The following is a 62,999-nucleotide window of genomic DNA, read 5'->3' as shown; positions in this document are numbered from 1 at the left end:
ATAGTTTCTGTAACACTTGATAGAGTGATCTCTATGACACATTTCTTTATTCAGTGAATAATTATCATGTCATCCATGTCTTGAATGATCGTCCTTTATAGATTCTTGTTCAATTTCAGCCAATTTTTTTCTTCAAAAATGTTCTTCAAAAATGTTAGACTCCGTTTTAGTCCCATGGCCAGTCTTTCATCAATTGTAATCTTCATGAATCACTGTTCTTCCTCTCGGATCTTCAGGGCATCTCTAAAACCCCAAACCCCAGGCCCCTGTAAGGGTTTACCGGGCCTCTCTGTCGTTTGGGCTGGTCCCGATGTATCTTCCTCCGAACCCGCTTCTGAAACCTCCTCTGAAGTCTCCTCTGAAGCTTCCTCTTTCTTTCCTGCACTCACGGGCGTAATGACCAAGCCGTCCGCAATTGTAACATTCTGCTGAAGATCTCTTCGGGTTGAACCTTCCTCTATTTCCTTTATTGAAATTACCTCTGTTGTAGTTTTCTCTGCCTCTATCTCCCCAGGTTTGTTGCTGGTTAAAGGCTGGTTGGGTGAAGACAGTCTGTGGTCCCCATGACCCTGTCTGTGGTCCCCATGACCCTGTCTGTGGTCCCCATGACCCTGTCTGTGGTCCCCATGACCCTGTCTGTGGTGGCAGATTCTGAACCTGGTTTGGTTGTGCTTGAGGCAATGGCTGGTTCACTTGAGGATGATTTTGTATCACCATCGCTTGTCTCTTTTCTTTATTCTTACTGTCAACCAAATGCACGTGATCTAGCTTTTCCATCACCTCTTGGTCTTGTACCTTTTTCCAATATAGCTCCACGTGATGACCCATGTGGTCTGAATAAACACTAATTGTCATGCTTCCAAGGCCAACCACTTTTTCCAATTTCCTTCTTACTGGTGCCGGCAAGCCTTTTTGAATTTTAGCTCGCAAAATGGACTGTTCCATTGGGTTCGCCTCTGGGTTGTTGCCAGTAACATTTCTCCACACTTGATGAACTTTTGATACGTATGCTTCTGAATTCTCCTCCTGTTCGTGCGGTTGAAGAATGATCTTGTCTGGATGAACGTTTGTTGGAAACATCTCACACATCGCTTTACAAATGGCTCCTTTACAAGCAACGAACATCTCTGCGTCGTACACTACTGTATTCGCATATTGGTTCAGTCCTGCTTTTGTCAATACTTCTTGCATCCCTGCCATGCCAAGAATAGTTGCTAGTAGTCTCTTCATATCTCCCATTGCAGCTTGTGTCCCCACTAGCATCTCCTCCAGTTTAGCTATCCAGGGGTGTGCCCCCTCTTGGAGTATGGGCAACTTTTCCATAAAATCAGACATATCAACATTTTGCCATGGTTTGTATTCCAAATTTTGTCCTTTTATTAGTATTGGGCACATCTTCTGGTTTCTTCCCTTTGACACTGTTCTGTTGCGCAGTTCATAATGTGAAAGCTCTGAGAACGAAAGTTGTTGCTTTTGGTCTGTTCTCCGCATTTCTCCAGGATGTTGAATCAGAATCATCAGTCTGATCTTGAGTCTCCTTGTTTGAATCTGTTCCATCTTCTGACTCTTCATCACTGTCTTCTGTTTCAGTGTCATTGTTCTCCTTTTGTATTTTGTATGTCACCTTTAATGACTTCTTTCCTTTTCTCTCCGCGGCAGCCAAAACTCTCTTCACAGCTGGATCGTATCCACCTACTGCTCCTTCTTCTTCATCACTTTTGTCATCTTCTGAGTTTTGTTCAAGGGTTTTCAAGCTTGACTTCTTCTTCTTCTTGTTTTTGAGTTTTGGATACATTGTTACCGTTGTTGTAGCTTTACCAGTCTCTATTACTTGTTCATTTTCATCTTCAGTTTCGTAGCTTCCATCTTGAGTCATCACTGGAAGCTGTGGATATTCTTTTGCAATATCCTTGAATTTCTTGTAAGGTGGAGGCATCTTCACTGTTGCCTGCGTATATGAGGATGATCTATTGATCTCTTCCCTCACTTTGTCCACTATTGGCTTGTCCTTCTCACTCTCCGTCTTCATTTTATCTCTTCGTTCTTTGTTTTTGAATCATTTTACAACTTCGTTTTCGAACAGTTGCATCACTTCCAATTCAACTCTTCTCTTCTCTTTGTGTTTCCGTCCAATCCTTCCTCTCTTTTGGTTGGCTTTGTATGTTTCGATCAACACCTGTAGTATTTTAATTACGTCCTTCACAGGAGGATTGTTTATCTGCACCAAATCCACTGTAGTATTTAGTCTTGATGTCGCCATCATGCATTTTTTTTTTTTCTCGTTAATTAACCTCTTTTTATTTCCAAACTTCCTCCCTTTTATTATTAATCCTATAATAATAAATTGAGTACAGCCTGTGATAACAAACGGTCTGATTTTCTCTCTCTCTCCTTTACCTCCTGTTACTTTCTCGCACCCTGTTCTGCCTCGCACACATGTAGGAGGAGCCAATAGCTCTGCCCCCAATAGAGTCAACCTTTTCCAACTTCTTTTCTCAGTCTCTCTTCCTGTCCTCTATCTAAGCACTTCCGCCGTACCTTCACTCTTTCTCTGTCTTTCTTCACACCCTGTAGGAGGAGCTAAACTCCGCCCCCAACTTTCTAAAACTTTCTCAGTTCTCTTTCTGAAAACACCTTTTAAACGATGTCTGCAAACAAAAAAAAACGCACCAAGACAAAATAACCTTTGAGTTCCCGCCTCAAAGATAACTAACCAACACGCTCTGGATCCACACACAAAGACAACATCTGCCATACACACTCAAAAACTGTCCTAGGAACCGATAATGCTTTTCTGTTTCTCTCAACTTCAAACTTCAGCGTTTCTTCAAACTTGAAAAAACTATTCCCATGTATTTTTTAATCTCTTTTCAACACAACTACTTTAGGAACAAATAATGCATTTATTTTTCTCTCAACTTTAAACTTCGACAGTAACTCAAAGACCCCTTCCAAAGGTCAAACTGTATTAACTTTGCCTTTACTCCCTTCTCCCCCTCCTTTCTCCTTCTCTCTGCTCAACGCGCACACACACACACACACACACACACACACACACACACACACGCACACAGACACACACACGCACACGCAGACAGACAGACACACACACACACACACACAGAACCGCAGGACGCACACACGGAGCAGAGACTAGAATGAACAAAGGTGGGGGCTATTTCAACAGTTTTACGTCTTTTTCAGGCCCAGGTTCAGCAGTTAACATACATCTTGCCCCAGTTTATCTTTTTAGTTTAGTTCAAAATAATTTTTTTGGACACGTGTATCATCACTTAGAAACTAGTCTGACTCTTCACCGAGGCCTACGGTAAATAATGCTAAATCTAGGGTCTTTGATCACTACGTCTCCTCAGTATTTAAACAAAAACAATTTATCTTTCCAAATTCAACTAACAATTTTTAGACGTGTTTCCTTTTCCCACACCCGCACCTCAGAACATCACCCGACTAACCAAGTTCTTTTCGGGACAGGCATGTAGAACAACAGCACTCACACAGCATCAAACCAAAGGTTGAAAGGTAAACACTCACCCGAGGCCAATGATTTTCTGCTGATTAGAGGCCGGCGATCCCGTCTGCAACCCTGTCCAATTTTTGTGACGCCATTTTGTGGTGACTGGATCGATGCTCCCGTGGGGCGTCGTGTGTAAAGAAAGGACCCACGCTGACAAAGCTCTGTACCTTCAAAGTTAGTTTAATACAGAAATGGCAGTGTCAGATACAGGACAGAAGAACAGCCCTGGGTCTCCAGATGATCAGAAGAACCTCGTCTCTGGGCGTACCTCGCCTTTTATATGTCGACTTACACAAAGACCTCTAAATAATCACTTGACAGGCATGATCTCATCCATGTACCAACGGTTTAGCCAATAAGAGAACAAGATGTAAAGAATATCCATATTTGGGTAGAACCAGGGGAGAAGTTACAGAAATGAGATCATACGTAAACACAGATGTACACGGAGCGTCTCAAGGCCTCTCAGCCTCCTCGCTTCCTCAGTTTTCTCGGCCTAGTCGTAAATTAACAAGGCGCCGCTTGTCATCTTTCAGACTGTAGAATAGTTAAAAAAACCGAGGGGGATACAAAGAACAAAATGTACGAGGTCAGATACTTCAAGATCATAGAACAGGATCCTACAGAGAGAGAGCGGTGCAGCAGGAGATGACGGCGTCCTCCACTCCGATGTCAGGCCAATATGCAAACTGCAGCGGGTCCATGGCTGAGCTCACGGTGGAGCGGAGGTGGTCCAGGACCAGCTCCAGTGTCTTCATCAGGACGTGAGAGCCACCGGCCTGAAGCTCTCTTTTTCAATCTTATCTGTTTTTCCGTTTGGTTTTCTGTGATAAAATGTGAATATATGATTATATTTCTGTGATGTATTTTATCTGCATAATAGTGATATTTTATCTGCAACATTAGTCTAAGAGAAGAACGGGTGTGTGACAAACTGCATTTGTGAAGGGGTCGTAAAGATGGGCCAAAGAATGTTGCCCCAGGAGGGGGGGTGACAGCCCAGAGGAGTTTGGGTAATGTTTACCCAAGGTTTGATCTCTACGGAAAAATACCAAGTGCCTTGATGTGAGGCTGACCAATGAGAAATGTGACCCGCCTATTCCAGAATATCTAATGAAACCAACCAGCATGGGAAAAAACTGTGTGAGACGCAGGAGGATCACGCAGGCTGCTTACAACAGCTTGCATGATCAGTCCCCGCGTTTTCTCCCAAGCTTGCCACACAAATGTCTGATATGTCTGTGTCGTTTCATATTCTAAGTTGAATTGTGTTCTCTATGTGTTAAGGAATAGCATTGGTGTTTGTCTGATTCCATGACATTTTCTGGTCCTATCGAGCCGGACGACCAGCTGCCCTTCGCGGAGATTGACGGGTGAATCGGTGAAGTCTGTGCACAGCTAAAGGAAGTCCACTTTTCCCGTGGCCGCCCATCGCACCTCATTCTCCGCGAGGAGAGCGCGTCGTTTCGAAGCAGCAGGAGAACACAGGCGACAAAGAAGGTCAGACAAAAACTTTGTGTGTGAGAAAGAGTTAGCCATAAAACGTTTTTATGCATTAGTTTGATATTTACTGGAAAAATATTGTAGGCTTTTATGCCCAGTTAGGTGTTACTGAGGAAATGCCCAGTTTAATATTACTGAGGAAATATGAGTGAATGTAAGCGCTGTGCACGAACGAAGGAAGTAAGAGAGAAGTGTGAATGTGTGAATGAGGATTAATAGTGATTAACTAACAAGTGTGAATCACAATTAACCATACAAGGGTCACAAGGCGTTATTCTGAGAGATCTAAAATTTGCAGTCATGGGTGAATCTTAAACACCACGTTTATGTCCGGAGGAATCTAATAAGGAATTTCCTCTAGAAGCTTGACATTGACCGTGACTGTAAAGCAAGTAGCATTTCTCTCAGACGACCGAGACCAAATAATGCCAAAATTATCACCCCAAACTGTAAAAGGAAAAGTCATAAGAGGATTTTGGAGGGAGACTTCCAGTGTGCTCAGATGACGTGGCAGAGAGGGGGAGATAAGGGGGGGTCAACAAGGCAGGAGAAGGGAAAGCAGTTCAGAGGATGCTCTGAACTGATGAAATAAGTAAAACTAAACTCAGCTGGTTTTAATTTTAGTATTTCAACAAATTTTAAGGGTTTTGTTTGATTGACAACAATCAATTATAAAGATTGTATTAAACTTGATATTTTTATAGATGGCCAATTTTTTGGGGAATGTGATCACAGACAGGACACTTCCTGTCCCCGACATAGAATACAAAAGTTGTGTTTTGTTTTATTTTTGGACTTAATGCATGACTAGATGAAAGTACAGGACGAAAAGACAGAAGTGTTTTTAAGTTTAGGATCAAATACAGGCACAGGCCTGTAAGTGATAATAGGGGTAAATGAGTGACTACTGAAGTTTTTGGACATAGAATGGGCAGTAAGTAAAGGAATAGTAAAAGTTATATCAGTAACTTATTTATTTGTATTATCATGAGGAAACCTCGTATTGCATGTAGACGTAAGTGAGGGAATAAGTTAAATAGTGACGTCCAATGCCCTCCCAGGAAAGACATGACTGTGTGTCATTAACTAAAGGCAAAGGACACCAAGTCATAAAAGATAGTCAGAGATAAGGGGCTATTGACTGGCAAAGAATCTGGAGGACTCAGGATGGAGCAGATGTTGTTGTCTTTACGTATCACAGTGACACCAACAAGAGTACACCTCAGGGGGGGTTGACTGATGAGTAATAGGAAAAGTTAACATTAACAGGGAAAGAATTTGACATTCTAAAGGAATTACCTGAGGGATTGTTGAGATTCAATCAAGAATTGAATAGATTTAAATTAGACAATATCATCTAAATTTAGACGCTATAGAAGTTATGAAACCAGTGATAACAGGACTAAACATTATAGGACTCAGGACGGAGGCAAGAGATGGTTAGACTACAAGAAAGAGAGAAAGTAAAAGCAGGTTACAAGTGAAGGTAAAGAGTAAGTGAGAAGAGAGAAAGAAAAAGCAGGTTTAGAAATTTGGAAATGGGTGTTTCCTCCGTTACAAGAGGAAGACAGAGACAGAAACAGAGGGGAAGACAGAGAGGAAGATGTGATGAGAGACAAAGAAAAGACAAAGAAAGTAGGGAACAAGGGGAAAAAAGGGTTGATAACAATGACGTGCCTTATGGACAAGGGGAAGGTTTAGAATCATTTTGATTGTAATACACATATAGACTTGCTAGAACAAACTAATACACAATGTTTGTAAAGCACCGCATGAGCAGGTGTGAGAGATTGAGTTTGAATCTCACCTGAAGCACATATAGAAGATTAGCACATATTACATTAGATGGGTGACTTTATTCAGGCCACACCAACAGAGGAGATGTGAAACGTTATGTTAATTATGTGAAGAATACTCTAAGTTGTGAACTGACCCTTATGGCCAGCTCAATGGGGGAATTATTGAGATAATTATTATTGTTTGATGTAATTTGAATTACACCCACACACACACACACACACACACACACACATTTCGAGTTTGAAACATTTCGAGTTTGAAACATTTCGAGTATGAAACAAATGGTGGTAAAACAGATATGTTGGGCAGTGTAAGATTACACACATAGACTGATTGACCCACACAGGGTGGGGGCCCAGCGCCGTGGAAGGGGGGCTCAGCCAGGGATGTGACCACTGAACTGTGAAAGGTCAAGAGGTGACATTGCGGAGTGGAAGACAGACGCAATTCCATCTCTTCCTTGATTACATACTGGATTAGTGAACGTTGTAAACTATCTGGATTATAGAATTTTGTGTAAATGTAGTAGTTTGAGAAATGGGCAAGGCCATATCTCAAAAAGGAGGGATATGTACGAGTAAACAAATATTCCGAATCAATAATTACTAAAAAAAAAAAAATTTAAATAAGAAAACTGTTTGAAATACACTGAATTGTCGAAAAGACTTTCTTTATCACCGCAGCAGAGAACGTGTTGGAGATGTGGTGTTTACAGAGACGGAGCCAAGTGGACGGAGCCACACCGTGTCGTCCTCACACCGACCATTGGAGGGACGAGAACATGGGTGCTCTCATGGGAAAGTGAGAGAAATGTCTGGACAACACAGCGGCAGATCCATAACATCGCAGACGCAGGACTTCGTTTGTATGAGTTTTGTCCAGAGTCTACGGTAGAGTACGATACTTTGCTACAATGGATGAGGAGACAGATTCTACAGTACGCAAAGTACTATACTCTGCTACGATGAACGAGAGCCAGAGGCTACGGTGCGCAGAGTACCATACTCTGTGAAAAATAATCAACAGTTATCGTCATCACTAATATGGGTGCTGAACACCTGTATTATGCAATCGGGACAATCGGGACAATCGGGACAAATGGGACAATCGGGAAAATCGATCAACATACACAACTGTGTATACCGGTAAATGGGAAAATAGAGGGAAGAAAATAAGTGATAAACTTGAAAGGTTATGAAATGCATGATGTGTAATAATGTACAATGTATAATTGACATGACAGTAGCTGAAGCAACACAATGGCATATTACACCACAGCCACTGTTGTTTGCACTAACTAAGAGAGTTTTTTTATCTGCTACAACATAACTACATGCAGTGTTAATGAGATTATGAATTGAGATGGGAAATGTACCAGTTCATATGTGTCATAGGTGTGACCTAAGCGAGCGGCGGAAGAAGGTCTCTTAAGAAACCAAGCGAGGACGTATGGTGGTATGGGGACACTTGTGGGACGTTGTGCCTATGTATCCCTTTTGTGGCCAGCCATGGTCATAACAAAGATCAGCATCACCCAGAACCATACCGCAGGGTCAAGGTCGAGAGGTTAGTGGACAATCTGGTTCCAGTAGCACCTGATACTACGTATTTGATTCTATTGGGGTGTCCAGAGAGGTCCCTGACGAGTCAAAGTGACTGACCAGAGAGCAGCGGGTTTAAGGGCTTTCCGCTTGTACTTCTATATTTCCCATCACACCGCACAAATTATAGACAAGATAAATTGTCTGTCTGTCAAATTACAGAGATTGACCAATCTGACTAAAAATTTAGGACAGTAATGCAGTAGAAATGTTGTGGGCCGAGAGAAAAGAAGTGTGTTCAATGTTGAGAACTGTGCATAACTTTTTTGAGTGTAAAAGTGTCATTTTAACACCAATATGAAAGACATGTTGAAAACTGAAAAGAATAATGTGTTTGGCATATGAGACAGTGACTAATGCTTTGATAAACAGGAGGGAAATGTGATAAAATGTGAATATATGAGTATATTTCTGTGATGTATTTTATCTGCATAATAGTGATATTGTATCTGCATCATTAGTCTAAGAGAAGAACGGGTGTTTGACAAACTGCATTTGTTTGTGAAGGTATCATAAAGATGGGCCAAAGGATGTTTACCCTAGGGGGGGTGATAACCCAGAGGAGTCTGGGTAATGTTTACCCAAGGCTTTATCTCTACGGAAAAATACCAAGTGCCTTGATGTGAGGCTGACCAATGAGAAATGTGACCCGCCTATTCCAGAATATCTAATAAAACCAACCAGCATGGGAAAAAACGGTGTGAGACGCGGGGGTGAGACGCAGGAGGGTCAGCCAGGCTCCTTACAACGGCTTGGCTGACACAGCCCAGCGTTTTCTCCCAAGCTTGCCATACAAATGTCTGATATTTCTGTGTCGTTTCATATTCTAAGTTGAATTGTGTTCTCTATGTGTTAAGGAATAGCATCTGGTGTATGTCTGATTCCATGACATTTTCTCTCTTCAACATTTCTCTTCTTGTTTAGTTTTAACACAAGATGTGATTGTGTCTTTTCTCTCGCTTCACTTAAGGCGTAAAATCGGCCCGTTTTGGACAGACACTGGGATTATCAGCACAGGAGTCCACAGGGCTGTGTACTTTCTCCTCTACTCTTCTCCGTGACAAACTGCTGCACCTCCAGCCATAACGACACCGCCCTCATCGCCATAACGACACCGCCCCCATCGCTCAGACGGGGATGAGTCTGTCTACAGGAGGTGGTGCAGCTGGTACAGCGGTAAGAACCTGGAGATCAACAGAAGACAGTGGAGATGCTCGTGGACTTCAGGAAAGCCAAAGACCCTATGAAATATAGATCTGACTCGTCTGCATCATTGTGATGGGACACATTTTCACTGCATATCAACTGACCCGACGGCAGCATGTAGATGGTGAACAGAAGGGGACCCAGGACTGACCCTTAGGGCACTCCACAGGTCAGGGGCATGTGGTCTGAGACACAGCTACCAATGTCAACAAAGTAAGAAGAGGAAGAAGAGGAAGAAGAGGAAGAGGAGGAAGAGGAGGAGGAAGAGGAGGAGGAGGACTGAACGATCCACAAAAAACGTTCTCGAAGTTGATTTTCCATAAAAAACTTTAATATTTGTTTCACGTTCAAATGACAAAAATGTTGCAGATTTTTCTCCAAAATTTGCCTCAAAATCAACAAAAAACAAAAACACTTTAAATCTGACACAGAATTCTAAAGGAAATTTAAAAAATAAAACATAATTTCACTTTGACAGAAACAAACTAAAGAAATCAACTCAAAACGGCAAAAGATCCACATTTATATTTGTCTTAGATTAGATGATATTATTATATATTATAAGAGAATATTGTATAATAAAAGTCACTTTTATTTCACCAAAGCCAATATCTATGTATTTGTCAGATTTGAACAATTCAACACAAACATGTAAACAAGTAAACAAGTTAACATGTAATCAAGTAAACATGTAAACAAGTAAACATGTAAACAAGTAAACATGTAAACATAAAAAAGCACATTTCAAACATTTGAAGCCAAAACGAGAAAAAGTCAAATCGTAAACGTGATTTAAAACATAAAATACATAGAAACATCTGAGACTCAAATAAAAGTGATTGTTATTACATGGTTATTACTGTTGTGCTTTACTCAAATATATACCTTATTGTGACATTATTACACAATGTGGCTTTAAAACAATATTAAATGACACTTTATTGTTAACCACAGACGATCTGGAAACTCCTCCTGCCGTTACCGTGGAGACGTCCAGCTACGAGGCTTTGTTCTGCTCCTTTTTCCATGTTGGTTTTGGTTCTTTTGTGGCGGAATCGGCCGACGTTCCGGCTCGTTCTGCTCCTCCTCCTCCTCTTGCTCCTCCTGATGCTCCTGCTGCTCCTCCTGATGCTCCTGCTGCTGCTCCTCCTCCTCCTGCTGCTCCTCCTGATGCTCCTGCTGCTCCTGCTTTGGTTGCAGCAGGTTTTACACAGGAACTTTCAGGAACCTCTTTGGATCTGGAGCCGGTTTTTGCAGCTGAAATCTCTGGTCTGGTCTGAGCCGAGAGTCTGCGATTGTCCGCGTCCTTTTTCTTTTTGGACAAACTGGGAGACGAGACTGGACCAGGTCCAGGTCCAGGTCCAGGACCAGGTCCAGGTCCAGGTCCAGGACCAGGACCAGGACCAGGTCCAAGTCCAGTGCTGGTTCCTGTTTCTGAAAAGGTTCCAGAGGAACTGGTGGTTCTGTCTGCAGTAGTTGAAGTATTAAAAGTAGTAACAGTTGTAGTAACAGTAGAAGTAAAAGTATTAGTGGCGGCTGTAGTGGCAGCTGTAGTGGCTGCTGTAGTGGCTGCTGTAGTGGCTGCTGTAGTGGCTGCTGTAGTGGCTGCTGTAGTGGCGGCTGTAGTGGCTGCTGTAGTGGCTGCTGTAGTGGCGGCTGTAGTGGCGGCTGTAGTGGCTGCTGTAGTGGCTGCTGTAGTGGCTGCTGTAGTGGCGGCTGTAGTGGCGGCTGTAGTGGCGGCTGTAGTGGCGGCTGTAGTGGCGGCTGTAGTGGCTGCTGTAGTGGCGGCTGTAGTGGCGGCTGTAGTGGCGGCTGTAGTGGCTGCTGTAGTGGCGGCTGTAGTGGCGGCTGTAGTGGCTGCTGTAGTGGCTGCTGTAGTGGCGGCTGTAGTGGCGGCTGTAGTGGCAGCTGTAGTGGCTGCTGTAGTGGCGGCTGTAGTGGCTGCTGTAGTGGCAGCTGTAGTGGCAGCTGTAGTGGCTGCTGTAGTGGCGGCTGTAGTGGCTGCTGTAGTGGCTGCTGTAGTGGCGGCTGTAGTGGCGGCTGTAGTGGCGGCTGTAGTGGCTGCTGTAGTGGCAGCTGTAGTGGCGGCTGTAGTGGCGGCTGTAGTGGCGGCTGTAGTGGCTGCTGTAGTGGCGGCTGTAGTGGCGGCTGTAGTGGCGGCTGTAGTGGCTGCTGTAGTGGCTGCTGTAGTGGCGGCTGTAGTGGCGGCTGTAGTGGCGGCTGTAGTGGCTGCTGTAGTGGCGGCTGTAGTGGCGGCTGTAGTGGCTGCTGTAGTGGCTGCTGTAGTGGCTGCTGTAGTGGCGGCTGTAGTGGCGGCTGTAGTGGCGGCTGTAGTGGCAGCTGTAGTGGCTGCTGTAGTGGCGGCTGTAGTGGCTGCTGTAGTGGCAGCTGTAGTGGCAGCTGTAGTGGCTGCTGTAGTGGCGGCTGTAGTGGCTGCTGTAGTGGCTGCTGTAGTGGCGGCTGTAGTGGCGGCTGTAGTGGCGGCTGTAGTGGCTGCTGTAGTGGCAGCTGTAGTGGCAGCTGTAGTGGCGGCTGTAGTGGCGGCTGTAGTGGCTGCTGTAGTGGCGGCTGTAGTGGCGGCTGTAGTGGCTGTTGTAGTGGCTGCTGTAGTGGCTGCTGTAGTGGCTGCTGTAGTGGCGGCTGTAGTGGCTGCTGTAGTGGCTGCTGTAGTGGCTGCTGTAGTGGCGGCTGTAGTGGCTGCTGTAGTGGCTGCTGTAGTGGCTGCTGTAGTGGCTGCTGTAGTGGCGGCTGTAGTGGCTGCTGTAGTGGCGGCTGTAGTGGCTGCTGTAGTGGCTGCTGTAGTGGCTGCTGTAGTGGCTGCTGTAGTGGCGGCTGTAGTGGCTGCTGTAGTGGCGGCTGTAGTGGCGGCTGTAGTGGCGGCTGTAGTGGCGGCTGTAGTGGCTGCTGTAGTGGCTGCTGTAGTGGCTGCTGTAGTGGCTGCTGTAGTGGCGGCTGTAGTGGCGGCTGTAGTGGCGGCTGTAGTGGCTGCTGTAGTGGCTGCTGTAGTGGCGGCTGTAGTGGCGGCTGTAGCGGCTTCAGTTTGAGGCAGTGGTTTGAGGAAAGCGGCTTCAGAGACAGAACCTGGTCTGGACCGGCTCGTTTTGGCCTCACTTTTGGTTTGGCTGTTTTTTGGTGGCAAAGGTCTGGCAAAAGGGTCACGCTCACCCGCCCGGCCCGCCTGACCCGCCCGGCCCGCCTGACCCGCCCTGCTGCTGGGTCCAGTGGTGCTTTTCCGAGCTGTGTCCAGTTTGGCAAACTTGTCTCGTTCGACCGTTTTGAAGGCGCTGCCAGGTTTGGAGAAGCTGAACCCAGACGAGTCCTGGGACGCCTCGAGCAGCAGCGGCAGAGCAGCAGGCCCCGTGGAGGCGGGCCCCTCGGAGGCGGGCCCCTCGGAGGCGGGCCCCTCGGAGGACAAACTATGGTTGAATGTGGCGAGTTGTGGCGAGGGCGACAAACACAGAGAAGGCAGAGTTCCGCCTGGTCCGGTCCTGACGGTCTCTGCAGGTCCGGTCTCTGGTCCCGGTTTAGTCCTGGGTCTGTGGAAGTCCTGGTCCCGGTCTTCGTCCTCAGAAGAGTCCACTTCGTGAATGGCGTCCTGCTTCTGCAGAGACTCGCGCCGCTCGGCTCGGTCCTGGCGAATCGTCGACAGTTTGTCCTTCAATTTGTTCTGTGACGCTCGGCCTAGAGACGGCCCAGGGTCCAAACACGAGTCCTGGACAAGAAAGACCAGGGTCAGAACCGGGGTCGGACCGGGGTCGGACCTGGTTTACCTGCAGACTGAGGTCCAAGTTCCTTCCTGCTGCAGCTGCAGTGGCGGCTCCTGGGCCACTGGGGGCGCTCACACACAGCTTCTCTGCAGACTGCACTCTCTTCAGCAGAGGAGAGCGAGAAACGTGAGAAACTTTACGAGCGACGACGGGCGGAGACGAGTGAAGTTTCACCTGAGCGGAAAAAGAGGTTTAGAAGAACGTGAACCAGGACTAAACAAGGCCTAAACCAGGTCTAAACCAGGTCTAAACCAGGCCTAAACCAGGTCTAAACCAGGTCTAAACCAGGACTAAACCAGGTCTGAACCAGGTCTAAACCAGGTCTAAACCAGGCCTAAACCAGGATTAAAAGGGTGCTGTACTCAATCCACAGGGAGCACTGCTGTACTCACGGCAGCTCCATTGGGCAGAGGCCCTGGCGACCGCGGTGGCGACCCGGGCTGAGGCGTGGGAGACGGCGTGCGAGCCAGAGGAGACAGAGGGATGTTTCCTGCAGACTTCCTCCGAGGAGAACGAAACTGACGCTGAAGCTTATGGCCCAAACCCACCAGAGAACTGGGCCGAGTGTGGCCCGAAGAGGGGCCCGACGCTGGAGAGTTTGGGACGGATGAGGACGGAGAACTGCTCTGAGGAGAGCCCCCTGCTGGACACACCGGGAAGTGAGACAGGACTAACATGAGACCAGGGCTAAACCAGGACAGAACCACACTTACCTGAATGGGCGGAGTCAGGCGTGCACCTGTGGGCATGGGTGGGCGGGGACAGGTGAGTGGGGGAGGCGGGGCCACTCTCTCCTGACGAAAGAGAGCGATTCAGAGACGAGAGGCTGCGACTGTGAAGCAGCGACGACTGCGTTGTGACGCGCCGGAACAACGACGACTTCCTCTTACTAAAGGAGAAGAAACAGGTCTGAACCGGGTCTGAACCGGGTCTGAACCGGGTCTGAACCGGGTCTGAACCGGGTCTGAACAGGGCCCAAACCGATAAATACGCCCCTCCCCCACCTGCACGCCCCTCCTCCACCTGCATGCCCGCCCCGCCTCCACCTGCACACCCCGCCCCTCCCCCACCTGCAAGCCCTGCCCCTCCTACACGCCCCGCCCCTCCCCCACCTGCATGCCCCGCCTCTCCCCCCTTCTACAGTGGCGTGTGGTAAAGTGGGCCGGACCTCTCCTCTTTGCCCTCCTTCTTCTTGCTCTTCTTGCTCCTTCGGGCCATCTTGGTTTTATGGCTGGTTTTTCGAGCTGGTCCGACTCTGATGGACGTGTTTTCAAACGGAGTCGCTGAGATGGAGAGTTTAGCTCCGCTCTGAGGAGGAGACAGGGTTAGTGAGGAGGAGGAGCAGAGGAAGAGGAGGAGCAGAGGAAGAGGAGCAGACCTTCAGTATGAGCCGCACCACGTCTGTGTGAACCAGGCCGTGAACTGCTTCTCCATTTACATGAGTGATGAGATCGCCTTCTCTGAGTCCAGCATCGTGCGCCGGACCTCCATCCTCCACGTGCTGAGACACAAGAGATAAACCGGGTCTAAACCGGGACTGAACCAGGTCTAAACCAGGTCTAAACCGGGACTAAACCAGGTCTAAACTGGGTCTAAACCGGGTCTAGACCGGGTCAAAACCAGGTCTAAACCAGGTCTAAACCTTGCCTGACCCGCCAGCCCCGCCCACATTCTGTTCGAATGCGTAAGGGTCTGGAACCCGAGTCAGAGCCAATGAAATTGTTGGTACCCAATCCCAGTCGGAGGTTTTAACGCGTCACACTGAGATACGGTGTAACTCTTCACCCCCGTTCAAAAACATTCAAGATGGCGGACCCGGCTCGTGACCCGGCTCGTGACCGAGTGTTTACTTCTGCTCTCGCTTCGGTTTGAAAAATCAGGAGAGTCCCCTCTACTTGCCGTGATGAACGTGCGTTAGATGCAGTTATACGAAGGGCGTCATCACGATTCAGGAGACATTTTCTGCGTTCAGGACAGATAACGAGGAACACGCCTTGTTGACATGGGCTACGTAATATCCGGTTAAGCGTGTGGCGTTTTTTTGCGTCACTTCTGGGTTTATGTGATTGGTTCTGTCTCTGCTCTAAACTCCGCCCTAGAAATTGAAACGCAGCGGTCGAGCCCCAGAACCTCACACAGGTTTGATAAGTAGTCTGTCAAAACGTGTTGGGAATGGCTGGTCAGTCAAGTCTAAACCGGGTCTAAACCGGGTCTAAACCGGGTCTAAACCGGGTCTAAACCGGGTCTAAACCGGGTCTAAACCAGGTCTAAACCAGGGCTAAACCGGGTCTAAACCGGGTCTAAACCAGGTCTAAACCAGGGCTAAACCGGGTCTAAACCGGGTCTAAACCAGGTCTAAACCGGGGCTAAACCGGGTCTAAAACGTCACAAAGGCGCCGGTACAGCTGGCAGCCCTGTGTAAACGCTCCGCTCTTTTCTCACACTTTTTCTCACACTTGTGCTTTATCTTCTGTATTTTGTAAATATTTTTTTCTATTTTACTGTACGATCAGGACACGCGCGGAATCGTTTTTAATTCAACTGTTCTTGACTTTTTTCGGCTGGAATATTGAGTGTTTTCGTTGTGTCGTCGTGATGTGAGCTAACTCTGAGCCCCCCCCCCGGCCCCCCCGCGCCCTCCGGCCGCCGCTGACGTACAGTGCGCCGCGGTACACGTTTATATAAAAGAGGAACTTCACGAACGATCGGGACACGCACTGGAATCGCTTTAATTCAACTTGTTTTGACTTTGTTCGGCTGGAGTGTTTTCGTCGTGTCGTCGCGATGTGCCTCAGCTCCGAAGCCCCCCAGCCCCCCTGGGCCCCCCGGCCGGCGCCGTACCGCGTTTACACAAAGGAGGAACTCATGAAATTCTGAAGAACCGTCGTCTTACCCGGAGATCGTCACGTTATCCCGGCGAACATCCTAAGGAAAACGAAGCGAAGCAGAAGGGCTGGATGTAAAATCCGTGAGAAGGGAGGAGGAAATAGAAAGCCGGTTCATGTGAGAGGCCCCACCCACAGCAAAGGACACACTCTAGATCTCATAATTACAAAGGGGGTAAATATTTCAAATGTTAATGTGATCGATGTTGCTCTGTCTGATCATTTCTGTGTCTTCTTTGACCTGTCTGTTTCTCCCAAACCACCGGTTGGTCCTGCAGGTGTTCAGAGGAGACACATAAATGATGACACAGGTGCACTGTTTATGGAAATGATAAACTTTGAAAATGTCTCATGTTCTAATGTAAATGATTTGTTGAACTCTGTTACATCTAGTGTTTTGAATGTTCTGGACACCATCGCCCCTATAAAGGCTAAAATGGTTAAAAATAAGCAGAAGGCGCCGTGGAGACCTGATGATTCGGTCAGGGCACAGAAAAGGGAGTGCCGCAGGGCCGAACGGAAATGGCGCAAGTCAAAGCTCCAGGTTCAAAAAGAGATTTACAAAGAGAAGCTGAACATGTACAACCTAATCTTATGTAGAACTAGGGAAAGATATTTTTCTGAAATAATTGGAAGCTGCAGTAACAACTCGCGTGTCCTGTTTGCCACAGTAAACAGATGAACAAATCCTCCAGCTCAGCTGCCGTTAGAACTCATTTCCACATCCAAGTGTAATGAGTTTGCATTATTCTTTAATGACAAAGTTCAGGGCATTAAAAATGCTATAAATCCCACAATGCAAAAAATTACCCTAAAACCACCAAGACACTTAGAGCTAACTCACTTTGCACCAGTAACTGACAAAACTGTCCATGAGATCATCACCAGTCTGAGTTCATCTACATGCTGCCTTGATGTGTTACCCACCAGATTTCTAAAGTCTGTGCTGAACAGTTTGTTAGCACCATTCACTCACATAGTTAACATGCCGCTTCAATCTGGAACATTCCCAATGTCTTTGAAAACTGTGGTCATAAAGCCTCTCCTAAAGAAGAGCAGTCTTGATGCCGCAGTACTGAGTCATTACCGGCCCATCTCTAATCTGCCATTTTGGGGCAAAGTCCTTGAAAAGGTTGTTTACCAACAGCTCACAGATTTCCTCTTAATAAACAACTCATTTGATGTTTTTCAGTCAGGTTTTAGACCTCATCACAGCACTGAGACTGCTCTTGTCAAGGTGAATAATGACATCCGCCTGAACACTGACACGGGCAAAGCCTCAGTCTTAATTCTGTTAGATCTGAGTGCTGCTTTTGACACTGTCGATCATGGGATCCTCTTACAGAGACTAGAGGACTGGGTGGGCATCACTGGCACTGCCCTAAACTGGTTAAGGTCCTATCTGCAAGACAGGAAGTACTTTGTTGAAATTGGTAGCTGTGTCTCAGACCACATGACCCTGACCTGTGGAGTGCCCCAAGGGTCAGTCCTGGGTCCCCTTCTGTTCAACCTCTACATGCTGCCGTTGGGTCAGTTGATACGCAGTGAAAATGTGTCCTATCACAATTATGCAGACGACACTCAGATCTATGTTTCACTATCGGCAGGTGACTATGGACCAGTAGATTCACTCTGTCACTGCATCCAACAGATCAGTTTGTGGATGCAAAACAACTTTCTCCAGCTGAACTCAGACAAGACTGAAATAATCGTTTTTGGCCACGGAAACAAAGAGAAAGTGTTAGCGGTCACCTCCAGAGTCTCGCTCTAAAACCTACAAACCAAATTTGAAATCTGGGGGTAATAATGGACTCAGACTTGAACTTTAATAGCCACGTCAAATCAATAACATCAGCAGCTTTTTACCATCTAAAAAACATTGCCAAAATCAAAAATATAGTGTCAAAACCAGATTTAGAGAGACTTATCCATGCGTTTGTCTCCAGTAGATTAGACTACTGTAACGGCCGCTCACTGGTCTCTCCAAACGAGTTGTAAAACAGCTGCAGTACATCCAGAACGCTGCTGCTCGGGTCCTGACTAGAACCAGGAAGTACCATCACATTAGTCCTGTTCTCAGGTCTCTGCACTGCCCCCTGTGGCTCAGAGAATAGACTTTAAAGCAGCTCTGCTTGTGTACAAGTCTCTCCATGGCCTAACACCAAAGTACATCTTGGATATGTTAGTGCCATAGGAACCATCTCGGACTCTGAGGACCTCAGGGACCGGCCTCCTGCTGGTGCCAGAGTCAGGACAAAACATGGGGAATCTGCGTTTCAGTTTTATGCAGCTAAAATCTGGAACATTCTTCCTGAAGATGTGAGACAGGTTCTACTCTGACAATGTTCAAATCTAAGCTAAAAACAGTTTTGTTTAGCTGTGCATATGACTGAAAGGATTTTTTCTTTGCACTTTTGTCTTTTGTTTGTGATTTTATTAGTTTAGACAATCAGTTGGATTGATAATTTTTAATTTAGTTAATTTTATTGTATTTCTGTTTCTGTAATTTCTTTGTGATTTGAATGCATTTTTCCTGCTGTGAAGCACTTTGAATTGCCTTGTGTATGAAATGTGCTCTACAAATAAACTTGCCTTGCCTTGCCTCCTGCTGCACCGCTCTCTCTCTCACCTGGAAAAGGACAGGGGACTGGAGCAGGACTTTGTGGACTGGTGTCAGCGGAACCACCACCTCATCAACGCGGGGAAGACCAAGGAGATGGTGGTGGATTTCCGCAGACGCCACCCCACTGCCCCCTCACCAGTGAACATCCAGGGACGGGACATTGAGAGAATGACTCATACAAGTACCTGGTGTTCATCTGAACCACAAACTGGACTGGACTCATAACACAGACTGTACAGGAAGAGCCAGAGTCGGCTCTACCTCCTGAGGAGACTCAGGTCTTTTGGAGTGACAGGGCCACTCCTGAAGACCTTCTCTGACTCTGTGGTGCATCAGCCCTCCTGTAGGTGTGGCCTGCTGGAGCAGCAGCATCACAGAGAGGGAGAGGAAGAAGCTGGACAAAGTCATCAAGAAGTCCAGCTCCGTCCTGGGCTGTGCTCTTGACACGGTGCAGGAGGTGGGGGACAGAAGGGTCCTGGCTAGATTCACATCTATGCTTGACCATGAGTGTCACCCCCTGCAGGACACTCTGTCCCCTGCAGGACACTCTGTCCACTGCAGGACACTCTGTCCACTGCAGGACACTCTGTCCACTGCAGGACACTCTGTCCGCTCTGGAGAGCTGAACACTCGCAATACTGACCTAACCATGTGCAATTCCGTCATATGTGCAATTACAGTGAAATTCATGTGCTGTCGTGACACATATTCATGTGCAATTACTGTCGTGATCACATGCAATGGTATTTATGTATTTATTTATTTTTATCTTTATTATTTTCCCCCCTCCATCCCTTGTTGGGAAATGGGAGGTTTTGTCTATGGGAGTTTTTGTTTATAGGAGATCTTCTACTGAGAGTGTTTTTCAGACTTCCTATAAGTGATCTGTTCTTTTCTTCTGTATCTACCTCTGTATCTACCTGCGTTGCAACAATGAAATTTCCCCATGTGGGACAATAAAGGAATATCTCATCTTATCTTAAACCGGGACTCACCCAGACCATGTGGTGCACCCTGAACACGTGGCTCTCTCCCATGTAGACTCGGATGGCTCTCAGGGTGAAGCCGTACTTTTTGCCCGAGCGTTGGATGATCAGAGCCGGTTTGATGCTGGTAACCGCCGGCGACAGGTCCCGGCTCGGGGACGAGTCTCGAGATGACGGATTGGACGAGAGCGAGTGCGGGGACATCGGGCTGGCCAATGGGGAGACGCCAAGATGATCTGTGGGAGAAACAGGGTTAGCTTTGTAGCTTAGCATGTGTGCTCAACATATGAGTTAGCTTAGCGTGTGGCCTAACAAATGAGTTAGCTTAGCATGTGGGCTCAACATATGAGTTAGCTTAGCATGTGGGCTCAACATATGAGTTAGCTTAGTATGTGGCCTAACATATGAGTTAGCTTAGCATGTGGGCTCAACATGAGTTAGCTTAGCATGTAGGCTCAACATATGAGTTAGCTTAGCATGTGGGTTCAACATATGAGTTAGCTTAGCATGTGGGTTCAACATATGAGTTAGCTTAGCATGTGGCCTAACAAATGAGTTAGCTTGGCATGTGGGCTCAACATATGAGTTAGCTTAGCATGTAGCTTAACATATGAGTTAGCTTAGCATGTGAGCTCAACATATAAGTTTGCTTAGCATGTGGGCTCAACATATGAGTTAGCTTAGCATGTAGGCTCAACATGAGTTAGCTTAGCATGTGGGTTCAACCTATGAGTTAGCTTAGCATGTGGGCTCAACATAGAAGTTAGCTTAGCATGTAACCTGTGGGGGACCTCACCTGTGGGGATCATGAGGGACAGCGCAGTGGCTGAGGCCGACTTGATGACTTTGCTGAAGGATCTGGGCATGGTCTGAGGGTAAGGCTTCTCTGAGTCGCCGGACAGAAGTCTGTGACGAGCTCGACGTGCTGCCAGGTCGCTGATGGCTCTGGGGGCGGGGTCAGAGGCTCTGGGGGAGGAGTCTTTGGGCGTTTTGTGGTGGCTCTGAGCTTTACCTGTGATGTTATTATCAGGTGTAGCCTCAGGTTCCTGGTCTCTGCAGGGTTTAGGAGCACACGCTGTGAAGACAAACAGGAATGAACATTAGAACTCAGGCCCCGAAAACCTCCTCTGGACCTGAAGTGGCCTCAGGGAGGTCCTCTCTGGTGTGGCCTCAGGGAGGTCCTCTCTGGTGTGGCCTCAGGGAGGTCCTCTCTGGTGTGGCCTCAGGGAGGTCCTCTCTGGTGTTACGGAGCAGCTTAGATCTCAGAGTAAGGAGATACTGACACGTGCTGCTGCCGCACGGAGGAACTGGAGACTCGTCCAGACTCAGTTCTCTCTCCACGGGCCGATCCAGACAGGGTCCAGCCTGGTCCAGACCGGGTCCAGGGTCGGATCCAGCCTGGTCCAGACCGGGTCCAGCCTGGTCCAGACCGGCTCCAGGCGTTTCTGGGACGGAGGCTGGAAGCTCTTCAGACTTTTGGCTCCTCAGGAAACTGGGATTTTTACCAACGGCTTCTAAAAGAACATGAGAAGTTCCAATAAGTCTTAAGTCTGGACCTTCTCCAGCTCCACCTCCTCACCCACCTCCTCACCCACCTCCTCACCCTCATCCACCTCCTCACCCACCTCCTCACCCTCATCCACCTCCTCACCCACCTCCTCACCCACCTCCTCACCCTCATCCACCTCCTCACCCACCTCCTCACCCTCATCCACCTCCTCACCCACCTCCTCACCCACCTCCTCACCCTCATCCACCTCCTCGCCCACCTCCTCCTCCTCCACCTCCTCCTCGCCCCCAGACTCACCATCGTCCTCAGAGTTGATGTGGAACCTGGGCATCTGGATGAGGGCGGAGCTGCAGCGGCGGCGAGCGGTCAGAGGAGGAGACGAGTCGCTCTCTGTGTGAGACGACTCTGACAGCGACATACGCTTCCTGAGAGCAAACATGACATCATGTGTGTGACATCATCATGTGTGACATCATCATGTGTGACATCATCATGTGTGACATCATCATGTGTGTGTGACCTCATGTGTGACATCATCATGTGTGTGTGACCTCATCATGTGTGACATCATCATGTGTGTGACATCATCATGTGTGACCTCATCATGTGTGACCTCATCATGTGTGTGACATCATCATGTGTGTGACATCATCATGTGTGTGACCTCATCATGTGTGACCTCATGTGTGACATCATCATGTGTGTGACATCATCATGTGTGACCTCATCATGTGTGACCTCATCATGTGTGTGACATCATCATGTGTGTGACATCATCATGTGTGTGACCTCATCATGTGTGACCTCATGTGTGACATCATTATGTGTGTGACCTTATGTGTGACATCATCATGTGTGTGACCTCATCATGTGTGACCTCATGTGTGACATCATTATGTGTGTGACCTCATGTGTGACATCATCATGTGTGTGACATCATCATGTGTGTGACATCATCATGTGTGACCTCATCATGTGTGACCTCATCATGTGTGTGACATCATCATGTGTGTGACATCATCATGTGTGTGACCTCATCATGTGTGACCTCATGTGTGACATCATCATGTGTGTGACATCATCATGTGTGACCTCATCATGTGTGACCTCATCATGTGTGTGACATCATCATGTGTGTGACATCATCATGTGTGTGACCTCATCATGTGTGACCTCATGTGTGACATCATTATGTGTGTGACCTTATGTGTGACATCATCATGTGTGTGACCTCATCATGTGTGACCTCATGTGTGACATCATTATGTGTGTGACCTCATGTGTGACATCATTATGTGTGTGACCTCATTTGTGACATCATCATGTGTGTGACATCATCATGTGTGTGACATCATCATGTGTGTGACATCATCATGTGTGTGACATCATCATGTGTGTGTGACATCCTCCTCCTCCCTCTCAGGTCCCTCCTCCCCCCTCTGAGGTCTCCTCCTCCCTCCGAGGTCTCTCCTCCCCCTCAGGGCTCCTCCCTCTGAGGTCTCTCCTCCCCCTCAGGGCTCCTCCCCCTCAGGGCTCCTCCCCCTCAGGGCTCCTCACACTCACATCTCTGGTGACCCCAGGATCCAGCTCCGGTCTTTGCTCTTCGTTCTCTTCTCAGTGTCTCGCTCTGTTTCTTCGCTCAGGCTTCGTTTGGACGGAGGAGTTCGTTTGTCCTCGGCCAGAGACAGACGCTCCAGACTCGAGTAAACCTGAGGACAAAGAGGCGGGTTTAGACCTGAGACGGACCGGGTTTGGACCAACGACAGAGTAGTAGTAGTAGTAGTAGTAGTAGTAGTAGTAGTAGTAGCAGTAGCAGTAGCAGTAGCAGTAGCAGTAGCAGTAGCAGTAGCAGTAGCAGTAGCAGTAGTAGTAGTAGTAGTAGTAGTAGTAGTAGTAGTAGTAGTAGTAGTAGTAGTAGTAGTAGTAGTAGTAGCAGTAGTAGCAGTGATAATAGTAATAGTAGTAGTGACAGTAGTAGAAGTAGAAGTAGTAGTGATAGTAGTAGAAGTAGTAGTGATAGTAGTAGAAGTAGTAGTAGTAGTAGTAGTAGTAGTAGCAGTGATAATAGTAATAGTAGTAGTGACAGTAGTAGAAGTAGTAGTAGTAGTAGTAGTAGTAGTAGCAGTAGTAGTAGTAGCAGTAGTAGTACTGCAGTATTGGCTGTACCTTGCTGAATCTCGGGGAGCAGGAGGAGAACTGTTGGATCTCCACAGTGTCTTCATCGTTGGTGTCGTCGTCTTCTTCAGAGTCCAAATGCTGAAAACGTTCCGATCGTGCTGAGGACAAACGTGTGACCTTTACGTCAAACACTAACATAAGGGTCATTAGCAGTTCTACTCAGAAGTATTCTCTGTGTCAGAAGTATTCTCAGAAGTGTTCTCAGAAGTATTCTCAGAAGTGTTCTCAGAATTATTCTCAGTAGTATTCTCAGAAGTATTCTCAGAAGTATTCTCAGTAGTATTCTCAGAAGTATTCTCAGAAGTGGTCTCAGAAGTGGTCTCAGAAGTGTTCTCAGAATTATTCTGATAAGTATTCTCAGAAGTATTCTCTGTGTCAGAAGTATTCTCTGTGTCAGAAGTATTCTCTGTGTCAGAAGTATTCTCTGTGTCAGAAATATTCTCTGTGTCAGAAGTATTCTCAGAAGTATTCTCAGTAGTGTTCTCAGAAGAATTCTCAGAAGTATTCTCAGAAGTGGTCTCAGAAGTGGTCTCAGAAGTATTCTCAGTGTCAGAAGTATTCTGGTAATTATTCTGATAAGTATTCTGATAAGTATTTTCAGAAGTATTCTCAGAAGTATTCTCAGTGTCAGAAGTATTCTCAGAAGTATTCTAAGTAGTATTCTCAGTGCTGGTGCTGTCGTCTGGTCAGCTCTCCATTATGTTTGATTTGTTGAAAAGACGCTGCAGCTGAATAACTTTGGTCAAATACCCACTCTGCAGTGGTCGTTGAAGTAAAAGTACTTACTGTCGAAGTAGCTGGTGTCATCCTCAGACTCGAGTTGAGGGATAAACTCTGCTTTCTGTCGCAGTAAATTGTTCCAGTCCAAGTGTGAGAAGAAGTGGTGCTGCTTCACCTCCACGGCTCCTCCTGAGGACACAAAATACAAAGATATTTATTACATCAAACACCAGATACTACACACTCGCAGTACTGCCTCTTCTGAGAATACAACATACAAATATTCTGGTTGGAATCTGTAGAAACCTGAAAATGTCAAACCTGATTATGATTTCAATTGTACATTGAAACGACGTGATGGCTAAATCTCTGACCACGGGATAGAAAGTGACCATTTGAGTGACCAACAAACCCGCTGAGATGCTCATGGGCGCTCCTAACGCCCCTGACCAAGACGTCCCACGTGGACGGAGCGAGATGCTCATGGGAGCTCCTAACGCCCGTGACCAGGACGTCCCACGTGGACGGAGTGAGATGCTCATGGGCGCTCCAAGAGGCGTGCGGGCGCCGCTCTAGATCGCCGTGTACTCGCCTCCACGTTAAAAGCGCTGCTTTATTTTGTAAAAACGTCAAAAAAAGGCCGTGATAAACATATTCGCTTTCCATAGCCTTACATTTTTAAAGCCCCCGGTTGGACAGGGTGTTTTCATATCCTAGCTAAAAGCCTGTGGTCCTGGCTCTGGACCTGGTCTAGTACCTGTTCCCAGCCGCTCCAGAGGATCCTGTCGGAGCAGGTCAGAGATCAGATCTTGAGCATCCATCGGCAGAGGTTCATCTCCTTCAGGCCAAATGAGCTCGTCTGAAACAAAAGGACACAGCAGGTGTGTTACAGGTGCGTCAGGTGTGTTACAGGTGCGTCAGTTGTGTTACAGGTGCGTCTGGTGTGTTACAGGTGCGTCAGGTGTTTTACAGGTGTGTTACAGCTGTATTACAGGTGTGCTACAGGTGTATTACAGGTGTGTTACAGCTGTATTACAGGTGTGCTACAGGTGTATTACAGGTGTGTTACAGGTGCGTCAGTTGTGTTACAGGTGTATTACAGGTGTGTTACAGGTGCGTCAGTTGTGTTACAGGTGTGTGTGGTGTGTTACAGGTGCGTCAGGTGTGTTACAGGTGCGTCAGGTGTGTTACCACAGGTGCGTCAGGTGTGTTACAGGTGCGTCAGTTGTGTTACAGGTGTGTGTGGTGTGTTACAGGTGCGTCAGGTGCGTCAGGTGTGTTACAGGTGTGTTACAGGTGCGTCAGGTGTGTTACTACAGGTGCGTCAGGTGTGTTACAGGTGTGTTACAGGTGCGTCAAGTGTGTTACAGGTGTGTTACAGGTGCGTCAGGTGTGTTTACAGGTGCGTCAGATGTGTTACTACAGGTGCGTCAGATGTGTTACAGGTGCATCAGGTGTGTTACAGGTGCGTTACAGGTGTGTTACAGGTGTGTTACAGGTGCGTCAGGTGTGTAACAGGTGCGTCGGGTGTGTTTACAGGTGCGTCAGGTGTGTTACAGGTGTGTTACAGGTGCGCCAGGTGAGTTTACAGGTGCGTCAGATGTGTTACTACAGGTGTGCTACAGGTGTGTTACAGGTGTGTTACAGGTGTGTTACAGGTGTATTACAGGTGTGTTACAGGTGCGTCAGTTGTGTTACAGGTGTGTGTGGTGTGTTACAGGTGCGTCAGGTGTGTTACAGGTGTGTTACAGGTGCGTCAGGTGTGTTACTACAGGTGCGTCAGGTGTGTTACAGGTGCGTCAGGTGTGTTACAGGTGTGTTACAGGTGCGTCAAGTGTGTTACAGGTGTGTTACAGGTGCGTCAGGTGTGTTTACAGGTGCGTCAGATGTGTTACTACAGGTGCGTCAGGTGTGTTACAGGTGCATCAGGTGTGTTACAGGTGCGTCAGGTGTGTTACAGGTGTGTTACAGGTGCGTCAGGTGTGTAACAGGTGCGTCGGTGTGTTACTACAGGTGCGTCAGATGTGTTACTACAGGTGCGTCAGGTGAGTTTACAGGTGCGTCAGATGTGTTACTACAGGTGCGTCAGGTGTGTTACAGGTGCGTCAGGTGTGTTACTACAGGTGCGTCAGGTGTGTTACAGGTGCGTCAGGTGTGTTACAGGTGTGTTACAGGTGCGTCAGGTGTGTTACAGGTGTGTTACAGGTGCGTCAGATGTGTTACTACAGGTGCGTCAGGTGTGTTACAGGTGCATCAGGTGAGTTTACAGGTGCGTCAGATGTGTTACTACAGGTGCGTCAGGTGTGTTACAGGTGCGTCAGGTGTGTTACTACAGGTGCGTCAGGTGTGTTACTACAGGTGCGTCAGGTGTGTTACAGGTGCGTCAGGTGTGTTACAGGTGCGTCAGGTGTGTTACAGGTGTGTTACAGGTGCGTCAGGTGTGTTACAGGAGTGCGTCAGGTGTGTTACAGGAGTGTTACAGGTGTGTTACAGGAGTGTTACAGGTGTGTTACAGGTGTGTTACAGGTGCGTCAGTTGTGTTACAGGTGTGTGTGGTGTGTTACAGGTGCGTCAGGTGCGTCAGGTGTGTTACAGGTGTGTTACAGGTGCGTCAGGTGTGTTACTACAGGTGCGTCAGGTGTGTTACAGGTGTGTTACAGGTGCGTTACAGGTGCGTCAAGTGTGTTACAGGTGTGTTACAGGTGCGTCAGGTGTGTTTACAGGTGCGTCAGATGTGTTACTACAGGTGCGTCAGATGTGTTACAGGTGCATCAGGTGTGTTACAGGTGCGTTACAGGTGTGTTACAGGTGTGTTACAGGTGCGTCAGGTGTGTAACAGGTGCGTCGGGTGTGTTTACAGGTGCGTCAGGTGTGTTACAGGTGTGTTACAGGTGCGCCAGGTGAGTTTACAGGTGCGTCAGATGTGTTACTACAGGTGTGCTACAGGTGTGTTACAGGTGTGTTACAGGTGTGTTACAGGTGTATTACAGGTGTGTTACAGGTGCGTCAGTTGTGTTACAGGTGTGTGTGGTGTGTTACAGGTGCGTCAGGTGTGTTACAGGTGTGTTACAGGTGCGTCAGGTGTGTTACTACAGGTGCGTCAGGTGTGTTACAGGTGCGTCAGGTGTGTTACAGGTGTGTTACAGGTGCGTCAAGTGTGTTACAGGTGTGTTACAGGTGCGTCAGGTGTGTTTACAGGTGCGTCAGATGTGTTACTACAGGTGCGTCAGGTGTGTTACAGGTGCATCAGGTGTGTTACAGGTGCGTCAGGTGTGTTACAGGTGCGTTACAGGTGTGTTACAGGTGCGTCAGGTGTGTAACAGGTGCGTCGGTGTGTTACTACAGGTGCGTCAGATGTGTTACTACAGGTGCGTCAGGTGAGTTTACAGGTGCGTCAGATGTGTTACTACAGGTGCGTCAGGTGTGTTACAGGTGCGTCAGGTGTGTTACTACAGGTGCGTCAGGTGTGTTACAGGTGCGTCAGGTGTGTTACAGGTGTGTTACAGGTGCGTCAGGTGTGTTACAGGTGCGTTACAGGTGCGTCAGATGTGTTACTACAGGTGCGTCAGGTGTGTTACAGGTGCATCAGGTGAGTTTACAGGTGCGTCAGATGTGTTACTACAGGTGCGTCAGGTGTGTTACAGGTGCGTCAGGTGTGTTACTACAGGTGCGTCAGGTGTGTTACTACAGGTGCGTCAGGTGTGTTACAGGTGCGTCAGGTGTGTTACAGGTGCGTCAGGTGTGTTACAGGTGTGTTACAGGTGCGTCAGGTGTGTTACAGGAGTGCGTCAGGTGTGTTACAGGAGTGTTACAGGTGTGTTACAGGAGTGTTACAGGTGTGTTACAGGAGTGTTACAGGTGTGTTACAGGTGCGTCAGGTGTGTTACAGGTGCGTCAGGTGTGTTACAGGTGTGTTACAGGAGTGCGTCAGGTGTGTTACAGGAGTGTTACAGGAGTGTTACAGGTGTGTTACAGGAGTGTTACAGGTGTGTTACAGGAGTGTTACAGGAGTGTTACAGGTGCGTCAGGTGTGTTACAGGTGTGTTACAGGAGTGTTACAGGTGTGTTACAGGAGTGTTACAGGAGTGTTACAGGTGCGTCAGGTGTGTTACAGGTGTGTTACAGGAGTGTTACAGGTGTGTTACAGGAGTGTTACAGGAGTGTTACAGGTGCGCCAGGTGTGTTACAGGTGTGTTACAGGAGTGTTACAGGTGCATCAGGTGTGTTACAGGTGTGTTACAGGAGTGTTACAAGTGCGTCAGGTGTGTTACAAGTGCGTCAGGTGTGTTACAGGTGCGTCAGATGTGTTACAGGTGTGTCAAGTGCGTCAGGTGTGTGACAGGTGCAGTACTGACCGCTGATGACTTGTCCAAACAGTTCCTCTGGTGTGTCTCCGAAGAATGGAGCGCAGCCGAGTAAAAACTCATAGAGAATGATGCCCATTGACCACCAGTCGACCGGTTTACCATAACCCTGCCTCAGGATGACCTCTGGAGCGATGTACTCAGGGGTACCACACACCTGAAGACCAGAGAGGCAGGTGAGGCAGGTGAGACAGGTGAGGCAGATGAGACAGGTAAGACAGGTGAGGCAGGCAAGACAAGTGAGGCAGGTGAGACAGGTGAGACAGGTGAGGCAGGTGAGAGGTGAGGCAGGTGAGAGGTGAGGCAGGTGAGAGGTGAGGCAGGTGAGATGGTGATATTTGTCCAATGTTTGGAGCCATGCTTGGGCTGATGTTATGCAACTTTTCTGTGATGTTTGTTTGGGTGGTGTTTGGGTGGTGTTTGGGTGGTGTTTGGGCGGTGTTGGTGTGGTGTGTGGGTGACGTTTGGGCGGTATTTGGGTGGCGTTTGGGTGGCGTTTGGGTGGTGTTTGGGTTTTGTATACCTGTTTATCGATGAACTCGCGAGCGTCCTTCTCGATGTGACCCTCGTACAGGTTTGTGGTCAGGCTCATGAGGCCCATCTTGGACAGTCCAAAGTCAGTGAGTTTGATGTGTCCCAGAGACGTGATCAGCAAACTGTGGAGGACAGACAGAGGAAAGAGGACAGACAGAGGACAGACAGAGGACAGACAGAGGACAGACAGAGGACAGACAGAGGGCAGACAGAAGACAGAGGACAGGCTGTGAGACCGTTCTTATGAATTTCTGCTCAGGTTAGGGTTTGTCTTCTGGTACTTGTCTGGTTTGAGGTCTCGGTGGACGATGCCGTAGTTGTGCAGATACTCCAGTGCCAGGACGGTCTCTGCAAAGTATAGACGAGTCATATCCACGGGGAGGGCGCCGATGTTCTTCAGCAGCGTCGCACAGTCTCCTCCTGTGGAACAAGAAGGTCCAGGGTCAGGGGTCAGGGTCAGGGGTCAGGGTCAGGGTTAGGGTCCGAGGTCAGGGTCATGGTCCGAGGTCAGGGTTAGGGTCCGAGGTCAGGGTTAGGATCAGTGTCAGTGTCAGTGTCAGGGTCCTGGGTCAGGATCAGGATCAGGATCAGTGTCGGGGTCAGGATCAGGGGTCAGGGTCCGGGGTCAGGATCAGGGTTAAGGTCAGTGTCAGTGTCAGGGTCCGGGGTCAGGATCAGTGTCCGGGTCAGGATCAGGGGTCAGGGTCCCGGGTCAGGCTCAGGGTCAGGATCAGGGTCAGGGTCAGGGTTAAGGTCAGTGTCAGTGTCAGGGTCCGGGGTCAGGATCAGTGTCCGGGTCAGGATCAGGGGTCAGGGTCCCGGGTCAGGCTCAGGGTCAGGGTCAGGGTTAAGGTCAGTGTCAGGGTCCGGGGTCAGGCTCAGGCTCAGGCTCAGGCCATACCTTCCACGTACTCCAGGACCATGCAGAGATGTCTCCTGGTCTGGAAGGAGCAGAACATGGAGACCACAAACGGGTTCTGGGCAAAGGTCAGAATGTCCCGCTCCACAAAGGCCTGATGCACCTGGTTCCTCAGCAGAAGGTTCTGTTTGTTGATCTTCTTCAGAGCGAAACGCTGACGAGTTTCTGTGTGTCGCACCAGGAACACGGCTCTGCACCAGCAAGAACCAGAAAGAACCAGAGGAACAGGGTTAAAACGGGACTAAAGCAGGTCTGAAGCAGGTCCAAAGCAGGACTAAAGCAGGACTAAAGCAGGACTAAAGCAGGTCCAAAGCAGGACTAAAGCAGGACTAAAGCAGGTCTAAAGCAGGTCTAAAGCAGGAATAAAGCAGGTCTAAAGCAGGACTAAAGCAGGACTAAAGCAGGTCTAAAGCAGGTCTAAAGCAGGACTAAAGCAGGTCTAAAGCAGGACTAAAGCAGGTCTAAAGCAGGACTAAAGCAGGTCTAAAGCGGGACTAACCCGTAGGCTCCATTGGAGATGAGTTTTATGGTCTCAAAGTCTTCTTCTTGTGGAGTTTTCATCTTCTGAGGAGCAGCTGGAGCCGGTATTTGACTCTGAGGAAACATTATTATTACAGTGACATTATTATAAAAGAATTGATTGGGATTTGACAGTCACTGTTATTCTGACCTCGCTGGACTGGTCAGTCTCGGCCGTCTCTGAGTTTCCGCTGTCGTAGCTGTTCATCTGAGCCATTTCTAAAACACAACGATAGAAAAATCACTTTTTAATCATTATTTCTCTATAAAGCTGGAGACAAGCTGTGGTCACGCTTCCCTCTCAAACCACTGGAAGGCTCCACCTGGGGCTCAACAAAGGAGTAACCTGTCACTAAACACGCCCTAAGTTTGAGTTTGAAAGTCGCGAGAAAAATCTGAAATGCCAGGATGATTTAGCCATTTTCAAATTGTGGCTTTAAAATATGAATCATTTAATTGATTGTATTAATGGTCCAGCCTCATCCACTTCAATAAACCTGCAGCTGATGTGTTTAGTCTGTCCCGGGTCAGTCCTTACCCTGGATGGGGTCCCGGGTCAGTCCTTACCCTGGATGGGGTCCCGGGTCAGTCCTTACCCTGGATGGGGTCCCGGGTCAGACCCAGCTGGCTGATGATGTACTTGGGCAGATCAGTCCGGATGCAGTCTCCGGCTCGGGCGTGGCCCTCGGCTCGGGCGTGGCCCTCGGCCGCCTGAAGGAGTTGATAAAACTGCTCCGGGTCAAATTCCAGACACTCGAGCAGCCGAGCGGGACGAGCGATGACCATCATGAGCTGCTTTATGGTCCGAGTCACCAAAGTCAGCTCCGCACTTTGAGAACGCTCCAGAGCCTGAAGAGACACGAGGGGTTAAACACGCTCCAGAGCCCAAGAGGGGTTAAACACGCTCCAGAGCCCGACACGAGGGGTTAAACACGCACCAGAGCCCACGAGGGGTTAAACACGCTCCAGAGCCCGACACGAGGGGTTAAACACGCTCCAGAGCCCACGAGGGGTTAAACACGCTCCAGAGCCTGACACAAGGGGTTAAACACGCTCCAGAGCCCGACACGAGGGGTTAAACACGCTCCAGAGCCCACGAGGGGTTAAACACGCTCCAGAGCCCGACACGAGGGGTTAAACACGCTCCAGAGCCCACGAGGGGTTAAACACGCTCCAGAGCCCGACACGAGGGGTTAAACACGCTCCAGAGCCCGACACAAGGGGTTAAACACGCTGCAGAGCCCGACACGAGGGGTTAAACACGCTCCAGAGCCCACAAGGGGTTAAACACGCTCCAGAGCCCGACACAAGGGGTTAAACACGCTCCAGAGCCCGACACGAGGGGTTAAACACGCTCCAGAGCCCACGAGGGGTTAAACACGCTCCAGAGCCCGACACGAGGGGTTAAACACGCTCCAGAGCCCAAGAGGGGTTAAACACGCTCCAGAGCCCGACACGAGGGGTTAAACACGCTCCAGAGCCCACGAGGGGTTAAACACGCTCCAGAGCCCGACACGAGGGGTTAAACACGCTCCAGAGCCCACGAGGGGTTAAACACGCTCCAGAGCCCGACACGAGGGGTTAAACACGCTCCAGAGCCCACGAGGGGTTAAACACGCTCCAGAGCCCGACACGAGGGGTTAAACACGCTCCAGAGCCCACGAGGGGTTAAACACGCTGCAGAGCCCACGAGGGGTTAAACACGCTCCAGAGCCCGACACGAGGGGTTAAACATGCTCCAGAGCCCACGAGGGGTTAAACACGCTCCAGAGCCCGACACGAGGGGTTAAACACGCTCCAGAGCCCAAGAGGGGTTAAACACGCTCCAGAGCCCGACACGAGGGGTTAAACACGCTCCAGAGCCCGACACGAGGGGTTAAACACGCTCCAGAGCCCGACACGAGGGGTTAAACACGCTGCAGAGCCCGACACGAGGGGTTAAACACGCTCCAGAGCCCACGAGGGGTTAAACACGCTCCAGAGCCCGACACGAGGGGTTAAACACGCTGCAGAGCCCGACACGAGGGGTTAAACACGCTCCAGAGCCCACGAGGGGTTAAACACGCTCCAGAGCCCGACATGAGGGGTTAAACACGCTCCAGAGCCCACGAGGGGTTAAACACGCTCCAGAGCCCGACACGAGGGGTTAAACACGCTGCAGAGCCCGACACGAGGGGTTAAACACGCTCCAGAGCCCACGAGGGGTTAAACACGCTCCAGAGCCTGACACGAGGGGTTAAACACGCTCCAGAGCCCGACACGAGGGGTTAAACACGCTCCAGAGCCCGACACGAGGGGTTAAACACGCTCCAGAGCCCGACACGAGGGGTTAAACACGCTCCAGAGCCCGACACGAGGGGTTAAACACGCTCCAGAGCCCACGAGGGGTTAAACACGCTCCAGAGCCCGACACGAGGGGTTAAACACGCTCCAGAGCCCAAGAGGGGTTAAACACGCTCCAGAGCCCACGAGGGGTTAAACACGCTCCAGAGCCCGACACGAGGGGTTAAACACGCTCCAGAGCCCGACACGAGGGGTTAAACACGCTCCAGAGCCCAAGAGGGGTTAAACACGCTCCAGAGCCCAAGAGGGGTTAAACACGCTCCAGAGCCCGACACGAGGGGTTAAACACGCTCCAGAGCCCGACACGAGGGGTTAAACACGCTCCAGAGCCCAAGAGGGGTTAAACACGCTCCAGAGCCCGACACGAGGGGTTAAACACGCTCCAGAGCCCGACACGAGGGGTTAAACACGCTCCAGAGCCCGACAGGAGGGGTTAAACACGCTCCAGAGCCCGACACGAGGGGTTAAACACGCTGCAGAGCCCGACACGAGGGGTTAAACACGCTAGAGCCCGACATGAGGGGTTAAACACGCTCCAGAGCCCACGAGGGGTTAAACACGCTCCAGAGCCCGACACGAGGGGTTAAACACGCTCCAGAGCCCACGAGGGGTTAAACACGCTCCAGAGCCTGACACGAGGGGTTAAACACGCTCCAGAGCCCGACACGAGGGGTTAAACACGCTCCAGAGCCCGACACGAGGGGTTAAACACGCTCCAGAGCCCACGAGGGGTTAAACACGCTCCAGAGCCCGACACGAGGGGTTAAACACGCACCAGAGCCCACGAGGGGTTAAACACGCTCCAGAGCCCGACACGAGGGGTTAAACACGCTCCAGAGCCCACGAGGGGTTAAACACGCTCCAGAGCCCGACACGAGGGGTTAAACACGCTCCAGAGCCCACGAGGGGTTAAACACGCTGCAGAGCCCGACACGAGGGGTTAAACACGCTCCAGAGCCCACAAGGGGTTAAACACGCTCCAGAGCCCGACACAAGGGGTTAAATACGCTCCAGAGCCCGACACGAGGGGTTAAACACGCTCCAGAGCCCACGAGGGGTTAAACACGCTCCAGAGCCCGACACGAGGGGTTAAACACGCTCCAGAGCCCGACACGAGGGGTTAAACACGCTCCAGAGCCCACGAGGGGTTAAACACGCTCCAGAGCCCGACACGAGGGGTTAAACACGCTCCAGAGCCCACGAGGGGTTAAACACGCTCCAGAGCCCGACACGAGGGGTTAAACACCCTCCAGAGCCCGACACAAGGGGTTAAACACGCTGCAGAGCCCGACACGAGGGGTTAAACACGCTCCAGAGCCCACAAGGGGTTAAACACGCTCCAGAGCCCGACACAAGGGGTTAAACACGCTCCAGAGCCCGACACGAGGGGTTAAACACGCTCCAGAGCCCACGAGGGGTTAAACACGCTCCAGAGCCCGACACGAGGGGTTAAACACGCTCCAGAGCCCAAGAGGGGTTAAACACGCTCCAGAGCCCGACACGAGGGGTTAAACACGCTCCAGAGCCCACGAGGGGTTAAACACGCTCCAGAGCCCGACACGAGGGGTTAAACACGCTCCAGAGCCCACGAGGGGTTAAACACGCTCCAGAGCCCGACACGAGGGGTTAAACACGCTCCAGAGCCCACGAGGGGTTAAACACGCTCCAGAGCCCGACACGAGGGGTTAAACACGCTCCAGAGCCCACGAGGGGTTAAACACGCTGCAGAGCCCACGAGGGGTTAAACACGCTCCAGAGCCCGACACGAGGGGTTAAACATGCTCCAGAGCCCACGAGGGGTTAAACACGCTCCAGAGCCCGACACGAGGGGTTAAACACGCTCCAGAGCCCAAGAGGGGTTAAACACGCTCCAGAGCCCGACACGAGGGGTTAAACACGCTCCAGAGCCCGACACGAGGGGTTAAACACGCTCCAGAGCCCGACACGAGGGGTTAAACACGCTGCAGAGCCCGACACGAGGGGTTAAACACGCTCCAGAGCCCGACACGAGGGGTTAAACACGCTAGAGCCCGACATGAGGGGTTAAACACGCTCCAGAGCCCACGAGGGGTTAAACACGCTCCAGAGCCCGACACGAGGGGTTAAACACGCTGCAGAGCCCGACACGAGGGGTTAAACACGCTCCAGAGCCCACGAGGGGTTAAACACGCTCCAGAGCCTGACACGAGGGGTTAAACACGCTCCAGAGCCCGACACGAGGGGTTAAACACGCTCCAGAGCCCGACACGAGGGGTTAAACACGCTCCAGAGCCCACGAGGGGTTAAACACGCTGCAGAGCCCGACACGAGGGGTTAAACACGCTCCAGAGCCCGACACGAGGGGTTAAACACGCTCCAGAGCCCACGAGGGGTTAAACACGCTCCAGAGCCCGACACGAGGGGTTAAACACGCTCCAGAGCCCAAGAGGGGTTAAACACGCTCCAGAGCCCACGAGGGGTTAAACACGCTCCAGAGCCCGACACGAGGGGTTAAACACGCTCCAGAGCCCGACACGAGGGGTTAAACACGCTCCAGAGCCCAAGAGGGGTTAAACACGCTCCAGAGCCCGACACGAGGGGTTAAACACGCTCCAGAGCCCGACACGAGGGGTTAAACACGCTCCAGAGCCCGACACGAGGGGTTAAACACGCTCCAGAGCCCGACACGAGGGGTTAAACACGCTGCAGAGCCCGACACGAGGGGTTAAACACGCTAGAGCCCGACATGAGGGGTTAAACACGCTCCAGAGCCCACGAGGGGTTAAACACGCTCCAGAGCCCGACACGAGGGGTTAAACACGCTCCAGAGCCCACGAGGGGTTAAACACGCTCCAGAGCCTGACACGAGGGGTTAAACACGCTCCAGAGCCCGACACGAGGGGTTAAACACGCTCCAGAGCCCGACACGAGGGGTTAAACACGCTCCAGAGCCCACGAGGGGTTAAACACGCTCCAGAGCCCGACACGAGGGGTTAAACACGCACCAGAGCCCACGAGGGGTTAAACACGCTCCAGAGCCCGACACGAGGGGTTAAACACGCTCCAGAGCCCACGAGGGGTTAAACACGCTCCAGAGCCCGACACGAGGGGTTAAACACGCTCCAGAGCCTGACACAAGGGGTTAAACACGCTCCAGAGCCCGACACGAGGGGTTAAACACGCTCCAGAGCCCACGAGGGGTTAAACACGCTCCAGAGCCCGACACGAGGGGTTAAACACGCTCCAGAGCCCACGAGGGGTTAAACACGCTGCAGAGCCCGACACGAGGGGTTAAACACGCTCCAGAGCCCACAAGGGGTTAAACACGCTCCAGAGCCCGACACAAGGGGTTAAATACGCTCCAGAGCCCGACACGAGGGGTTAAACACGCTCCAGAGCCCGACACGAGGGGTTAAACACGCTCCAGAGCCCACGAGGGGTTAAACACGCTCCAGAGCCCACGAGGGGTTAAACACGCTCACGTCCTGTAGAAGCTTCTCCAGACTCTCCTGGAGCTGGCAGAAGTAGCGTGAGGTCACCAGCCTCTCTCGGCTCTTCTCAAGAAGGTCACGGCTCAGTTCCAGGAGCTGGTGTTGGATGAAGCTCAGGACTCCGTCGGACAGAACTCGTCCGTCACCACCAGAGCGCGCCGCGTCCACAGTGTCTTCGGGCAGCGTGGCGCCACCTGCAGGAGGAGCGGAGGACAGCAGCTCCAGCAGACGCTCCTCCATCTGCGCCGTGGCCTGAGAAGAGTTAGGACTTTGAGTTTTTGTTCATGAATAAACTTCCAGCGAAAGATTGATTAGAACCTCCAAACTTTGGATCGGGGGCCAATTACGGCCCTCAGATCATTTATTTTGGCCCTCAGACTTCCTGATAATTCGCCCCAAACTAAAAGTAGTGATTTTTTCATGATTTCACAATATGATTTTTGAAAAGATAGAAAAAGGAGACTGTAGAGGCACAATTTTTAGAGGTGTGCAAATTGTTGTGGAAGAAGAAGAAGAAGAAGAAGAAGAAGAAGAAGAAGAAGAAGAAGAAGAAGAAGAAGAAGAAGAAGAAGAAGAAGAAGAAGAAGAAGAAGAAGAAGCAACTCTATTTTAAAAAAAAAACTCCAAAGCAATGAACTTTTAAACACTTGCAAATCAAATTAGTTGTTGAACAAATTAATTAACACCAAGTTAGATTAACTTATTTACAACTTTCTTCCACATCATCACCATCATCACCATCACCACCATCATCATGATCAGATGACTATTTGCAGGAGTCTCATTTACATATGAATTGTTATTACACTCAATTAATACATAAGTGTTAAGCTTCTGATGGAAAAATAAAGGTTGCTGTGGCGACCATCATGGTGTATTTTATGTCTTATTCAAATTGTACCGCTCTATTTGACGTTCCATTCCAGCTATAAACCTTTCTATTTTTCGTTTTGCTATTTGATGACGGTCCCTAAGTACTCTCGTCACCGCTCCGGCTGCACATTTGTTGACGGTCCCTAAGCCCTCGTCTCGGCTCTGCACATTTGGAGCGTGTGATTGGCTGAGCCCAAAATACACATCTGATTGTTAAAACCAGGTCGTGTCACTGCAGTGTAAATATGAATATTTTGGCAGTGAATGATCTGCAAAGACTTTTGTGTTTAGGAGTTATTGACCTCTGACCTCTGAAGTCCGATTCTGTGACGCTAACTTTAGCGCACATGGCTCCTCCCACTTTCAGACTCGATCTGAGACAGCAGCGTCCTACATGTGTCATGTCCACACAGCGTCCTACATGTGTCATGTCCACACAGCGTCCTACATGTGTCATGTCCACACAGCGTCCTACATGTGTCATGTCCACACAGCGTCCTACATGTGTCATGCCCACACAGCGTCCTACATGTGTCATGTCCACACAGCGTCCTACATGTGTCATGTCCACACAGCGTCCTACATGTGTCATGTCCACACAGCGTCCTACATGTGTCATGTCCACACAGCGTCCTACATGTGTCATGTCCACACAGTGTCCTACATGTGTCATGTCCACACAGCGTCCTACATGTGTCATGTCCACACAGCGTCCTACATGTGTCATGCCCACACAGCGTCCTACATGTGTCATGTCCACACAGCGTCCTACATGTGTCATGTCCACACAGCGTCCTACATGTGTCATGTCCACACAGCGTCCTACATGTGTCATGTCCACACAGCGTCCTACATGTGTCATGTCCACACAGCGTCCTACATGTGTCATGTCCACACAGCGTCCTACATGTGTCATGTCCACAGACGTCCTACATGTGTCATGTCCACACAGCGTCCTACATGTATCATGTCCACAGACGTCCTACATGTGTCATGTCCACACAGCGTCCTACATGTGTCATGTCCACAGACGTCCTACATGTGTCATGTCCACACAGCGTCCTACATGTATCATGTCCACAGACGTCCTACATGTGTCATGTCCACACAGCGTCCTACATGTGTCATGTCCACACAGCGTCCTACATGTGTCATGTCCACACAGCGTCCTACATGTATCATGTCCACAGACGTCCTACATGTGTCATGTCCACACAGCGTCCTACATGTGTCATGTCCACAGACGTCCTACATGTGTCATGTCCACACAGCGTCCTACATGTATCATGTCCACAGACGTCCTACATGTGTCATGTCCACACAGCGTCCTACATGTGTCATGTCCACAGACGTCCTACATGTGTCATGTCCACACAGCGTCCTACATGTGTCATGTCCACACAGCGTCCTACATGTGTCATGTCCACACAGCGTCCTACATGTGTCATGTCCACACAGCGTCCTACATGTGTCATATTGACGATCGATTGACTCATCCACTTCAATAAACCTGCAGCTGATGTGTTTAGTCTGTCCCGGGTCAGTCCTTACCCTGGATGGAGTCCCGCGCTTTGGTGACACAATTAAACACACATTTTCGTATCGCAAAAGCTGCGAAACAAACACACTTTTTTCTGACGAATGCATCGCATTTGAGAGAAAATGCGTCGCATTTTGTGATACAGCTTATTCTGAACCCTGCAATGTTTCCTATATTTCAAATATCATAAACTATACATTTTCGGAAGACGCTCGTCCTACGTCATGGTAGTGATGCAGACCTAAACCCACCTTCAGGGTCAAGTCCGGATTCGAATCCAGAGGTTTAGGTTCAGGTCCGGACCGAATGAGTCTGGACCTATTCACTGTTTATTAACAGAAGTTACAACTTACAAATCACAAGCTACGAGCTACGAGCTAACACACATTCATGTGTTTTACTAGAGGAACAAGAGCATGTTGAGTATTGGTATTGGAGCAGCTGTTTCTGCTGATACTATGTTTGTAAGTGTGTTACTGGTTTGACTGGGCTGTTCCCACACCTGAAGTTTAATGCTTTAGATACATTTCCACTCTTTAATTTTGCAGATCCATTGGCATCAAAGTTATGTAAAAACCTTCAAAAACTCTCATAACAGTCGACTAGAACCACTATAAATCAATCAACTTAGCAGTATCAAAAATAGAATATGAAAATATTTGACACTACACACAATACATCATATTAACAGCATTAAACACAAGACCATTTTTAACAACTGTAGAATACAAATACTATTACAAAATATAAGCTCCAATTAATGAATCCAGCAATTAAACAATATTACTTTGACTTAGTATTTACTTAGATGTATAAATATGTATATTGCACATTAACCCACCTAAATAAATGCTAAATACATCACACCACAACATAACAGTTAGTTTATTCATATTGTAGCGACCCTAATGTGAAGCATGATCTGGTTAAATGTTCCTTTCACACTGTTGTTAATGCAGTGTTATTGTGTGTGTGTGTGTGTGTGTGTGCGTGCGGTCTCTGGGGCGGAGCTAAGAGCGGCTCAGGAGACCAGGTAGTTTCTGATGTTCCTGTTCCATCACCATGGTTACGGCCAACAGTAACCAACTCTGTTCAAGAAATAAAGTGACAACTTGTGACATTAAATCAGCATTACTGACCTGAGCGAGAAGTTACAAGATTTACGCCCAAACCAAAGCACAACCCGCTCCTTTAACAAGCGTCTTAAACTAACTCACGGAGCGGCACAAGCGGCGGCTTAAAACGCTTCAAATAAAGTCAGCTCTCTTACAGTTGCCTCAGTGTTCGGTCTCGCGTCTTTAAACTCATTGCGCCGGCTTCAACTTCTGCCGTGGGGAAGACGCGTGCGTCGCTGATGCTCCGCGCCATTGACAGCGATGTCAGAGTTTACGTCTTTTCCAGCGCGAATTTCGGGATCTATGGAAGGTTTAGGATGGTTTAGATTCTAGAACGGGATTTTTAATGAGTCCAGAATCGAATCACCGGGTTTCGGTTTTTTTGGACCTGAACCGAAACGTTTTTCCAAGTCCGGATCCGGTCCATCGTAGCGGTACATCCCTACGTCATGGTGTGGGTTCTGCCCATTCTCAAGGTTGTAGTTGTTACAAGGGTTGTACATTAGCCTACACCGCCCCCTTGTGTTCGCCCAATGCTATTGTTTGTTTTCGTCTAAAAATCCAAGATGGCCGCACGCCATGCCGAGTTTGTCACGTGTTGAGCTCGTGTTTCCCACATACGTGTTGTTGCTTTGGACAATATTTGTCTGTAAGTATCGTGATGATTTTGGGTGATTTCTGCTTTGTTTTGAGCAGGTTTGTGTTAGCCTAGCATTTCATTTACATGTCAGCAGCTAATTACTCATTTTGTATTCCAGTTTTACGGTTGGTTTAAGAGGACAACAGCTGTATGCTGTTCTTCAATAAATGAACAAAACACCAAGACCAAGTTTATTGGAGCGCCGTCCTCTGGCAGTCCAGCCTTGCAAAGAGAGTCACTTGGGGCGAGGACAGCACAGTGTGGGTTTTCTGGTCACTGATGTGTACCGTCCTTAATTTTGAGTGGGCTCCGCCCACTTTGTGTTTTTGGCCCTCTAAACAGTAATAATGTTAAATTTTTGCATCACATTTTTATATGAATGGAACATGCAAGAGATGGAACGTATTCATGAGCTACTTAGCGCAAACGAGCGCCTGTTTAGTGCGCACTTTTGCACGGGCTTCGGCCGTTTACAACAGTAATGTTCCATTTTCCTTCTACTACTTAGTCTGCACGGTGCATGAGGGAGGAGTGCGTTTGTGAGTGTTTGGAAGTGGGCGAGCGCTGGATTTCGTGCGCACTTTTGCAGCCGTGCGTCGCACGGCCTTATGGAACTAATAGGACTAATAATACTATTATTATTATTATTATATTAGCTTAACACATTTAACACACATTACGACACACACTTTTACTGGACACACAATAGTTTTTACTTTTATTTAAAGAAATATGACACACTTTAACACAAATGATGAAAAGACAAACCTTTGGGAAACGCTCCTTGTAAACGTGGTTCATCATCAGGATCTCATGGTCGAACGAGACCGGAGACCGACCCGGGCTGAAACCAGAACCAGAACCAGGGTCAGACCGGGGAAGAACCGGGTTCAGAGCGGGTTCAGAGCGGGTCTCACCTCAGGGATCTGGACCTGGGCCGGGTTCTCTGGAGCTCGTCTTGGTCACGGCCGGAGCTGAAGTGTCGAGTGAAGAAGCGGATCTCGTCTGGAGTCGGCTGGAAGGGCAGCTGGTGTAATCTGTCCTGAGACGAGCTCGACTGAAGGATGTAAACACTTTAGATACAGAAGGAACCCAACGAACTCAACGCACCCCCGACACCTAACCCCAACACCCCCGACACCTAACCCCAACACCCCCGACACCTAACCCCAACACCCCCGACACCTAACCCCAACACCCCCGACACCTAACCCCAACACCCCCGACACCTAACCCCAACACCCCCGACACCTAACCCCAACACCCCCGACACCTAACCCCAACACCCCCGACACCTAACCCCAACACCCCCGACACCTAACCCCAACACCCCCAACCCCAACACACCCAACACCCCCAACACCTAACCCTGACACCTAACCCCAACACCCTCGACACCTAACCCCAACACCCCCAACCCCAACACACCCAACACCCCCAACACCTAACCCCGACACCTAACCCCAACACCCCCGACAGCTAACCCAAACACCCCCAACACTTAACCCAAAACCCGGCTGTTGGACAAACGTGTTGGTCTTGACTCACAGACACAGTAGAACTGGGAGTGTTGGTTCCATATCCAGACGAAGGCAAAGACGTCAAAGACCAACGCCGACCATCACATCTGCAACAGACCAGGACAAAGACTGAGATAAGATAAGATAAGATAATCCTTTAATGTCCCACAGGGACATGTGGTTGTTGCAGTAGAAACAGGAGGAAAGGACAGATTATAGGACGTTTCAAACACACTTAATAAAACTCTTATGAACAAAACAAAAAACTCTTATTAACAAAACTCCTCTCCTGTCTTAATAGGGAATGGAGGGGGGGAAATAAAATAAAATAGATAATAAAAATACAAAATAAAGATAAAAATCAGATAATAATAATAGAATAAAATAAAAATAAAGTAAAAATAACTAGCACAAGACTAGGTAATACTATTAGCAGGTAAGTAAACCGTATAAAAAACAAAACAAAATAGAACACTCTTATTTACAGGTATTGCACATGGTTGATTCAGTATTGCACATGTTCAGGGCAGTGTAGAGTGACAGCAGCAGAAGGAAAGACTGTGAAACGTCTCCTTCACACAGCGAGGGTAGATCAGTCACAGAGTGTCCTGCAGGGGACAGAGTGTCCTGCAGGGGACAGAGTGTCCTGCAGGGGGTGAGACTCATGGTCCTGCATAGATGTGAGTTTAGCCAGGACCCTTCTGTCCCCCACCTCCTGCACCGAGTCCAGAGGACAGCCCAGGACTTTGTCCAGCTTCCTCCTCTCCCTCTCTGTGATGCTGCTGCTCCAGCAGGCCACACCTACAGGAGCTGATGCCACCACAGAGTCGTAGAAGGTCTTCAGGAGTGGCCCTGTCACTCCAAAAGACCTGAGTCTACTCAGGAGGTGGAGCCGACTCTGGCTCTTCCTGTACAGTGCGTCTGTGTTATGAGTCCAGTTTGTGGTTCAGATGAACACCAGGTACTTGTATGAGTCACTCTCTCAATGTCCCGTCCCTGGATGTTCACTGGTGAGGGGGCAGTGGCGTGGCCTCTGTGGAAGTCCACCACCATCTCCTTGGTCTTCCCCGCGTTGATGAGGAGGTGGTTCCGCTGACACCAGTCCACAAAGTCCTGCTCCAGTCCTCTGCACTCCACATCATCGTCGTCCGTGATGAGTCCGATGATGGCAAAGTCGTCAGAACTTCTGCAGGACACAGCTGTCCGTGTCATGTCTGAAGTCTGCAGTGTAAAGGGTGAAGAGAAAGGGCGCGAGGACAGTGCCCTGGGGCGCCCCCACACTGCAGGTCCGAGTGTCAGACACACAGTTCCGGGCTCTCACAAACTGGGGTCGGTCTGTGAGGTCGTCCAGGATCCACTCTGCCAGGTCGTACTCCACACCAGCCGTCTCCAGCTTGTCCCTCAGGAGCTGATGGTGTTGAAGGCGCTGGAAAGATCGAAGAACAGAATCCTCACAGAGCTGCCAGGCTTTTCCAGGTGAGAGAGAGAGAGCGGTGCAGCAGGAGATGACGGCGTCCTCCACTCCGATGCCAGACCGATATGCAAACTGCAGCGGGTCCATGGCTGAGCTCACGGTGGAGCGGAGGTGGTCCAGGACCAGCCGCTCCAGTGTCTTCATCAGGTGGGACGTGAGAGACACTGGCCTGAAGCTGTTGAGGTCTTTGGGGCGCGGTGTCTTGGGCACAGGTACCAGACAGGAGGTCTTCAGACCTGTGGTACCACCCTCAGCTTCAGGCTCATGTTGAAGACATGCTCCATCACTCCACACAGTTCATCTGCAGGACTTAAGGAGCCTGGGGCTGATGCCGTCAGGTCCTGCTGCCTTCCTCACTTTAATCCTCTTCAGCTCACTCCTCACCTGTGCTGCTGTGACAGTCAGTGGTTGGCAGGGGGACCGTGTGCTGGGGGGATGGGTGAGTCCAGGCGAAGTGGGGAGCTGATGGGCCAGAGCAGAGGTGTGAAGAGGAACAGGTGTGGGCCATTGTCCAGCTGTGGAAGAGGGAGCATGCAGCTGTACAGGGGGAGGGGCGGGTGATTGATCAAATCTCAAGAAGTGAGCATTTAAATAATTCACCCACTGTAGATCCCCCTCTGTCTGGGCAGGGGGGATTTTGAAGCCCGAGATGGTTTTCAGGCTCCTCCACACTCCCTGAATGTTCTTCTGCTGCAGCTGCTCCTCCATCCTCCTCTTGTAGCCGGCCTCAGCCTGCCTGATCTTCCTCCTCAGCTCCTTCTGCACAGTCCTCAGCTCCTCCTTGTTCCTTGACCTGAAGGCTCTCTTCTTCTCCTTCAGCAGAGCCTTCAGTTCACGGTTAATCCATGGCTTGTTGTTTGGAAAACACCGCACTGTCCGGGAGGGAACAATGTTCTCAAAACAGAAGTTGATGTAGTCCGTGATGCACTCTGTGATGGTGTTGATGTCCTCCCCATGTGGGTCATAAAGCTCAGTCCAGACAGTGGTGCTGAAGCAGTCCCTCAGAGCCTCCTCGCTCTCAGCAGACCACATCCTCACCTCACGGGACACCACAGGCTGCCTGCGCACGATGGGTTCATACACAGGCCTCAGATGTACAAGGTTGTGGTCCGAGCTGCCCAGGGGAGGGAGGGGGGGAGAGGAATAAGCCTCCTTGGTGTTGGCAAAAAACAAGTCTAATGTTCTATTGTCTCTGGTGGGGCAGGTAACATACTGGGTGTATGTTGGTAGAACAGAAGAGGGAGAAGCGTGGTTAAAGTCACCAGAGATGAGGAAGAGAGCCTGTGGGTGCTGTGTTTTGCATCTGCTTGTGATGGAGAACAAAGCTTCACAGGCTTTGTCAGCGTTAGCAGACGGGGCTACGTACACTGCTATTACAATAACATGTGAGAACTCCCGGGGCAGATAATATGGCCTCATGCTAACGGCTAACGACTGAGACCAGGACCAGGACAAAGACTGAGACCAGGACTAACATCAGACAAAAGCCATGCAGAGGTCACACGGGGTCAGAGGTAACAAAGGGGTCACACAGGGGTCAGAGGTTGGAGGCGGAGTTAACTGTCTGTTCTGTGGCTGATGCTGTTGAGAAACATGAAGGAAAGTCATGATGGCAAACTTCACTTTTACACAATTTAACTCAATATTTTCAGGACACAATTTGATTCAAGTTTGTTCTAAATGACAAAAGAAATTAAATTTAACAAAACCAGACGGATGACAAACGTGTTGTAAGCGTGTTCAAAATGTGTCCTAAGCGTGTCCTAAGCGTGTCCTAAGCGTGTCCTAAGCGTGTCCTAAGCGTGTCATAAGCGTGTCCTAAGCGTGTCCTAAGCGTGTCCTAAGCGTGTCCTAAGCGTGTCCTAAGCGTGTCCTAAGCGTGTCATAATCGTGTTCTAAGCGTGTTCTAAGCGTGTCCTAAGCGTGTCCTAAGCGTGTCATATGCGTGTTCTAAGCGTGTCCTAAGCGTGTCCTAAGCGTGTCCTAAGCGTGTCATAAGTGTGTCATAAGCGTGTTCTAAGCGTGTCCTAAGCGTGTCCTAAGCGTGTCCTAAGCGTGTCATAAGCGTGTTCTAAGCGTGTTCTAAGCGTGTTCTAAGTGTGTTCTAAGCGTGTCCTAAGCATGTTATAAGCGTGTCCTAAGCGTGTCATAAGCATGTTATAAGCGTGTCCTAAGCGTGTCCTAAGCGTGTCATAAGCGTGTTCTAAGCGTGTTCTAAGCGTGTCATAAGCGTGTCATAAGCGTGTTCTAAGTGTGTTCTAAGCGTGTCCTAAGCGTGTCATAAGCGTGTTCTAAGCGTGTCATAAGCGTGTCATAAGCGTGTCCTAAGCATGTTATAAGCGTGTCCTAAGCGTGTCATAAGCGTGTTCTTGACATTGATGACTCAAACCTTCTGGACGGCACAAATGAGAAATGTGCCGTGTTTGGGGAGAAGTTGCGTGGACTTTCCAAAGGGCTGGGTCCTGGAACACAAGAGTCATGTGACTCTGACAGAGGCGAAACATAAAGACACAAGGGCGGAGTTACCTGTGTGCAGAGGGGAATGTGGGCGGGGCAGAGTGGGGGAGGTGCTTGAAAATATGAGACTTTTCCTGTTGCTGCCGCGGCAACTGCAGACAGACAGTTCATGTTTATAACCACATTTAATGTTCTACACGTATTAAACACAAGTTAAACCAGGTCTAAACTGAGTCCCCGCCGTGCGTTTTTTCCACTGTTTTTGAGTGTGAATAAAAATCACCACTCGAATTTTTTAAACTGTGCCATCATTTTTTTTTCACGGAAGCTAAACACGAACCCGTGACACAGGTCTAAACCAGGTCTAAACCAGGACTAAACCAGGACTAAACCAGGTCTAAACCAGGTCTAAACCAGGACTAAACCAGGTCTAAACCAGGTCTAAACCAGGTCTAAACCAGGTCTAAACCAGGACTAAACCAGGACTAAACCAGGTCTAAACCAGGTCTAAACCAGGACTAAACCAGGTCTAAACCAGGTCTAAACCAGGACTAAACCAGGTCTAAACCAGGACTAAACCAGGACTAAACCAGGTCTAAACCAGGTCTAAACCAGGACTAAACCAGGACTAAACCAGGTCTAAACCAGGTCTAAACCAGGACTAAACCAGGTCTAAACCAGGTCTAAACCAGGACTAAACCAGGTCTAAACAGGTCTAAACCAGGTCTAAACCAGGTCTAAACCAGGTCTAAACCAGGACTAAACCAGGTCTAAACCAGGACTAAACCAGGTCTAAACCAGGACTAAACCAGGTCTAAACAGGTCTAAACCAGGTCTAAACCAGGTCTAAACCAGGTCTAAACCAGGACTAAACCAGGTCTAGGGCATAAGGACACAAGGATACAAGGACACAAGAGCACAAGGGCATAAGGGCATAATGGCACAAGGACACAAGGGCACAAGGACACAAGGATACAAGGACACAAGGGCAAAAGAACACAAGGACACAAGGGCATAAGGACACAAGGACACAAGGACACAAAAACACAAGGGCATAAGGGCATAAGGGCACAAGGATACAAGGACACAAGGGCACAAGGGCACAAGGACACAAGGGCATAAGGACACAAGGACACAAGGGCACAAGGGCACAAGGACACAAGGGCAAAAGGACACAAGGGCACAAGGACACAAGGGCACAAGGACACAAGGGCACAAGGACACAAGGGCACAAGAACACAAGGGCATAAGGGCACAAGGACACAAGGACACAAGGACACAAGGGCACAAGGACACAAGGACAAAAGGGCACAAGGACACAAGGGCACAAGGGCACAAGGATACAAGGGCACAAGAACACAAGGGCACAAGTGCACAAGAACACAAGGGCACAAAAGCACAAAGGCACAAGGACACAAGGACACAAGGGCACAAGGGCACAAGGACACAAGGGCACAAGGACACAAGAGCACAAGGACACAAGAACACAAGAACACAAGGGCACAAGGATACAAGGGCACAAGAACACAAGGGCACAAGGACACAAGGGCACAAGGACACAAGGATACAAGGGCACAAGGGCACAAGGATACAAGGACACAAGGGCACAAGGATACAAGGGCACAAGGATACAAGGACACAAGGATAGAAGGACACAAGGGCACGAGGGCACGAGGGCACAAGGACACAAGGATACAAGGGCACAAGGACAGAAGGACACAAGGGCACAAGGATACAAGGGCACAAGGATACAAGGACACAAGGATAGAAGGACACAAGGGCACGGGGGCACGAGGGCACAAGGACACAAGGATACAAGGGCACAAGGGCACAAGGACAGAAGGACACAAGGATACAAGGACACAAGGGCAAAAGAACACAAGGACACAAGGGCATAAGGACACAAGGACACAAAAACACAAGGGCATAAGGGCACAAGGATACAAGGGCACAAGAACTTAAGAATACGTCTCGTTAATGGAGGAAACCTACATCTGATCAGGTTCAAATGATAATGGATCAGGGTTAAGTTGATTTAAAGCAAAGATCTGCATTCATCAAGCCAGAGAGAACCATCTGAGAAGGACCAGAGATACCAGACCAAGACCAGGACCAGAGATACCAGACCAAGACCAGGACCAGAGATACCAGACCAAGACCAGGACCAGAGATACCAGACCAAGACCAGGACCAGAGATACCAGACCAAGACCAGGACCAGAGATACCAGACCAAGACCAGGACCAGAGATACCAGACCAAGACCAGGACCAGAGATACCAGACCAAGACCAGGACCAGAGATACCAGACCAAGACCAGGACCAGAGATACCAGACCAAGACCAGGACCAGAGATACCAGACCAAGACCAGGACCAGAGATACCAGACCAAGACCAGGACCAGAGATACCAGACCAAGACCAGGACCAGAGACTACGCGGAGCCCTGAGGAGGAAACACAATCCACACCAAGGGCTCCAAAGTGGACCGGTTGTCTTCTGAGTGTGAGGTCATTAAAGTGTTAGTGACCAATCAGAGCACGGCAACTCACGCACATGCTCAGTGTATCCAGGTGAGGGGGCGGGGCTTACCTCAAGATGAAGGGGTTTCCTCGCAGATGTGCAGGGGCGGAGAGTGGGCGATCGGAGGGGCACGTGGAGGGAGAGAGAGAGGGCCTGAGGGGGGCGGGGCTTAGGATCCTGAGGTTTGACACAACAAATGTGTTTCATCTGTTTCCTCCCACAGAGACAGGCTCCTCCCACAGAGACATGCTCCTCCCACAGAGACAGGCTCCTCCCACAGAGACATGCTCCTCCCACAGAGACATGCTCCTCCCACAGAGACAGGCTCCTCCCACAGAGACATGCTCCTCCCACAGAGACATGCTCCTCCCACAGAGACATGCTCCTCCCACAGAGACATGCTCCTCCCACAGAGACATGCTCCTCCCACAGAGACATGCTCCTCCCACAGAGACATGCTCCTCCCACAGAGACACGCTCCTCCCACAGAGACACGCTCCTCCCACAGAGACATGCTCCTCCCACAGAGACAGGCTCCTCCCACAGAGACACGCTCCTCCCACAGAGACATGCTCCTCCCACAGAGACAGGCTCCTCCCACAGAGACATGCTCCTCCCACAGAGACATGCTCCTCCCACAGAGACATGCTCCTCCCACAGAGACATGCTCCTCCCACAGAGACACGCTCCTCCCACAGAGACACGCTCCTCCCACAGAGACATGCTCCTCCCACAGAGACATGCTCCTCCCACAGAGACATGCTCCTCCCACAGAGACAGGCTCCTCCCACAGAGACATGCTCCTCCCACAGAGACAGGCTCCTCCCACAGAGACAGGCTCCTCCCACAGAGACATGCTCCTCCCACAGAGACAGGCTCCTCCCACAGAGACATGCTCCTCCCACAGAGACATGCTCCTCCCACAGAGACATGCTCCTCCCACAGAGACATGCTCCTCCCACAGAGACACGCTCCTCCCACAGAGACATGCTCCTCCCACAGAGACATGCTCCTCCCACAGAGACATGCTCCTCCCACAGAGACATGCTCCTCCCACAGAGACATGCTCCTCCCACAGAGACACGCTCCTCCCACAGAGACAGGCTCCTCCCACAGAGACACGCTTCTCCCACAGAGACACGCTCCTCCCACAGAGACAGGCTCCTCCCACAGAGACAGGCTCCTCCCACAGAGACACACTCCTCCCACAGAGACACGCTCCTCCCACAGAGACACGCTCCTCCCACAGAGACACGCTCCTCCCACAGAGACACGCTCCTCCCACAGAGACACGCTCCTCCCACAGAGACATGCTCCTCCCACAGAGACAGGCTCCTCCCACAGAGACATGCTCCTCCCACAGAGACAGGCTCCTCCCACAGAGACATGCTCCTCCCACAGAGACATGCTCCTCCCACAGAGACATGCTCCTCCCACAGAGACATGCTCCTCCCACAGAGACACGCTCCTCCCACAGAGACACGCTCCTCCCACAGAGACATGCTCCTCCCACAGAGACATGCTCCTCCCACAGAGACATGCTCCTCCCACAGAGACATGCTCCTCCCACAGAGACACGCTCCTCCCACAGAGACAGGCTCCTCCCACAGAGACACGCTTCTCCCACAGAGACACGCTCCTCCCACAGAGACAGGCTCCTCCCACAGAGACACGCTCCTCCCACAGAGACACGCTCCTCCCACAGAGACATGCTCCTCCCACAGAGACACGCTCCTCCCACAGAGACACGCTCCTCCCACAGAGACACGCTCCTCCCACAGAGACATGCTCCTCCCACAGAGACATGCTCCTCCCACAGAGACAGGCTCCTCCCACAGAGACAGGCTCCTCCCACAGAGACATGCTCCTCCCACAGAGACAGGCTCCTCCCACAGAGACACGCTCCTCCCACAGAGACAGGCTCCTCCCACAGAGACACGCTCCTCCCACAGAGACAGGCTCCTCCCACAGAGACACGCTCCTCCCACAGAGACAGGCTCCTCCCACAGAGACAGGCTCCTCCCACAGAGACACGCTCCTCCCACAGAGACATGCTCCTCCCACAGAGACAGGCTCCTCCCACAGAGACATGCTCCTCCCACAGAGACAGGCTCCTCCCACAGAGACAGGCTCCTCCCACAGAGACAGGCTCCTCCCGCTCCTCCCACAGAGACAGGCTCCTCCCACAGAGACAGGCTCCTCCCACAGAGACAGGCTCCTCCCACAGAGACAGGCTCCTCCCACAGAGACAGGCTCCTCCCACAGAGACAGGCTCCTCCCACAGAGACATGTTCCTCCCACAGAGACACGCTCCTCCCACAGAGACATGCTCCTCCCACAGAGACACGCTCCTCCCACAGAGACACGCTCCTCCCACAGAGACATGCTCCTCCCACAGAGACAGGCTCCTCCCACAGAGACACGCTCCTCCACAGAGACACGCTCCTCCCACAGAGACACGCTCCTCCCACAGAGACACGCTCCTCCCACAGAGACAGGCTCCTCCCACAGAGACACGCTCCTCCCACAGAGACATGCTCCTCCCACAGAGACAGGCTCCTCCCACAGAGACAGGCTCCTCCCACAGAGACAGGCTCCTTCAAGTGGAAGGTTAAGGGAGTACTTTGATAGAGGTAATTTGTATGTGATACTTTTACTTAAAGGACATATATGTTCTGACACACCTGGAGACGTGTCAAAGTTATTTTACTCTATTTGGACAATTATTGTTTTCTCCAAAGGAACAAAACTATGGAATAATTATGTCCATAAGTGTTGAAGTCAAATGTCTCCACTGCAAACACGACTGCAGTGAAGTACTTTCCCTCTGGACCTCGTCACTCTCGTCACTCGTGTTTGATCCTTTTATGTGTGATAATAATAAGAATCATCTTACTGCAGCTGCAGGTTTGAGGCGGCAGCACGCTCGCTCCTCCTCTTCATCTTCATCTGATCCTCTTTGTGCAGCTGTGAGTCAGAGCCACGGGAATATCATGTGTCCATGTCCTCCACAAACTCTCACACACTCAAGAACATCCTCCACTTCAGAGGTCCAGATAACCTGCTCTTTTCCTGAACAAATCCTGACCCTTGCCGCTCACACACGTCCACAACCAGAGACAAAACAAAGAACCCACAAACAACCAGCTTCCACCCAGAAAAAGAGCCTGATTTCTGGGTAAGTCCTGATGTAGACCGCGCTCCGGACTTCCAGAGAGACAAAGGGACTGGAGCAGAGTGTGTGCCCAGGGTTAGTGCTCCGAGCCTGGGCACAGCAGAGCTCTGTGTCCCTGCTGTTCCTGGAAGTGAGACAGAGGCTTATCTGCAGCTGAGAATAGACTCACACATCACACATGGGAGGGACGGGGACGAGGACCAGGACGGGGACGAGGACCAGGACGGGGACCAGGACCAGGACCGGGACCAGGACGGGGACCAGGACCAGGACGGGGACGAGGACGGGGACCAGGACGGGGACCAGGACGGGGACCAGGACCGGGACCAGGACGGGGACCAGGACGGGGACCAGGACCGGGACCAGGACGGGGACGAGGACCAGGACGGGGACCAGGACCAGGACCGGGACCAGGACGGGGACCAGGACGGGGACCAGGACCGGGACCAGGACGGGGACCAGGACGGGGACCAGGACCGGGACCAGGACGGGGACGAGGACCAGGACGGGGACCAGGACCAGGACCGGGACCAGGACGGGGACAGGGATGAGGACCAGGACCAGGACCAGGACCAGGACCAGGATCATGACCAGGATCATGACCAGGACCAGGACGGGGACGAGGACGAGGACCAGGACCAGGATGGGGACAGGGACGAGGACCAGGACCAGGACCAGGATGGGGACAGGGACTAGGACCAGCACCAGGACAAGGACGAGGAACAGGACCGGGACTAGGACGAGGAACGGGAACGAGACCAGGACCAGGACCAGGTAAAGGACGAGGACAAGGATGGGGACCGGGACGAGGACCAGGACCGGGACTAGGACGAGGAACGGGAACGAGACCAGGACCAGGACCAGGTAAAGGACGAGGACAAGGATGGGGACCGGGACGAGAACCAGGACCAGGACCAGGACCGGGACAAGGACGAGGATGAGGAGGAGGACCAGGACGAGGACCAGGACCGGGCCCAGGACCGGGACTAAGACCAGGACCGGGACCAGAACCAGGACAGGGACCAGGTCTAAAGCAGGTCTAAAGCAGGACCAAAACAGGTCTAAAGCAGGTCTAAAGCAGGTCTAAAGCAGGTCTAAAACAGGTCTAAAGCAGGTCTAAAGCAGGTCTAAAGCAGGTCTAAAGCAGGTCTAAAGCAGGTCTAAAGCAGGTCTAAAACAGGTCTAAAGCAGGTCTAAAGCAGGTCTAAAGCAGGTCTAAAGCAGGTCTAAAGCAGGAATAAAGCAGGTCTAAAACAGGTCTAAAGCAGGTCTAAAGCAGGTCTAAAGCAGGTCTAAAGCAGGTCTAAAGCAGGAATAAAGCAGGTCTAAAGCAGGTCTAAAACAGGACTAAAACAGGACTAAAGCAGGACTAAACCTCATGATCCTGGTTCAGTTCAACACAACAGCTGAAAAGCTGTTCAGACAAAAACCCTTCAGCTGTTCAGAAACAGAGCTTGGTTTCCTTTGACCTGCACTGGAGGTCAGGAGGTCATGTAGTTAGGAGGTCAGGTGGTCAGACCTCAGTCTGAGGAAGTGTCCTGCTCAAAGACACAATGGCAGGGCCTCAGTCTGAGGAAGTGTCCTGCTCAAAGACACAATGGCAGGGCCTCAGTCTGAGGAAGTGTCCTGCTCAAAGACACAATGGCAGTCTGAGGAAGTGTCCTGCTCAAAGACACAATCTAATATGATACATTTGCTTAAAAAAAAACTAAAAAAACATGAACTTTCGTTGTCTTATTTTTTGTTATGTAACTGTGTCGTCAACTCTAATGAGCTACATCACATGTGCTGTGAAGCAGAGCATTGTGGGTGAAGCAGAGCATTGTGGGTGAAGCAGAGCATTGTGGGTGAAGCAGAGCATTGTGGGTGAAGCAGAGCATTGTGGGTGAAGCAGAGCATTGTGGGTGAAGCAGAGCATTGTGGGTAAGCGAGTAGTGTGAACTCACAAACTTCCTCTGCGCGGCAAACTCAGCTCCTTCTGAAACACAAACACACGATCATAAAGATCATAAAGATCATAAAGATCATAAAGATCATAAAGATCTCTTTGTCCTGTTTCGTAGTCGACTCTAAGAGTGTATTTGAGTTGTGGTCAAGCACATGCGGCCCTGGATCCCTGAACATCTCACACTTACAACAAAAGCTGGGATATTACAGATTGGCCGTGCACATGGCTCTCTGGCTCATTAAACTGAAATTCCACAACTTCAGAGATAAACAACGTGCCATGGCGGCATCCAGGGATCAGCCAAACCCCAAGTCTCTTTCTTCAATGACTTCTCAGCGTAAGTGGTCAAAAAACGAAAAGCTTTTGATCCGGTGAAACCCGCCTGAGAGAAAAGAAGGTGGAATACGCTCTGCTTTATCCTGCAGCGCTGAGCATCAATGTGAATGGAAAAATAACAAGATTCACTACAGCTGAAGGGGCGTCGGCATTTGACATTTCCTCCTTTTTATTTTATTTATTTCAATGAAAGGACCTGGACTGTACTGGAGACATGTGAGTATGTGGGCCTATGTGGGCCAATGTGGGCCAATGTGGGCCAACTTGAGTTTGTAAATCTCCAGGTGAAAGAGTTATATTAATCGTATTGGAGGGCCTTTTTTTTTTTACATCGAAACTGGTTTTCCCTCCACCCTCTGATCTCTTTTTGGCTCAGTCTGTGGGCTCTTTTTTTTGGTTTGTTTGTTCTATTGTGTTCGCTTGTTGTGGTCCTGTGTAATTCTGACTCTGGTCAAACACACAAACAATCATTATTTCAACATAGTTAAGAACGGCATCTGAAAGGTCACGAATAGTATATTTTAATGTTAATGGTATTTTAGGTCCAATGAAGCGTCAAACATATCGACAAAGATGAGAAAAGAGAAAATGTTTATTATAAACTTACAAGAAACACATTTATACCACTTAAAACATCAAAAATGACTACATACTCTGATAAATGTATGTTCTCCACCAGAAGGCGCTCTCACTTTCTACACTGAGGATCTGATGCAAACCACTCTGAGGGAACCCTGACCCCTGACCCACTCTGAGGGAACCCTGACCTCTGACCCTGACCCACTCTGAGGGAACCCTTGTGGTGGAGACTGGAACTGACTGTCGTCTGTCGTGTCAAAGGTCTCATTATTACAGGGAAATGCAACAGCGCCACCAGGAGGCAAACCACTCGCACGTGTTCTGGGACTGAGAGAGGGACAGACATCAGGCAAATGGACACAAACATCACCAACGATCAAGGACTGAGAGAGGGACAGACATCAGGCAAGTGGAAAAACTAACATTTGGACTCAATTTGGAAATGGACAAATCTGATCAACTTCGGACCATCTGGGGCGTGTTCCAGGTACAGAGTGCTTCCTGGAGGAGGGGCTGAAACAGGAAGTGTGCCGGGCACTTTACAGGGATGACGTGTTGCTGTGGGTGTGACTCATCCTGTGAGTAGCCCCGCCCGTCTGCTCATCCGAGGAGAAGGAGAGAGACTGTTCTCTAGCTAAAGACGCAGGAATCAAGAACTTTGGGCACAGATATGAGGCACCAACAGCTCTGTAAGAAGGTTACACGCTCTGACAGGTCCAGTTTGCATGATATGGACCTTTAAACGGGGACTCTTTGAGGGATTTAAACATTCTGTTCAATTTCAATTTATTTTTGTAATGCCCGAAATCCCAGCAGCAGCAGCTCCGGAGGGAGAAAACTTAAAATGATGACTTAATGAAAAGAACTGACCATTTTTCTACAGTGGAACACTCCTGGATGAGTGTTTTATGTTGAGCACAAGGGTATTTCAGGGTCGTTTCAGTCTGATGTGTTTGGCATCAGAAGTGAGAAGAATCGAACACAAATGTTTGATTTCTACTCAACTGTGACAAAAGCAAAGAGTGAAAGTACCAGAGCGGTCAGAGAGGGAGCCGACTGTCCCAGAGTGTGTCCTCTCATCCTCAGCAGGTCTCCCTCTGACGGGCCAGGTCCAGGGCCAGGGCCAGGGCCAGGTCCAGGTGAGAGCTGACTGTACAAACTGCAGGACAGAGGCAGCAGCTGTTTACCTGAAATCAGACAAGAACAGGCCTGGTTTAGTTCTGGTTTAGACCTGGTTTAGTCCTGGTTTAGACCTGGTTTAGTCCTGGTTTAGTCCTGGTTTAGTCCTGGTTTAGACCTGGTTTACACCTGGTTTAGTCCTGGTTTAGACCTGGTTTAGTCCTGGTTTAGACCTGGTTTAGTTCTGGTTTAGACCTGGTTTAGTCCTGGTTTAGACCTGGTTTAGTCCTGGTTTAGTCCTGGTTTAGTCCTGGTTTAGACCTGGTTTACACCTGGTTTAGTCCTGGTTTAGACCTGGTTTAGTCCTGGTTTAGTCCTGGTTTAGTCCTGGTTTAGTCCTGGTTTAGTCCTGGTTTAGACCTGGTTTACACCTGGTTTAGTCCTGGTTTGGACCTGGTTTAGTCCTGGTTTAGTCCTGGTTTAGTCCTGGTTTAGTCCTGGTTTAGACCTGGTTTAGTCCTGGTTTAGACCTGGTTTAGTCCTGGTTTAGTCCTGGTTTAGACCTGGTTTAGTCCTGGTTTAGTCCTGGTTTAGTCCTGGTTTAGACCTGGTTTAGTCCTGGTTTAGTCCTGGTTTAGACCTGTCATGGTCCTGGTCTCACCTGTCATGGTCCTGGTCTCACCTGTCATGGTCCTGGTCTCACCTGTCATGGTCCTGGTCTCACCTGTCATGGTCCTGGTCTCACCTGTCATGGTCCTGGTCTCACCTGTCATGGTCCTGGTCTCACCTGTCATGGTCCTGGTCTCCTCCTGGCTCAGCTGTCTGCTCAGTCGGGTCTTGGTCTTGGCGTTTGGAGAAAGATCTGGATGGCTGAGTTTCCTGAAGAGCAGCGGAGCAGCAGCCGACCACTGCAAAACAAGACTCCAGTCACCTGCTGACCTTGAGTGACCTCTGCTGACCTTTAGTAACCTCTGCTGACCTTTAGAGGCCTCTGCTGACCTTGAGTGACCTCTGCTGACATTTAGTAACCTCTGCTGACCTTTAGAGGCCTCTGCTGACCTTGAGTGACCTCTGCTGACATTTGCTGACCTTTAGTAACCTCTGCTGACCTTTAGAGGCCTCTGCTGACCTTGAGTGACCTCTGCTGACATTTGCTGACCTTTAGTAACCTCTGCTGACCTTTAGAGGCCTCTGCTGACCTTTAGTGACCTCTGCTTATTAGACAGGACAGCTCAGTGTGAAATGGGGGTGAGAGAGTTGGGAGGACATGCAGTAAATTGTCAGAGCCGGGATTCAAACTAATGACCCTGTGGCCGGCTGCACATGACCAGCAGACATCTGGACACTCTCACCCAAGAGTCATTCTCAATCTGTGGACCTACTCTGAGTAAGCCCCGCCCACCGGGCCTAAAGCCCTGTAATGCACTGTTTACGTCCAGAATGACCAGGGCTGATGTATAACAGACTATATATATATATATATATATATATATATATATATATATATATATATATATATATATATATATATATATATATATATATATATATATATACACATTATATACATACATATATATATAATATATATATACATACATACATACATACATGTATATGTACATACATATATATATAATATATATAAATACACACAGAGGGTCACGTGTTTTCCAACTCCTTTAAAATCCTTTTTAAGTCAATCCAACTGATCGTCTGAACTAATGAAATCACAAACAAAAGAGAAGAGTGCAAAGAAACATCCAAACTGTTTTTATCTGAGATTTGAACATTGTCAGAGTAGAACCAGCAGGAGGCCGGTCCATGTTTAGTCCTGACTCTGGCACCAGCAGGAGGCCGGTCCATGTTTAGTCCTGACTCTGGCACCAGCAGGAGGCCGCTCCATGTTTAGTCCTGACTCTGGCACCAGCAGGAGGCCGCTCCATGTTTAGTCCTGACTCTGGCACCAGCAGGAGGCCGGTCCATGTTTAGTCCTGACTCTGGCACCAGCAGGAGGCCGGTCCATGTTTAGTCCTGACTCTGGCACCAGCAGGAGGCCGCTCCATGTTTAGTCCTGACTCTGGCACCAGCAGGAGGCCGGTCCATGTTTAGTCCTGACTCTGGCACCAGCAGGAGGCCGCTCCATGTTTAGTCCTGACTCTGGCACCAGCAGGAGGCCGGACCATGTTTAGTCCTGACTCTGGCACCAGCAGGAGGCCGCTCCATGTTTAGTCCTGACTCTGGCACCAGCAGGAGGCCGGTCCATGTTTAGTCCTGACTCTGGCACCAGCAGGAGGCCGCTCCATGTTTAGTCCTGACTCTGGCACCAGCAGGAGGCCGGTCCATGTTTAGTCCTGACTCTGGCACCAGCAGGAGGCCGGTCCATGTTTAGTCCTGACTCTGGCACCAGCAGGAGGCCGGTCCATGTTTAGTCCTGACTCTGGCACCAGCAGGAGGCCGCTCCATGTTTAGTCCTGACTCTGGCACCAGCAGGAGGCCGGTCCATGTTTAGTCCTGACTCTGGCACCAGCAGGAGGCCGCTCCATGTTTAGTCCTGACTCTGGCACCAGCAGGAGGCCGCTCCATGTTTAGTCCTGACTCTGGGCACCAGCAGGAGGCCGGTCCATGTTTAGTCCTGACTCTGGCACCAGCAGGAGGCCGGTCCATGTTTAGTCCTGACTCTGGCACCAGCAGGAGGCCGCTCCATGTTTAGTCCTGACTCTGGCACCAGCAGGAGGCCGGTCCATGTTTAGTCCTGACTCTGGCACCAGCAGGAGGCCGCTCCATGTTTAGTCCTGACTCTGGCACCAGCAGGAGGCCGCTCCATGTTTAGTCCTGACTCTGGGCACCAGCAGGAGGCCGGTCCATGTTTAGTCCTGACTCTGGCACCAGCAGGAGGCCGGTCCATGTTTAGTCCTGACTCTGGCACCAGCAGGAGGCCGGTCCATGTTTAGTCCTGACTCTGGCACCAGCAGGAGGCCGCTCCATGTTTAGTCCTGACTCTGGCACCAGCAGGAGGCCGGTCCATGTTTAGTCCTGACTCTGGCACCAGCAGGAGGCCGGTCCATGTTTAGTCCTGACTCTGGCACCAGCAGGAGGCCGGTCCATGTTTAGTCCTGACTCTGGCACCAGCAGGAGGCCGCTCCATGTTTAGTCCTGACTCTGGCACCAGCAGGAGGCCGGTCCATGTTTAGTCCTGACTCTGGCACCAGCAGGAGGCCGCTCCATGTTTAGTCCTGACTCTGGCACCAGCAGGAGGCCGCTCCATGTTTAGTCCTGACTCTGGGCACCAGCAGGAGGCCGGTCCATGTTTAGTCCTGACTCTGGCACCAGCAGGAGGCCGGTCCATGTTTAGTCCTGACTCTGGCACCAGCAGGAGGCCGCTCCATGTTTAGTCCTGACTCTGGCACCAGCAGGAGGCCGGTCCATGTTTAGTCCTGACTCTGGCACCAGCAGGAGGCCGCTCCATGTTTAGTCCTGACTCTGGCACCAGCAGGAGGCCGCTCCATGTTTAGTCCTGACTCTGGGCACCAGCAGGAGGCCGGTCCATGTTTAGTCCTGACTCTGGCACCAGCAGGAGGCCGGTCCATGTTTAGTCCTGACTCTGGCACCAGCAGGAGGCCGGTCCATGTTTAGTCCTGACTCTGGCACCAGCAGGAGGCCGCTCCATGTTTAGTCCTGACTCTGGCACCAGCAGGAGGCCGCTCCATGTTTAGTCCTGACTCTGGGCACCAGCAGGAGGCCGGTCCATGTTTAGTCCTGACTCTGGCACCAGCAGGAGGCCGCTCCATGTTTAGTCCTGACTCTGGCACCAGCAGGAGGCCGGTCCATGTTTAGTCCTGACTCTGGCACCAGCAGGAGGCCGGTCCATGTTTAGTCCTGACTCTGGCACCAGCAGGAGGCCGCTCCATGTTTAGTCCTGACTCTGGCACCAGCAGGAGGCCGGTCCATGTTTAGTCCTGACTCTGGCACCAGCAGGAGGCCGCTCCATGTTTAGTCCTGACTCTGGCACCAGCAGGAGGCCGGACCATGTTTAGTCCTGACTCTGGCACCAGCAGGAGGCCGCTCCATGTTTAGTCCTGACTCTGGCACCAGCAGGAGGCCGGTCCATGTTTAGTCCTGACTCTGGCACCAGCAGGAGGCCGCTCCATGTTTAGTCCTGACTCTGGCACCAGCAGGAGGCCGGTCCATGTTTAGTCCTGACTCTGGCACCAGCAGGAGGCCGGTCCATGTTTAGTCCTGACTCTGGCACCAGCAGGAGGCCGGTCCATGTTTAGTCCTGACTCTGGCACCAGCAGGAGGCCGCTCCATGTTTAGTCCTGACTCTGGCACCAGCAGGAGGCCGGTCCATGTTTAGTCCTGACTCTGGCACCAGCAGGAGGCCGCTCCATGTTTAGTCCTGACTCTGGCACCAGCAGGAGGCCGCTCCATGTTTAGTCCTGACTCTGGGCACCAGCAGGAGGCCGGTCCATGTTTAGTCCTGACTCTGGCACCAGCAGGAGGCCGGTCCATGTTTAGTCCTGACTCTGGCACCAGCAGGAGGCCGCTCCATGTTTAGTCCTGACTCTGGCACCAGCAGGAGGCCGGTCCATGTTTAGTCCTGACTCTGGCACCAGCAGGAGGCCGCTCCATGTTTAGTCCTGACTCTGGCACCAGCAGGAGGCCGCTCCATGTTTAGTCCTGACTCTGGGCACCAGCAGGAGGCCGGTCCATGTTTAGTCCTGACTCTGGCACCAGCAGGAGGCCGGTCCATGTTTAGTCCTGACTCTGGCACCAGCAGGAGGCCGGTCCATGTTTAGTCCTGACTCTGGCACCAGCAGGAGGCCGCTCCATGTTTAGTCCTGACTCTGGCACCAGCAGGAGGCCGCTCCATGTTTAGTCCTGACTCTGGGCACCAGCAGGAGGCCGGTCCATGTTTAGTCCTGACTCTGGCACCAGCAGGAGGCCGCTCCATGTTTAGTCCTGACTCTGGCACCAGCAGGAGGCCGGACCATGTTTAGTCCTGACTCTGGCACCAGCAGGAGGCCGCTCCATGTTTAGTCCTGACTCTGGCACCAGCAGGAGGCCGGTCCATGTTTAGTCCTGACTCTGGCACCAGCAGGAGGCCGCTCCATGTTTAGTCCTGACTCTGGCACCAGCAGGAGGCCGGTCCATGTTTAGTCCTGACTCTGGCACCAGCAGGAGGCCGGTCCATGTTTAGTCCTGACTCTGGCACCAGCAGGAGGCCGGTCCATGTTTAGTCCTGACTCTGGCACCAGCAGGAGGCCGCTCCATGTTTAGTCCTGACTCTGGCACCAGCAGGAGGCCGGTCCATGTTTAGTCCTGACTCTGGCACCAGCAGGAGGCCGCTCCATGTTTAGTCCTGACTCTGGCACCAGCAGGAGGCCGCTCCATGTTTAGTCCTGACTCTGGGCACCAGCAGGAGGCCGGTCCATGTTTAGTCCTGACTCTGGCACCAGCAGGAGGCCGGTCCATGTTTAGTCCTGACTCTGGCACCAGCAGGAGGCCGCTCCATGTTTAGTCCTGACTCTGGCACCAGCAGGAGGCCGGTCCATGTTTAGTCCTGACTCTGGCACCAGCAGGAGGCCGCTCCATGTTTAGTCCTGACTCTGGCACCAGCAGGAGGCCGCTCCATGTTTAGTCCTGACTCTGGGCACCAGCAGGAGGCCGGTCCATGTTTAGTCCTGACTCTGGCACCAGCAGGAGGCCGGTCCATGTTTAGTCCTGACTCTGGCACCAGCAGGAGGCCGGTCCATGTTTAGTCCTGACTCTGGCACCAGCAGGAGGCCGCTCCATGTTTAGTCCTGACTCTGGCACCAGCAGGAGGCCGCTCCATGTTTAGTCCTGACTCTGGGCACCAGCAGGAGGCCGGTCCATGTTTAGTCCTGACTCTGGCACCAGCAGGAGGCCGCTCCATGTTTAGTCCTGACTCTGGCACCAGCAGGAGGCCGGTCCATGTTTAGTCCTGACTCTGGCACCAGCAGGAGGCCGGTCCATGTTTAGTCCTGACTCTGGCACCAGCAGGAGGCCGCTCCATGTTTAGTCCTGACTCTGGCACCAGCAGGAGGCCGGTCCATGTTTAGTCCTGACTCTGGCACCAGCAGGAGGCCGCTCCATGTTTAGTCCTGACTCTGGCACCAGCAGGAGGCCGGACCATGTTTAGTCCTGACTCTGGCACCAGCAGGAGGCCGCTCCATGTTTAGTCCTGACTCTGGCACCAGCAGGAGGCCGGTCCATGTTTAGTCCTGACTCTGGCACCAGCAGGAGGCCGCTCCATGTTTAGTCCTGACTCTGGCACCAGCAGGAGGCCGGTCCATGTTTAGTCCTGACTCTGGCACCAGCAGGAGGCCGGTCCATGTTTAGTCCTGACTCTGGCACCAGCAGGAGGCCGGTCCATGTTTAGTCCTGACTCTGGCACCAGCAGGAGGCCGCTCCATGTTTAGTCCTGACTCTGGCACCAGCAGGAGGCCGGTCCATGTTTAGTCCTGACTCTGGCACCAGCAGGAGGCCGCTCCATGTTTAGTCCTGACTCTGGCACCAGCAGGAGGCCGCTCCATGTTTAGTCCTGACTCTGGGCACCAGCAGGAGGCCGGTCCATGTTTAGTCCTGACTCTGGCACCAGCAGGAGGCCGGTCCATGTTTAGTCCTGACTCTGGCACCAGCAGGAGGCCGCTCCATGTTTAGTCCTGACTCTGGCACCAGCAGGAGGCCGGTCCATGTTTAGTCCTGACTCTGGCACCAGCAGGAGGCCGCTCCATGTTTAGTCCTGACTCTGGCACCAGCAGGAGGCCGCTCCATGTTTAGTCCTGACTCTGGGCACCAGCAGGAGGCCGGTCCATGTTTAGTCCTGACTCTGGCACCAGCAGGAGGCCGCTCCATGTTTAGTCCTGACTCTGGCACCAGCAGGAGGCCGGTCCATGTTTAGTCCTGACTCTGGCACCAGCAGGAGGCCGGTCCATGTTTAGTCCTGACTCTGGCACCAGCAGGAGGCCGCTCCATGTTTAGTCCTGACTCTGGCACCAGCAGGAGGCCGGTCCATGTTTAGTCCTGACTCTGGCACCAGCAGGAGGCCGCTCCATGTTTAGTCCTGACTCTGGCACCAGCAGGAGGCCGGACCATGTTTAGTCCTGACTCTGGCACCAGCAGGAGGCCGCTCCATGTTTAGTCCTGACTCTGGCACCAGCAGGAGGCCGGTCCATGTTTAGTCCTGACTCTGGCACCAGCAGGAGGCCGGACCATG

General features: G+C 50.6%; 2 protein-coding genes across 2 annotated transcripts; both read right to left on the bottom strand.

Moving 5' to 3' along the window:
- Positions 1-13,774: 13,774 nt before the first annotated feature.
- LOC140354283 (microtubule-associated serine/threonine-protein kinase 2-like) lies at positions 13,775-45,233 on the bottom strand. Its single transcript, XM_072439232.1, has 24 exons — positions 45,158-45,233; positions 42,180-42,280; positions 41,549-41,688; positions 41,400-41,475; positions 36,455-36,715; positions 31,247-31,499; positions 30,802-30,869; positions 30,631-30,725; positions 30,114-30,322; positions 29,494-29,632; positions 29,202-29,334; positions 28,670-28,835; positions 25,072-25,173; positions 24,381-24,503; positions 23,583-23,692; positions 22,980-23,125; positions 21,714-21,841; positions 21,190-21,420; positions 20,703-20,981; positions 19,916-20,142; positions 14,791-14,913; positions 14,581-14,720; positions 14,126-14,301; positions 13,775-14,052 (listed from the first exon to the last, which is right to left on the bottom strand). The coding sequence occupies exons 1-24, from the start codon at positions 45,231-45,233 to the stop codon at positions 13,775-13,777; spliced, it is 3,780 nt and encodes a 1,259-aa protein (XP_072295333.1).
- A 40-nt stretch (positions 45,234-45,273) lies between these two features.
- On the bottom strand, positions 45,274-56,553 carry LOC140354282 (microtubule-associated serine/threonine-protein kinase 2-like). The gene is made up of 6 exons (XM_072439231.1): positions 56,526-56,553; positions 55,673-55,827; positions 53,724-53,755; positions 46,152-46,234; positions 46,015-46,087; positions 45,274-45,301 (listed from the first exon to the last, which is right to left on the bottom strand). Exons 1-6 carry the CDS (start codon positions 56,551-56,553, stop codon positions 45,274-45,276), a joined length of 399 nt encoding a protein of 132 aa, XP_072295332.1.
- Between the last annotated feature and the right edge of the window lie 6,446 nt (positions 56,554-62,999).

The sequence above is a fragment of the Eucyclogobius newberryi genome, unplaced genomic scaffold (assembly GCF_026437365.1).
Source record: "Eucyclogobius newberryi isolate DKJ021-1_F unplaced genomic scaffold, fEucNew1.0.hap1 SCAF_9, whole genome shotgun sequence".
NCBI lineage: Eukaryota > Metazoa > Chordata > Actinopteri > Gobiiformes > Gobiidae > Eucyclogobius > Eucyclogobius newberryi.
The sequence above is the reverse complement of the archived record's forward strand: the minus strand, read 5'-3'. Positions and strand labels throughout refer to the sequence as shown.

What these genes read in the sequence shown, in the direction of transcription:
- LOC140354282 (XM_072439231.1), bottom strand. Translation starts at nt 56,553, where the DNA reads ATGACAGGTGAGACCAGGACCATGACAG. An exon ending in CTCCCTCTCTGACCGCTCTG is followed by an intron (nt 53,756 to 55,672) that starts GTACTTTCACTC and finishes TTTGTGTTTCAG; the next exon opens with AAGGAGCTGAGTTTGCCGCG. An exon ending in TTGCCGCGCAGAGGAAGTTT is followed by an intron (nt 46,235 to 53,723) that starts GTGAGTTCACAC and finishes GTCTGTCTGCAG; the next exon opens with TTGCCGCGGCAGCAACAGGA.
- LOC140354283 (XM_072439232.1), bottom strand. Translation starts at nt 45,233, where the DNA reads ATGACTTTCCTTCATGTTTCTCAACAGCATCAGCCACAGAACAGACAG. An exon ending in CCCAGGTCCAGATCCCTGAG is followed by an intron (nt 41,476 to 41,548) that starts GTGAGACCCGCT and finishes TTCTGGTTTCAG; the next exon opens with CCCGGGTCGGTCTCCGGTCT. An exon ending in AGACTGACCAGTCCAGCGAG is followed by an intron (nt 30,726 to 30,801) that starts GTCAGAATAACA and finishes ATGTTTCCTCAG; the next exon opens with AGTCAAATACCGGCTCCAGC.